The 64184-nt window shown below is 37.1% G+C and overlaps 1 protein-coding gene across 6 annotated transcripts; it reads left to right on the forward strand.

The window, feature by feature from the left end:
- The first annotated feature begins 5236 nt into the window (after positions 1-5236).
- Positions 5237-56292, forward strand: LOC104607247 (putative 3,4-dihydroxy-2-butanone kinase). Of its 6 annotated transcripts, none has more exons than XM_010272827.3 (20): positions 5237-5521; positions 5778-5851; positions 5988-6051; positions 16056-16168; positions 16271-16318; positions 16559-16630; positions 16734-16823; positions 24175-24348; positions 24578-24661; positions 26241-26296; positions 27212-27342; positions 27412-27504; positions 27748-27812; positions 33531-33674; positions 33766-33809; positions 54409-54492; positions 54602-54675; positions 54744-54856; positions 54933-55031; positions 55776-56292. In XM_010272827.3, the coding sequence occupies exons 1-20, from the start codon at positions 5482-5484 to the stop codon at positions 55899-55901; spliced, it is 1788 nt and encodes a 595-aa protein (XP_010271129.1). In that variant the 5' UTR covers positions 5237-5481; the 3' UTR covers positions 55902-56292. The 6 variants fall into 6 exon arrangements, with proteins under 6 accessions (XP_010271129.1, XP_010271130.1, XP_088760572.1 ...); XM_010272828.3 differs by having other exon boundaries at positions 54936-55031; XM_010272829.2 differs by having other exon boundaries at positions 5293-5521; positions 5983-6051.
- Positions 56293-64184: the final 7892 nt, after the last annotated feature.

Consider the following 64184-nt stretch of genomic DNA (forward strand, 5'->3'; position numbering starts at 1 on the left):
ATCTAAGTGCATTGGGATCTGCTGCAAATACATGCATGTGAAATGGAATACTGGTGTGCTTCTTGATTGATTATATTTATAGAAGACAGTGAGTCCCATGTTTATGGAACATTGGCCTGTTCGCTTGTTGATGGTTATGTAGCCATCAGTTGTGATGGATTCCATGTATACGAAATACTGATATATTCATTTATGATTGGTTATATAGCTTGTTCATATATTATGTTTATAATAAATCCAAGTCTTATCTAAGCCTTGTCCTAACTATATGAAATCATTTGCCATGAGCCCTTAAATCACGCTTCAGGAGAAAAGTACTACTACACTACTTAAGCATACATTAAATGGGCCATACATCAAACTTTTGTTGTTTTGTATGTCCATAAATTTACACATGTTGAATGCGTGTGGCATTTTCCTTAATCCTTCAGAACTTGGACAAGGAGTCATCTACTAATAATTCAGGGGTCCCACTAAGATATAATGGAAGCCTATACCTTTAGGCTGTGTTTGGTTTGAAAGAAAAAGTAGGAAAAGGAAGGGAATTCATTTCTTTCAAACCAAACACAGCCTTAAGGTAAAATAAAATTCACTAAACAGGTCGGCTAATTAGCCCTTAAGGCATTATTTGATCAATAAAAAATGGATTCAAAGAAAGTAATGTACAATATTTTGTCCACAAGAAAACTCCGTCAATGTGATTTTATCTTATGCTGTCAGTCCTAAACCTAGACAAGGAGAGAGGGTTGCATCAGGTTGGTAGTTGGCACTACGGTTCAAAATTGTGATACGTATTGGGCTATATCGGTTGATATGCATTGTATTATGGGTTTCTCGATACGTTCCTACAGGGGGTGTTTTAGAGTCTAACCCGGTTCAAGGGGTAGATAGGCCTTAAACCGATTTCTCTGAACCAAGTGGAAAAAAGTTAAAAGAAAAGGGATGTGAGACTCAATATAGTCCAATATGCCCCTACCAGCATATCGGAATGTATCAATATTTTGAACCTTGATCGACAATAAAACATGTACCTAACTGTTGTGGTCTTCGATCCTCATTTGTCTTAAATGATGATTTTATCCACAAGAAAATGGTTAATATTGGGGGATTAAGTCTTTGCATTTAGTTCAAATGAGCTGATTATACAAAACTATTGTTTTTAATTACTTCTTAATTATTTGGCAAATTTAAATTAATAAATAGATTGTAAATTGATTTGATAAAATAGAGTGCAATCCAATCAGACAGCTACATGCTTTTTTTTTTTTAAATATCTCTCTACTTACTAGTTAATTACCACAACCAATAATTATTGGATGTGAAAAGAATAAATTCAGATTTTCTTTTGGGTGGATATAGTAGAATAAATTCAGACAGAATAGATGTGTTAGGATTCAGATTAAAATTAAATAATTCTCGCTTGTTTCTATGAAAGAAAATAATTGAAAACACAGTTAATTAAATTGCTCAAGCAAGTTTTGTGGACCAAGAATACCTTCTCTCTTTCTCTCTCCTTGTTATTTATTAATTTTATTTGTTTTTGTTGCATGAACTTGACATGGCCCATCAAAATCAATCTATGTGGTAAGAATTAACCTACATTGAAATTTTCACATAAGAACTTGACATTGAACATTATTGGGAGAATGACCAATCAGCCCAGATCAGGATTTTATAGCCCCAAAGTACAGGGGGAATGCATCCTGACCGTGAATTGATGTTAAATTCATGGGCAGGATGTGGTTTATAGGGGGAGAGGGCTAGTAGTAGGGGAGGGGCTGGAATTCAGAATTCTGCATCGGGTGTATTTGTACTTCTCCGAACATTATTAAGGTTCGTTTGATTCACAGTTGGAATTGGAACCAAAATGGTCCATTCCCATAGTATGCTTGACTCAGACAAGAATGGAAATGAAAATTGGAATGAGCAGAAATGGGATTTCATTCCCAACCCAAGGGAGGGGCAGGAAATGGCCATTCTCTTAAAATGGGAAATGTCATTCCAGCAAGAATGAGAATGAGATTCTGATTCCACCCAACCAAACAGTTGGAATCGGAATAACCCATTCCGATTCCGATTCTAAACCCCTATTCCCAAAAACCAAATGGCGACCTTATTCTATAAACCAAAAAGGAAAGAAAATGCTTTTTTTTTTCTCACTAGTCACTACTATCGTATACAATAAGAAGTTTTGTAATAAGAATTAATAAAAATAATAAATTCATTAAACCAAGAAGCCCATACACTAAGTTATAAAAATTATAGTAAATAAAAATGATGAAATTCATATAAATGAATATATTCAAATTTGAACAAATTGTTGTATTTTTCTTACACATGTGACATGACAAACTAGTTTGGAGCTCAAGAGTCTTGAGGATCCTCTTCTCATCCTCTATTTAGGAAAAAATTCAATCCAAAACACCATTATGTTCTATTCCACTTTTATTGGCAAGTTTTTACATCTAAAAATTTAAACTTTGAACATGTTATCACACAAAAATCAATAATACAAACGCAAAGTATATGATTGATGTGGACTGATCGAACATGACGTCAATCTAGCTGATCCCTTCGGTGAGGATGATTTATATTAACCAGGAGATCTCTATTAAGTTTAAGTTTGGAAGGAGTATAAATACATAAAAAATAATACAAAATGTAAGATTTTACATTTTGTATTATTTGTATTTGTATTCCATCCAAACTGAGCCTTGGAGTATAAATACAAATATATACAAAATAATATAAAATAAAAGGTTTTATGCTCTACATATTTGTATTTGTACTCCTTCCAAATAGAGAATAAGGTTCAAAGTATCACAAAGTATCAATGCAAATTATACAATATATATCATTTTCAAGGTCATTAATATGTTAAATCATGGTTTTCAAAACTGGACCAGACCAGTTGGTTGGACCGGAAAAACTGGGAATCGATCACATGACTGGTTCCGTTTTTTCCCAAAACCGTTGATTTTAGTCAGCAAACTGCTGAATTGGTCGATTAGCTGTTTGAACGGTTTTGACCATTTTTCAAATTTTTTTTTTATTTTTTTGTCAGAACGGGCTGACCGTTCGGGTCAAACGATCACACCATTCGAACCGGTAACCAGACCCCTGACGGATTCGGTCACCCCGGTCGATTTTAAAAACTATGTGTTAAATACTTTAAGTTGAGCGACTTTAATAAGTTAAAATATTAATAATGATGTATAAGTGAAGATTTGTAAATTGTTAGACAATAAGTTAAAATATTAATAATGTTGTACTGTTTTCATCCTCGAACATATTAAAATATTAATATGATTTATTAGGTAAGCAAATTCTCTACTTGGCCCTACTAGTGAAACTTGTTTCTTCCTTCATATATTATATTTTTGATTTAGTCATGAATGTTCAAAACCCTATTTGGTTGAATTGACTTGTAACCATCTGCCGAAGAAAAAGCAAAGTTGATTCATATCCAAGTCAGATTAATTCTCTAATGAACTTAGCTAGATCAGATTAAGCCAAACCCCAATTTAATATATTATCCACCTCGTCACCTAACCGGTTTCGTCTTTTACAACAATAACCAAGTCAACATGATTGCAACAATCCCACCTGTTGGCTCTTCCTCTGCTTTTTCAAGCTTCATCAGTACATGGTACTACTACTAGTTAGTACACCAAAATGTTATATAGAGGAATAGAAACGAGAACAAGTATTGCTTTGGATGTAGGTGGCCAAACGGTGCCCACATGGGCCTATTAGACACTTTCGTGGAACAAACCGGTGGGGTCGACCTAATCTCCTCCATCCATGACATGCCACGTGATCCCAGAGACTTAAAGTCTTTGGCTTGGAATCTTATAAAAAACAGTTTTATAATTGAGTTAAACATATTGCCAAATCTTGTAATCCATAGTTATGATCTATAATATTGGTTTAGCCAGTCATAGTAATGGTTCAACCCATAAAAATTGTTAGAAAGCTCACTTGGGTCCTTTTTTTTTTTTGAGGTTTTTATGGTTCAGTCCAAACTTAGGTGGAGAAAGGATTTTTTAGGGGTGGACAATCCTGTCAATGAATTGATGCCAAATTCAGGGCAGGATGTGGTTTATAGGGGGGCTATTAGTAGATTAGGAGGGGCTGCAAATCAAAATTCCGAGGTAGAGTGCTGGTTAAAAATCCCTTTTTTTTTTGGGGGGGGGGGGTCCTCCTAAAATGGGCTTTCCAAGAAGCACTTATTAAAAGCTGGTTAGAGAAACGCTTTTTCGGTCATCCATTTTTTTTTTAAAAACCTTTTTTCTCTTTATAAACCCTTTTTTTTGGTATTCTATAAACCCATTTCAGAAACGTAAAAACTATAGTGCCCGTTTGGGAGGGTTTTCACACATCAGCTTATGGCATTGCAAGAAGAGCCCCACATGGAAATTCTAGTAGTTCAAGCAGCTTAATCAAAGTTGATGCCCTTCCAAATGGGCTCATAAGCCTTTTTTTCCGGCTTTTGTGAAATGGGCTTTTACTGCTTTTTCGGATTCAATTAGCTAGCAGGTTCATGGTTTTTCTTACCAAACACACTTTTTTTGGGCTTCTTAAACTATGTTTGGTTTGAAGAAAAATGTAGAGAAAGTAAGGAAAACGTAAGGAAACCTTTACAAACCTTGTATTGGCTTCCTTATCTTTTCCTTCAAACCAAACATAGCCTTAATTTCCTAAACACAATAAGCCATAGAAGCACCTTTTAGAAAACCCCAAAACGCAGCCTAAAATTCGAAAGGGCTTGGGCCTCTGATGAGTCCAAGGGCCCAAACCGGACTTGTATCCCTAACCCAAACCGGTTCGACCGTCTGGTCTGCTCAGTTTTTTCCCGCCCATAATGGGACAACGAAGTCAAGATTGCATTATCAGATAAGAGGGCATTTTTGGACATCAAATAAGAGCGCTTTCAGGTGTCTTGTCTGCCATTAAGTGTTTTCTACCCTCCAACACGCCACTACCGAGAATAAAAGGGCTGGTAGATGAGATTATTCACAACGTGACGTTATAACCATCTACCGATCAAAAAACTCGGTCCTAGGCGTCTAGGTAGCCTCGTTATTTTGGATCACTACAAGGGTAATCCCGTAAAAGGGAATCAAGACTTTGAAGTCAAATTCAACAAAGAGTAAGGGTATTTTCGTGATTTGATCGTTTTTCTTGTTCGGACAAGCAACTATCTTACTCCGTCATAAGCTAAGGGCTAAGGGCTAAGGGCTAAGGCCGCAAGTAAACTTATATAAGGCGAGAAGCGACCACCAAACCTCCGAGCCAACGACCTTCAAAGCCTTTCCCTCTGTCCCTCTCTCTCACTCTGTATCTGGTTTTTCTTGCAAGGTGGAGTTAGGGTTTCTCGTCTTACTGCGTATCGTCTTTTGCTTAGTGTAGGAGCTTGTTCAGTAATGCAGTAGGAGCTTCTTTGAATAACAAAACAGGTCCCTGTGAAGCGAAATTGACATGGCTTTTCAGGCGAAGAAGCTCATTAATGATCCAAATGGTCTGCATTTGATCTTTGATATTTAATTACGTTGTTGGAGTTTCTAGATTTTCTGGTTATTTGATTTGTTTTTGGTGTTCATTTGCGTGTTGGAAACTTGGGAGTGGTTACTGCATTCTACCGACTTTATTTCTTGATGGTGCATGTTGTATCTTCTGGTGTGGTTGTGGGAATTTTTTTCTGTTGTTGAAGAATTTTTGATGCTTTGGCATTGATGGAGTTGGTTTTTTCTCTGTTACTCGTATTCTTGTGGCAGATGTTGTCACTGAGTACATTGAGGGTCTAGTTGAGACTTATCCCGGTTTGCAGTATCTAGATGGTTTCCCAGAGGTGACGAGATTTTACTTTCTATATTTATCTATTCTTAGAACTTAATTATATTCGTAAGGCATTTGATCTCTCTCTCTCTCTCTCAAATTAACTTTTCTGATTTAGTCTTAATCTCTTTCTTGTTGTGGCAGCGCAGATTAAGGTTGTCTTACGTGCTGATGTTTCAAGTTCTACATATGACAAGGTTGCAGTTATTTCAGGTCTGAAAGATTACCAAATTATTTCTGTCCAATTTCTTCCTAAAATTTAGACACAAGAAGATACAAATAGGAAATTATGTATGCTTCTGTAAACTATGTTAATTATTGTTATGATCGCAGTCAAGATAAGCATATTTTCCGGACAAAATTGTCAAACATGCTAGATGACCAGTAAACTAAAGAATGCATGTCATCATCATCTAAGCATTATCCTCACTATATGAGGTCAGCTACATGAATCCTATTTTTCCATTCTGTTCTGGCAGACCAGATGCATGTGATTGACATAAAATAAAAACAGTTAGACTGCCTACTTCTTGACTGTGTTTGGTCAATGTTTTGAAAATCATAACCGTATCGTAAATCATAGAGAAAGTTGAATCAAATCGAATTGTGAATTCTTTCTTAAATTGAAAGATTATTTCTATTTTTTTACAAACTTGTCAAAAAATTAAATATAGATATATTAAAAGGCTAACTATATATATAGGAAAGTGGCTTTACTCTATTTTTCTCATGAACAATGAGTGGGGCTAGTGGCAAGGACCATGTAGGTCGGAAGGGGGAAGCATGGCCCCTCTTGCCCTTGCCATTCTCATGAAGAATGGGTGTGGCGGAAACTTTTATTTGTTAACACACCTTAGAATTCCCTCGTATTTATCTGTTCCCTTATTTGCAAATGTACCTTATGCTTCTCTTTTTTAAACAACCAACAGGAATGCATTCCAACAAGATGGAAATGGTAATAAAGAAAAAAGAAAAAATATCCACTTCAAACGTGCCAAAATCATGAAAAAGCAATCCAAATATGACGGGATTCATTTTTTTTTCTTTTTTTTTTTATGGAGGCTAGAAAGGACCCAGAATACATTTATTTGATATAGGTTTATTAGAAAGAAAACCCTGCTGAATTTTATCCTAAATGCTTAACCATGGAACTGAATAGATGAAATGCACTTGTATCAGTAAACTATTAGTGCCAATGTTTTCTCATGTGGAAACAGATGCTATGCTACATTTTAAGTATAAATTTATTTTTGTGATAGAACAAGAATTAGAAGAAACTGATGTCTTTCTATTGAGAAAGTAGTACATATATATACAACCTTGTAGATACTAAAAAGGAAGAAAATCATACAGCCTTGTAGATACAAAAAAGGAAGAAAATCATACAGCCTTGCGGATACAAAAAAGGAAGAAAATCATACAGCCTTGTAGGTACTAAATAGGAAGAAAATCAAAGAAAGAATAATTCCTATAATCAAGCTATTCCTAATTGGGCTAATACTACATATTTACAACCTATAATTTCGTAAAACTCCCCCTCAAGATGGAGCATAGATGTCAATCATGCCCAGCTTGTTACAAATATAAGAAATCTGAGCTCCATTAAGAGCTTTTGTAAAGATATCTCCTAACTGCTCTCCAGTCTTTACATATGCTGTAGAGATCAAGTTTTGTTGAATTTTCTCACGAACGAAATGACAGTCTATCTTGATATGTTTAGTTCGTTCATGAAAAACTGGATTCGAAGTAATATGAATCGCAGCTTGATTATCGCACCATAGCTTCGCTCGAACTAAGACTTTAAGACCGACCTCAGTTAAGAGTTGAGAAACCCAGATAACCTCACACGAAGCTTGTGCCATTGCTCTATACTCAGATTCTGCACTAGATTGCGACACCACATTTTGCTTCTTACTCTTCCACGAAACCAGATTACCACCAACGAAAACACAATAGCCAGTAGTGGACCTTCGATCAATCTTGGAACTTGCCCAGTCCGCATCAGAAAAACACTCAATGTTACTGTGACCATGATTCCAATACAGTATCCCCCGTCCAGGAGCTCCTTTCAAGTAACACAAGATTTGTTCTAAGGTTATCCAATGATGCACTGTAGGAGAGGACATAAATTGACTTACAATACTAACTGAGTAAGCAATGTCTGGATGAGTCACTATGAGATAGTTCAACTTTCCAACTAATCTTCTATATCGTTCAGGATCATCAAAAGCATCTCCATCCTTTGTGAGTTGCTGGTTAGGAAGCATTGGAGTACTGCATGGTTTGACTCCCAGTTTCCCAGTTTAGGTCCAAAACATACTTCCTCTGAGACAGGAAAATGCCTCTCTTACTCCTTGCCACCTCAATCCCCAAGAAGTATTTTAGGTGCCCCAAATCTTTAGTATTGAACTAGCTCTGCAAGAAGGATTTCAAGGATGAGATTCCCTTCGTGTCACTCCCAGTGATAACAATATCGTCTACATATACAACAAGTAGAATGATGCCAAATGTGGACTGCTTATAGAAAGCAGTATGGTCAGATTTGCACTTCCTCATCCCAAACCTCTCTACTGCCTGACTGAATTTTCCAAACCAAGCTCGAGGACTCTGTTTTAGTCCATAGATCGATTTTTGAAGACGACAAACTTTCCCAGACTCCCCCTGAGTAACAAACCTAGGTGGTTGCTCTATATAAACTTCCTCCTGAAGAACTCCATGCAGGAAAGCATTTTTAATATCAAGTTGGTAAAGTGGCCAATCATATGTAGCTGCCAGAGAAATAAATAATCGAACTGAAGTCAATTTTGCCACAGGGGAGAAAGTATCAGAATAGTCCACTCCATATGTTTGTGCATAGCCTTTGGCCACCAGGCGAGCCTTTAGGCGAGCCACTAATCCATCAAAATTAAATTTGACTGCAAAGACCCACTTGCATCCAACCGCTTTCTTACCAGCAGGTAAATCGACCAGATCCCAAGTACCATTCTCAGTCAAGGCATTCATTTCCTCGAGCATGGCATCACGCCACCCAGGATGGGATAAAGCCTGATGAACAGTTTTGGGAATCCCTACAAAATCAAGAGAGGCAACAAACGAACAAGAAGTAGAGGACAAACGATCATAGGTAACATAAGAGGAAATTGGATAAGTACATTGACGTTTACCTTTCCGAAGAGCAATAGGTAGATCAATATCACTGGGCATTGGATCTGATGACGAAGAAGAGACCGGTGCCGGACTTGTCACAGGAGGATTAGGTCGTCGAGAATAGACTTGAGTAATAGGTAGTTTTGGTTGAGAAGGTGGTGGTGGGGGTATTGGAACAACACTAGCATTTGGACCAGTGACATGATACACTTGTAGATCATCATCCTCTTGTGGACACACAGGTGTAGATGGAGCAGTAAAGAAAGGAAGATGTTCATGGAATGTAACATCAGTTGACACAAGGTACCTGTTCAAGAGCTTAGAAAAACACTTGTACCCTTTTTGGAGACGAGAGTATCCCAGGAAGACACATTTTAATGACTTGGGGTCCAATTTGGAAACCTGCAGACGAACATCACGAACAAAACAAGAACATCCAAAGATACGAGGTTCAACAGGAAACACAGATTTATTAGGAAACAAAATCTTATAAGGGATCTGATCATTTAGAATAGTGGAAGGCATGCGATTAATCAAAAAACACGCTGTAGAAACAGCATTAGCCCAAAACTGTTTAGGAACATGTGTTTGAAATAAAAGAGCCCTGGCAGTTTCAAGAAGATGTCTATTTTTTCTCTCAGCCACTCCATTTTGAGATGGAGTATCAACACAAGATGATTGATGGAGAATTCCATTCTGAGTCATGTAAGTCTGGAAGGAATCAGAGAAATATTCTTTGGCATTATCACTTCGCAATGTTTGTACAAACACATCAAACTGGGTTTTTATTTCAGCACAAAAGGTTTTAAAATGTGAAAGCAACTCAGAACGAGATTTCATTAAATAAAGCCAAGTCATACGAGAAAAATCATCCACAAAGGTAACAAAATATCGAAATCCAATCATAGACATAATAGGACAAGGTCCCCAAACATCTGAATGTACTAACTCAAAAGCATGACTAGCCCTTTTATTAACTCGAGAAACAGACGATAGACGATGATGTTTTGCAAACTAGCAAGACTCACAATCTAAAGAAGATACATCATGAAACTGAGGAGATAACTTCTTTAACAAAGGTAAAGATGGATGCCCCAATCGACAATGAGCTTCAAAAGGAGATAAAGTACTGGAACATGCAATGGTCTGAGGTTCCTGGGTATCCAAAATGTACAAACCTCCTGATTCTCGTCCTTTACCAATAATGCTCTTCGTCATAAGATCCTGAAACAGACAATGATCAGGAAAGAATGAGATACAACAGTTAAGAGTACGAGTGAGTTTGCTAATAGATACCAAATTAAAAGAAAATTTTGGTAAACTCAATACAGATGACAAAGAAAGTGTTGGTGTGGGATTGATAGTGCCAGAACCAAGGACAGAAGAAATAGAACCATTTGCTAAGGTGACTGAAGAAGGAAAAGTGTGCGATTGGAAAGTGGAAAAGAGACTAGGATTACCTGTCATATGATCTGTTGCACCAGAATCAATGACCCACCGAGAGGAAGAAGAAAGAAGACATGTATTGGTTTTACCTGACTCAGCAAGGGCAGTGGTGGACTGAGAGGAGTTCTTTAATGCCTCTTGATACTGGGTAAATTTCGCATACTCATCTGCAGAAATTGTAATGGTCTGATTTGACGATGGATGAGGAGCATCACTCGTAGTTACAACATGAGCTGACTGAGACCCAGAAGACTTCTGGTTTTTCTTTAGCAATTTCTGGCAAGTCCTTTTAGTGTGTCCTGGTTCATGACAATAGTAGCAAACTACTCCCCCTGTGGCCTGAGTTCCAGCATTCCAACCACTATTACTGCCACCTCTGCTACTATTCTGAGAACGAGACCGGCCAGTTGATCCACTATTCTGACTGACAAGTGCACTAGGTTGTTGTACAAGTGAGGTATGGGAACCAGTATCTGTACGAAGGACCCTAGTAAAGACCTCTTTTAAAGAGGTAATCTCAGGATTAGACAAAACCTGTGACTTAGCACCATCAAATTGAGGATTAAGGCCAGCCAGAAAACTCATAATAGCCATCTGTTCACATTGAGTCTGCTGAACTTTGATATCAGTACTGAAGGGTAACAAGGCGTTCAATTCTTCATAAGTGCGCTTGAAATTCATGAAATAGGTTTGAAGAGACTGATCTTGTTGTTCAGCCCGATAAAATGTCTTGCAAACATCAAAAATACGGGAAATATTTTCTTTACCAGAGAACAGAAAAGCCAAATATTCCATTAGTTCTTTTACAAACTCACAGTGAGAGACATGACCGATGTACTCATTCTCAATAGAATTGCGGATTTGCAAAAACAGTTGAGCGTCAATCCTTTGCCATTCAGTGCGGGTCTCATCAGTAGGAGGGTCCTTAGTCAGATGGTTGTCCTTAGAGATACTCCGTAGATACAAACGAACAGTCTTACTCCAGTCTAAATAATTAGTTCCGTTTAGTTTTTGTTCAGTGATCTTAGACAGAATGGGGATAACACTAGGCATAGCCAAGTTCTTTTGTTCAACCGCCATCATAAACACAGGAAAATAAACTTTTAACAACCAGCAAAGCCAATAAAACAGAATCGGCAGCAGATGCAACACCCAAACAGCAAGAAACCACAACTGGCAGCACCGAAATATCAACTGTATAAAAAGAACAGAGAAGAAAGACTTTCCTGATGGGCAAACAAACACCACAGGAGTAACACCGAGGCTGCTGTGCTACTCTCCGACCTGTTGCAGACTTGAAAGCCCTCTCCCGATCGAAGTGAAGAAGAGATGGGTGAAGGTGGGTAGGCCGATCTGGGATTCCGCTTCCACTGGTAGGGGCGGTGAAATGCAAATGCCACTCGGAATGGGTGACCTAGAGATCGCATCTGCTGCTCACTTGGGCAACGTAAAGAATTCAGAGCTGCTCACTTGGGCAGCAGATGGAAGAAAACCAGAAATTAGTTTCAGACTGGAATTGGTGTCTCCAGCTCTGATACCATGTGATAGAACAAGAATTAGAAGAAATTGATGTCTTTCTATTGAGAAAGTAGTACATATATATACAACCTTGTAGATACTAAAAAGGAAGAAAATCATACAGCCTTGCAGATACAAAAAATGAAGAAAATCATACAGCCTTGCAGATACAAAAAAGGAAGAAAATCATACAGCCTTGTAGATACTAAATAGGAAGAAAATCAAAGAAAGAATAATTCCTATAATCAAGTTATTCCTAATTGGGCTAATACTACATATTTACAGCCTATAATTTCGTAACAATTTTATTTATCAAAAAAAAAAAGATGCTATGCTACACATGTTTTCCTGTTGGATAACAAAATTCTTCACTGCTGAATCATGGAAAAGTAATGTATTTACAAATTACAAAACCCTAACATATAGGGCAGGCCTGCTGCCCATCTCAATAGCTTATCAACTTACATACGTGCCCAAAACGTTTCTTCCCTAACTACCCCATGTTTGCCAAAGCATCAGCTATGACATTTTCTGATCTTTGCACTCATTGCTGTCTTAATACATCTTCACATTATTCTTCCTTCCCACCTTGGAAATGGAATGTTGTTGGGGTGAATAGTTTGGCCACGTCTAATGGGATAGTCCACCTATAACCAAATAACAGAAAACCATTCCCAAATACAAGAAACAAATGAATAGGTGATTAGTAAGTGGAAAGTAGATTATCAACTAGCAAAACAAAGAATACAAATATGAGGAGAAAGGCACTGGCTAGGTCTTCTCTTCTGCAATTTGTTACAAGTATTAGTTTTCTCATGATACACCTCCCAATAAAAAGCCTTGATTTTGTGTTGCACAGGCATATTCCAAAACTCCTGAGTTGGAAAAGGGCATGGCAAAGGAAAGGATGAGGACAAAACCTGAAAGAAGGAAGCACAAGAAAAGGAGCAACAAGGGTTAGCAGTTCAAATATGAACATCCAGTGTGGAGAAATCAAGAAAGACACCCTCTAGAAGTTTTAGCAAGTTTGGAACAAAGGGGGCTTTTGAATCCATAATGACCCTTTGAAAACCAAGATCCCATCAGTCCCAAGAGAAGAAGAGGCAAACTTAGACACAAGTTCCTTTTTGTAAACAGAATGGGTATAAAGTGTTGGGGAATATACACTACAGTAGCAGAAATAAGTGTGAAAAGTAATCCCAGGACAGCAAGAAACTTTTCCCTAAGTTTGTGTTAAAATCGGTTTGTCAACAACAATGACAATAGATAAACAATTCAGCCAAGTAACAGAAAATACAAATAGCAGCCAAGTAACAGAAAATACAATTCAGCCAAGTAACAGAAAATACAAATAGCAGCCACCACACAATAGAACACCAGAATTTTTATGTGGAAAACCCCAAAATTGGGGAAAAACCACGGGTCCATAAAAGTCTTCCACTAATTCAGAAATTAATGGGTACAATAGTCATTTCTAGTTGCAACTAGAGGTTTACAAACATCAATGAAATAATCCTTGGCTCACAAGTACAGCATTAACATCACCAAATGTAAGGCGCATTCAACAAAAAACAAAGGTTTGGATCTCACCAAGTTGCTGTAAATATGAAACTGAGAAGAAGAAAGGAAGAGACAACCAATCTGAACTGGAGTGAGATTCTTGACTCTTTGAACAACACTTAATCACATCAAGAACGGGCTTGAAAACACATCCGAACTTGTACTTGAATAGAATAGAAACCAGCTCTTTCTTCTCTTCTTCACAAAACTCAAAACCCAAAAAAAACCCTTGATTCCCTCTGTTTTTCTTCTCTCTTTCTCACTTCAGTGATTACGAAGTGGAAGCACACCAAATCAATAAAGGTGGGTGCCTTTTTGGCTTCCACAATATGGTTCCTTTTTGGGAGCATGAAACAGTGGGGTGGGCCCCTCATATGGGCTGGACCCACACCCAACATAAAGAAAAGGGAATTTGTCTCTCAAGGGGAGGTCTGTCCCTTGACAAAACATTGACAAAACAATTGAATGGTAGATGATGTGATACTTGAGTAATTGATTTGGCACATAGAGTGCATCTTTAAAAATATAGTCCGACTTTGCAGCAAATGTTGGGAAATGATTCTGTTGATAGAAGATAATGTAAAAGTACAAGTAGTTAAAACATTACTTTATATTGTGTAGCAAATATTCTCCTTTAGACTATTTATTAATTTTTTGATCAGCAGAAGAGAATTTAGTTATTTATTAAGCTGAAGAACTCCTTTAGACTATTACATACAAGAAGGGAACAAAATAGAAATATCAAAAGAAATTTTCTATATTTTTGAAATTGGATTTTCCAGGATAAGGTTTGCTCATGCTTGGAAGAGGTACATGTAATCTTTGGTTGTTTGGACCTGATTCATCCACTGCCACCACTGGGGAGGGGGGTGAGAAAGGAATCAAGTAACTTAAGTACATCTTGACCCTAGCAAGTTGGAAATTCCATGTGCAAGGTGCCAACTGGTTGGTTGGTAAGGTCTCCAGCTGGTTGTAGTGGAGACTTGGGGGTTGAATCCCACTTGTACCAGTGTTGGGGGTGTTATGGGTTCGGGGGATGGGCTACCCCTTGGTGTAGCTCCATGAAGCCAAAAAAGTTGGAAATTCCGTGTTACTTTTCAAATATAGGTCAATCCATTTTATATATTCTGCCTTGAACCAATACAGTTGGATAAGTTTCAATTCTTCCATTTTTCTAGGAATTTTCCTTGCTCAGGTTTAGAATCATCCAGATTTTAGTTGCACCTCTTCCCTGAACCAGTGTGGGTTGTGGAAACCATGCCAATTTCCTTTCATGCCAAACTCCTAGGACCAACCCCATCCCCAACAAAAGGCCTCTCTATTAACCACAAACAATGACTTATACCAGGTACTTAAATTGAATTTTTCAACTATGAACCTACCATTTGCCTGGTTGTGTAAGCAAATTGGTACATGCCTAGCATACCGGTATTGTATCTGATAAAGTGTTGGGTATGATACCAGATACTACGTAGATCTATCAAAAAAATACCAGATACTACATAGATACTTCTAGATGTACTCTATATCCATGATACTTTTAAGGCAGCCCAATGCACGAGGCTCCCACGATGCGGGGTCTGGGGAGGGACATATGTTCTTATCCTTACACCTGTAGATATACAAAGGCTGTTTCCAAGATTTGAACCCTGGTCACCTAGGTTGCAATGGAGTGACCCAAACATTGTGCCAAAGTCCACTTTTAAAATATGCAAAGTGGCATGTTTTAACAAATTATACCATAAAAATATCTGCACATGTTAGAAATTTAACTAAGTTTGGCAAGACATAAGTCTTGAGAAATGACATTTAGCTTCAAAAACTAAATATAAATGTGTGATATAATCATATAAACATATTATATAGAATACCATACCCATATCCGTGTCCAGAATTTTAGGAAATGGAGAGTTGTATCCACATTTCCTCCATGTCTGTGTACATATCCATATCTGGGCATCATATATTGAGCCCACATAAGGACCCCTGGCTTAAAAGGAGAAAAAGACAAAATAACTAATGCCCACCAGATTCCAGACACATATAATGGAAAGAGTCTTCCAACTGGGATCCAATCCTCAACTATCTGAATCTAGGGATTTGGCTGAATAAATCTACACGGGACAGAACTCTCTCAGTGGTACTGAGATCTATCTCTTTTGAGATAGATATTCTGGGTATGACATTAAAATGTGACCTTCCTCTCTGATGGTTATATGACTTTGGGACATTTTCTTTCTTCTTTCTTTCTTTTTTTTCTTTTGTTTTTTGAATACATCAAACTTCAGTGCCTGGATTTTTTATTCTTATTGATGTCTCCATTTTGACTATGCCATGTGTTGTTGTGGTATGCACTTTATTAAATTTAGCCAGTTTGTTGTAGTTCACCTCAGGTTCAGTGTAATCTATATGTTTATGGCTATCATCTAATATTAGATTATGAATTTTTTTATGCTCCTGGTATTTCTATAATTGGGGCATTTCCTTTTTCCTTTTCATTGTTTACCTTTCTCAGCTACCCTTGGTTATATTCTCTATTGACTCAGGGGGTGGAAGTGGGCATGAGCCTTATGCTGCTGGATTTGTGGGGGAAGGAATGCTAACTGCAGCTATTTGTGGAGATGTTTTCACCTCTCCTCCTGTTGATTCTATACTAGCTGTATGGTGTCCTGCTTATTGAGTGGAGCGTGCACATTTAGCTTGCTTGTTTTAGATCTTTACATTAGATTAAAAGTCTATAAACTAACAGTGCTCATTGTAGGGTATCCGGGCTGTGACTGGTCCTATGGGATGTCTTCTGATTGTCATGGTATTGTAATCATTAAATCAATTATATTAATTAGTGGTTCATTAGTTGAATAAGAATTCTAACCCATTAGGATTTTCTCAAATGTTTGTATTCTCTGTTTCAATTACTTGACCCTGCATGAAAAAAAAAATTGTTCTTTGTGCATTTATATTTTAAAAATAGGGGATATATATATGGGATTATGTTCACCTATTCAGCTGGGATTTCCTGGTTCATTATTTTGTATTTTGGGGTTGACAGAACTATACTGGCGACCGGTTTAATTTTGGCTTGGCTGCTGAACAAGCGAAATCTGAAGGTTATAAAATAGAGGTACACTTTATGTAAATTTTATTTATGAACCATCTGTTGAATCTTGTTTTTATATGAAGTAAAACAAAATTCAAAACAGATAAAAAGGACTTGCACCTTGCAGATGGTTATTGTTGGAGATGATTGTGCTCTCCCACCACGTAGAGGCATAGTTGGGCGGAGAGGTTTGGCTGGGACTATTCTTGTCCATAAGGTGCTCCTCTCTCTCTCTCTCTCTCTCTCTCTCTCTCTTTATCTCCCCTCTTTATCTGTCTGCATGTGTGTTAGAATGTAGGTCTATGATACCCAGATACCTGTACAAGGGTGCTGTATTGTGTCAGAGACTTCAATTTTTAGTGTTAATTATGTATTCAATACCATGTCCAACTTTGTGCTTTCCAATGTTAGGGTAACATAGTTGTGATTTTGAGTCTGGTGGCAACTAAAAAAGTTAGGTCCATATCCTGATAGAATTGTTACACTAAAAGGGACAGGGTCAGAAACTAAGTCACATGAAGGAACCTAGGATTTGCTTCAATAGGTAATAAAATGATAAAGTAGATTGAGTTGGTTTGATCATCTGCATAGAAGATCATCTACAACACCTATTAGAAGAAGTTATTGTTATAAGTTGAAAGGGCTAGAAAGCTACGGGCAGACTGATTCTGAAAAGGATTAAAGGACTAGGGTGGAATTAGTAAGAAATGATTTAAGTGCCCATAATTTAATGATGGATATGGCACTGAAGATGTGTGAGCACCAGCTTATCTCGGCTAACTCTCCACCCTTTGATTAATTGCAATCTATCAACTCTTGAAATCAGTCTACCAAGTGCATACACCACAAGAGTGATGGAAGGGTGATAAAGGTTCACCTTGCTTGTGTCTCCTATTAGCTGAAAAGAAATCCCTAACCACTCGATTCACTAAAGTTAAGTAATTGACAAGTCTGTAAGCACACTGAGATCCATTTGCACCATCTTTCTCTAAACCACATTTTTTTTATAACCTCCACTAGGAAAGACCAGTCCACAATGTTGTATTCTTTTTCTAGATCCAGCCTACTATAGAGAAAATGATTAACCAGCTTGTGGTTCCACTTGTTCATATGTTTCCTCTGATTATAGTGCTGTTAGAATGTTTCTTTCAGTTGTTTCTTGTGACAGGGGTATTCCTGTCATTGTACCACTTATTATTATAAGCCTAATATAAATAGCACTTGGGGCGGTTGACTAAGGCAGACCGAACCCCTTTTCTCTTCTATTCTTTCTTTCTCCTCTCTTCCTCCTTTCTCTTCTCTTCTCTTCTCTTCATCTCTGTTTTCTTCTTCTTTTCTGATTACTAAACAGGTCTGAACCTCCTTGGTTTCAGACAACTTGGTATCAGAGTAGGCCTAAGATTGGTTAGGTCTCTCATGGAGGTGTAGTCCATCCGACTACATGAGAGCATTTCTAGGGCTGGAAGTTTCAGCTTGATGCGCCTGGTTCTTGGAGGTCATTGGAGATTGAAGAAGGTGCCCAAGGTTCAGAAAACTTGGAGAACTGTTCGGTGACCAAGAAGAATCAGAGAAAGCAGGTTGATTTCTGATTTAGGGCTTAAATCAAAGATTGAGAGTGGCACCCAGTATTTTCTGGGTTGTTTTTCATTAGCTTTTGGATTGTCTGACGTGTGAAATATTTTTGGAATCCTCTGGGAGGCTTGGCTGTTCTCTTGGACTGTTTTAGGGTTTCTTTGTGGATTGTACTTCTGGTCTGTATTGTTTGACAGTATTGGTCACTTCTGCCGCCCACCTTGTGTTCGTAAAAAGGCCTCTGATTTTTTTTTTTTTATTATTTTGGGTGCTGCTGTTGGATAGTACTTGGAATATTTTTGTTTGGAAAAGGAGTCGGACAGTGTTGTACTCTCCATTTGGTGAATATCTATTGTTCATTACAGCATGGAAATGGCTGGAAATGAGAACAAACCATATGGAGGACTTGTAGGAGCTGGAAATTCTATTGACAGCAGTTCATTTCAGATTACTACAATCAAGTTTGATGGAACAAACTATTTGGAATGGGCCTAGTCAGCCGTGATGGCCATTGGAGGGAGGGGAAAACTGGGGTATGTGATGGGAGACACAAAGAAACCAGAATAGGAGGACCCTTCCCTTGCTAAATGGGTCCAAGAAAATTATTTGGTTACTTGGTTATGCAATTCCATGCAGCCTCATATTAGTAGAAACTATCTTTGGGCAAAGACAACTAAGGAGATTTGGGACAATACGAAAGAAACCTATTCTTAGCCCCTTAATAGAGCCTATGAACTGAAAATTGAGGTCAATAATCTTAAACAAGGGGAGAAACCTGTGTCAGTCTATTTCTCCACCTTGAAATCATTGTGGCATGAGATTGATCATCTTGAGACTATTGAGTGGGAGAGCCAGAAAGGTGCTACCACATATAGGAAATTAGTTGAGAAAAATAGTGTTTGAATTCTTGGCTGGACTAAACTTTGATTATGACATTGTAAGACAACAGCTTCTCACTAGAGATAGTGTCTCTTTATCTCAAGCCTACTCTCTTAATACATAGTGAAGAAAGTAAAAGAAAAGTTATGTTACAAATTCCATCTATGGAATCAGCTTTGGCAGCCATAAAACCGAAGATTGGAGGTGATAAGGAGAGGGAAGTAAAGAAGGATGGAAAGATGGATGTGTTTTGTGACTACTGTAAGAAAAGCCAAAACATACTAAGGACACTTGTTGAAAGCTTCATCCTCAGCTAATTCCAGAAAGATTTAGGAACAAGAAAGGAAATGCAAATGTAGCTATAACCATTGGAACTTCATCCACACCCAATACTAGATCCAGTTCTCTTGATGCGTTGGCTGCTATTAGGGCTGCTTTATCTCAGCTAGAGAGTGAAGTTGGCATCTCTGGACAGTCTCATTCAACTCCTCCCATTTCTGCCTTTACTCAATCAGGTACAAGGCCACTGCCTATCATGCCTCTACCACAGGTAACACTAGCCTTGTAGATTCAAGAACATCTAATCATATGACTAGTTTGTCTTCCTTATTTCACACTTATTGCTTGTCCTTTGGTAGAGACAGTGTCTATTGCTGATGGCTCTCTTGTCCCTATTTCAGGCAAGGGAGACATCAATGTCTTTGATGCTATTTCTTTATCCTCGGTTCTGCATGTTCCTAAACTAAGTACTAATCTACTTTCAATCAGTAGTATCACTAAACACCAGAACTGTTCAGTGACCTTTTTCCCTAATCATTGTGTTTTCTAGGATTTTGCAATGAGGAAGGTGATTGGGACTGGCCATGAGATGAATGGGATCTACTTGCTTGAACATCTACTTGGGAAGAGTAAAGAAGCTGGGAAGTCTTTTGTGTCACAATCTATGAGTTAGATTATGCTTTGGCATAACCGATTGGGTCATTTATCTTTTGGGTCTTTAAGGAGTCTTTTTCCTAATTTGTTCGAGTCAATCCAAGTGTTCATTTTGAAGCGTGAGAGTTGTGAGTTGGCAAAGCATTGTAGATCAACTTATTCACAAAGTAATAAAAGTTATTTTCCTTTTGAAATTGTGCATACCGTTGTTTGGGGGCGTTATCATATTCCTGCTATGGGTGGGTACAAATACTTTCTATTGTTTGTTGATGACTACTCTTGGTTTTTATGGGTTTACCTCATGCGTTCTCGGGATGAGGTTCCCACTTTGACCTATGTTTTTCATCAAATGATCCTGACTCATTTTGGGGTTAAAATAAAAAATCTCAGATTTGATAATGCCAAAGAATATTTTGCAAAACCCTTATCTTTTTATCTCGAAAATGGAGTGATTCATCAAAGCACTTGTCCTCATACTCTTCAGCAGAATGGGGTAGCTAAGAGGAAAAATAGGCACATCCTTGAAGTTGCAAGAAGCATCATGCTAAATTCTAATGTTCCTATACGTTTATGGGGGGGATGCCATTCTTACTGTTGTTTATCTCATTAATAGGATTCTTTCATGAGTCTTGGACATGAAAACTCCTTTTAACTTGTATCCTGATAAGGAGCAGTTTTCTATTCTTCCCAAAACTTTTGGTTGCACTTGTTTTGTCCAAATCCTTGGGCCTACCCATTCAAAATTTGACTCTAAGGCTGCCAAATGTATCTTCCTGGGGCATGCACAAAATCAAGAGGGGTATTGCTGTTATGACCTTGTTTCGAAACCATATTTGTATCTATGGATGTCACTTTCTTTGAAGATGTCCCCTATTACCTTAGAGTTCCACCTCAGGGGGAGAGTGGTGAGCAGGGTATTTTTGCTCAAGATGTTTCTTTGCCTATTCCTGCAAATGGAGGGGAGTGTAATGAGGGGAGTTGTCAAAAGTGTAAAGAATTAAGGGTCTTTCACAAAAGATGGTGGCGGCAAGTTGGTTCTAGTAATGATCAGTCCAGGCCAATTCTTGTCTCTTCTATGGCACCCATAGTTGTCAAGGCGACGCCTAGGCGACAAGGCACCCTTTGAGGCTTGCCTCACCTATTTTTTTTTTGATAAATGGCTCGCCTTGCCTAATCGCCAAGCAGTTTTGTACTATGTATTATAAAATACTTTTTTATTCTTTATTTTTTGACATTATAATTATAAAATAAGCACTATTAAACTAAAATATTCATTTTGTGTGTTTATATACTAATTTCTTTTTATTATTTTTCTTATTTGTTAGGGTTTAATCAATATAACATTGCTAAATGCTGTATTGAACCCCCAAAGACTTTAACAAAAATAAGGGTTCAACCCCTATATTTTTTGAATTTTCTTTTCCCTCTTTTTCTTCTCATGAATATGTTGATTTTCTATACTTTAACATGAACTCTATACTTTTCTTATGAAAATTATGAATAATTATTAAGGAAATATGGTTATGGTACCTAGGGAACTACCCTAGGATTTATGTTTTCTATAGAAAAAAAATCCATCGCCTAAGCACCCGCCTAGGCGACAAGGCGCCCCCCTGTCACCTAGCCTTGCCTTGATGCCTTGAAAACTATGGCGGCACTAGGTTCAGGTATTGTCTCCTCCTTACCCACTCCTACTACTGATGACATACCCACTTTCACTACTGAGCCTTAGCCATCCTTAGATGACCTTGACCTCCCAAGTGTAGTACGCAAGGGGAAGCGTTGGTGTACCTCAACTACTGCCCATTATATCTTCCATTTCCTTTCTTATGACCACCTTTCATCATCATATAAATTTTTTTTGCCTCCATTGCTGCTATTTCTATTCCTAGAAGAAACTTGTTGGGTGTAGGTGGATATTCACAGTGAGGTATAATGCCAATGGTACAGTTGAAAAGATATAAAGCTAGATTGGTTGCTAAGGAATACACTTAAACTTGTGGTATTGATTACTTGGAAACCTTTGCACCAATTGCAAAAATGAACACCATCAGGGTTTTGTTGTCTTTTGTTGCTAATTTCTCATGACCATTGTTTCAGATGGATGTTAAGAATGCATTTCTAAATGGTGACTTGCAGGAGGAGATGCATATGAAGTTACCTCTTGGTTTTTATGATGCAGAGATTGGTAAGAAAGTTTGTAAGTTGAAGAAAGCTTTGTATGGTCTAAAACAATCTTCGAGGGCATGGTTTGATAGATTCGGACTTGCTTTGGAAAGATTTGGCTATGTTCAAGCCAAATTTGACCACACTATTTTCATTAAGAAGAAAGGATTTGCTTTAACTCTCCTAGTTGTGTATGTTGTGACAGGAAGTGATGTTGATGAGATTAATTCTCTTAAGCAATTGCTTAATCAAGAATTTGAAGTAAAGGATCTGGGTGAGTTGAGGTATTTCCTTGGGATTGAAGTGGCAAGGTCCAAGCATGGCATTTTTGTTTCCTAGAGGAAGTATGTTCTTGATCTCTTGGAAGAAACAAGAAAATTAGGAGCTAAGCCTATAGATACATCCATTGAGCAAAATCATAAAATAAATGCAAATGATAGTGAGCCTCTTGAAGATAAAGGTATGTATCAACAACTTGTAGGAAGACTTCTCTACCTATGTCTGACTTGCCCCGACATTTCTTATGCTGTCAGTGTTGTTAGTCAGTACATGCACTCTCCCAAGACCTCACACCTCCTTGCTGTTGAGAGGATTTTAGCCTACTTGAAAAGGTGTCCAGGCCGAGGTATGCTTTTTAAAAATAATGGCCATATGAATATTGAAGTATACACTGATGTAGATTGGGCAGGTTGTATTGATAATAGGAGATCTACTTCAGGGTATTGTGCTTTTGTTGGAGGAAATCTAGTTTCTTGGAGGAGCAAGAAACAAAATGTTGTTGCTCGCTCCATTGCTGAAGCTGAATACAGGTCTATGGCTAATGGTGTTGCTGAAATATTATGGCTGAAATCTCTCCTTACAGAATTGGGAATTGAGTTTGAAAGACCCTTGATGTTGTATTGTGATAACCAGGTGTCCATTAACATTGCTCACAACCCAATACAACATGATTGAACCAAACACATTGAAGTTAACAGACATTTCATCTGAGAGAAAGTTGCCTCTCAAGAAGTATGCCTTATGTTGCCACTAATATGCAGCTTGCCGATGTCTTCACCAAGGCAGTCAACAGAATCAAGCTTGAGATAGATTTAAGCAAGTTGGGAATGATCAATATATTTTCCCAACTTGAGGGGGAATGTAGAGAAAATGATTGACCAGCTTGTGGTCCCACTTGTTCATATGTTTCCTCTGATTATAGTGCTATTAGAATGTTTCTTTCAGTTGTTTCTTGTGATAGGGGTATTCCTGTCATTGCACCACTTATTATTATAAGCCTAATATAAATAGCACTTGGAGCGGCTGACTAAGGCAGACCAAACCCCTTTTCTCTTCTATTATTTCTTTCCCCTCTCTTCTTCCTTTCTCTTCTCTTCTCTTCTCTTCCACTCTGTTTTCTTCTTTTCTGATTACTAAACAGGTCTGAACCTCCTTGGTTTCAGACAACTCCTACATGCCAAACCCTTTCCTCCAGATTTTTTTCAATTATCCACATATTCATTGGCAATGATATTAGAATAAAAATTGTCTAACTACATTCTTTTTTTGAGAAGAGATAAGGTATCATTTCATTAGAACAAAAGAACCAAGTACAACCAGTGGCCGTAGAAAGGGAAGTATAAAACAAATTAGACCACTCTTCCATTTGGGGATACAAAAAGATTTTCAATAAAAATGGTCTGACTACATTTCCTCTAATACATAATTTGGTTTTCATGAAAAGAATCTCATATACTCGTATCATATCTCAATATAATTGCTAATCTAAAGAAAAGAAAAAAATTGTCACCAAGGCATTATCATCTTTGTGACTGCTCAAACTTCCTAAGTTTTTCTCTGACGTGTACTCCAATTTGAGTCCTTTCTTGTGTTGTTTCTCTCATACCTCTACTTTGGATCTTCTACCTACTGCTTCCTTTTTTAATAATTATGTTTCTTTTTTTTTTGACCCAAATGTATAGGAGAAAAATGAAGTGATTTTAGATTTCATAGTTATATTTTTAATTTGCAAATGACAGGTTGCAGGGGCTGCTGCTGCTGGTGGTCTTTCTCTTGCTGATGTTGCAGCTGAAGCAAAACGAGCATCCGAGATGGTTGGAACAATGGGCGTTGCATTGTCTGTTTGCACACTTCCTGGACAGGTTACTTCAGATCGTTTGGGTCCAGGAAAGATAGAGCTTGGTCTTGGAATTGTAAGTAAATCACATAACCAACTTGTCTTTAGATTGCATCTTATATCCATTCTGGATTTCTTAGTCAATAGATTCTGTTTGGCATGGTAGCTGGCCATGCATTTGTTTGACATCATCTTTAGATGAAGTGGTGCTTATTTTTGCTGATCTAATGTATTTGTTTCCTGTCTGCTTTTTTTTTTTTTTTTTTTTCTTTTTGTAATTTGGTTGGTTCAAATTCATGTTTCAGCATGGAGAGCCTGGTGCTGCAGTGGCTGATCTTCAACCTGTTGATGTGGTGGTTACTCATGTTCTCAACCAAATTTTGTCCTCGGTGTGTATATTTTTTTTTGATCAATAAAGATAAATTTTATTAAGCATAAAAAATAAGGAATTACAACAAGGTAGTTCTCCACCAGAAGAAACTAGATTTTTTCCCAAAAAAATTGTTGTCTTGTAGTCCCTTGTTTAGCCAATGTGTCTGCCATCCCATTTCCTGTTCTTCTTACCCATCTAAAGGTGACATTCATCCCTCTTGCTTAGGATTCTACTTCATGGACTGTATGGCTGTGAACCCGTGGGATTTGGGTACTATTCCTTGTCCATGAGATAGCCACTTGAGAATCCCCTTCCACTTCCAAGTTAAGAAACCCAAACTGCTTAGCAAATTTTAGACCCTGAAGAAGACTATACGATTCTTCTGTCACTGCATCACCATTGGTAACAGGTCCTGAATAAAGGAAGCACCTTCCCTTCTGAGTCTCAAAAGATCCTTCCCATCCCAGCTATAGCCTGATTGCCTATGTATCTACCATCAAAGTTGAGTTTTATGCAGTTGGCTGCTGGTTGTCTTCATTCCATCATTGTTCTTTCCTTGTTTTGAGCTGACAGTCACTTCCTTCCACTTTCTCAGGATGTCATTTAGAGAGAGATTTAAAGTCCTCCATTCACTTTACCTAGTGAGCAGCCTTTTTGTCCTTGGTGTGTATTGCTAAATAACTGATTCTTATGCTCCTGCATTTCCTGCTGCAATTTGACTGTTATTGTTTAAAGAAAACCTCTGCGAGAAAATTTTAACGTCCTGTTTTTTTCCTCTTTTGACAAATGATGGCTAGCTTGTATATTTTTCTTATGCCCACTTTGGTTTTGTCATGGAGAGTGTTCATGGAAGTGTAGCACCTAGGGATCTTTGATTTCTGTAGGGGATGAAGCATGTCAATAGAGTTTCATGCTCTTTGGCATCACTATCTAGATGATATAGTCCCATTACCTCTGATTAACCCTGACTTTTGGCTTGACAACTTCATCAAGTCCATAGAGTTGCATGGTTTCATTTACTCCTATGCAAACTTTTGATGTTATCACTTCCTAAATCATGTGTCTTTTTTTGGTAGATAAATCATGAGTTTGAGTGGAGAGCTAATTGGTTTTAGTTCTGCATTCCATACCGCTGAGACAGGTTACAGTTTTTTTCTTTATTATTACTAGTGTAAGGGCACATGCATGGTACTATGCACATGCACAAGCACAAGTAAAGGGCAAAGATATAGGTTAACATTATATAATCAAATTTTACTTTTTATGACCTACACCAAAACCAACACCTCTTACTTTTTTGTGTCTCTCAAATGTTCTCTGTTTCTTCTCTGTTCTCCTCCGCTTTCTCTTCTTTACTTCTTTATTTTAATTCTCTAAATATCTAGTTTGATTCTGATTACAAGCAACTCATATAATGAGCAAAGTTAGGATCGTAGGAGTAATTACTTCTCTTGTGGGGTGGGTGGGTTATGGTGGTATAAATAAGTCTAATGAAATAATTTATCTACCATTTTGATATTTATTCTGTTTTACCTTCACTTAGTTTGACATTATGTCATTATTGTATTCCTTTTCCAATCTTCCACTCATTGCAGGAAACTCAGTATGTTCCCATCACACGGGGGTGTAGAGTCGTGCTCATGATTAATGGGTGAGTTCTATGTTTCTTTCACATGGGATAAAAAAACATTCTGATGACTGAGATTCTAAACTGGGTAAATTAAATTTTCTAGCATTTCAGCTGACAAGGTCAGAAAATTGTGATGAGCAATTAAAAGATAAAGAATAGTGTAAGACCAAGAGGAAGTAGAAAACAATATATTGGTGTTATTTCCCTCTCCTGTGGATATTTAGCATTTCCTGATACAAATTATTTTGGATGTATTGCTGACTAAGTTTGGCATAATTAACTCAGGTTGTTTTGCCCTCTTATCTTGTTTTTTATTCTCTGTCCTATAACAAGATGATGATGCATGTAATGGCTTTTTGTCGTACACTTAACTGTAATCCCACTATACAGCTCCTTGGTATACATGGGCATTGTTGTATGTGTGTTCAGATCTTTTAAACATGATAATACCATCACCTTACAATGTAATAGTATTGATGTATTATGGTAAAGTGTGCCAAATTCTTGTGTATTAGTTTGTCCCTTTCCAAAGACCATGGAAAGGTGGGATTTCATTTTCTGATTTCACAATAAAACCCTTGATTTCTGTTGCTAAAAGCATACCATCACCATACATTTTTGAGGAAAAGAAAACACTGTGTTTCATCTTGGATCGTAGTTCACAATGTTGGTAATTGGTGTGAAGAGCCAATCCATTCCTTACAAAAAACTAGTTGGTATTTGAAGTGATCCAAGGAATTATTGTTTAAGCTCATGTGGTTAATTTAAATTATGATTACCACAATGCAGCACTGTTTTGACTTAGTCTCCTGTAGTATTCTGAGAATTGTCCTCATCAAATGCCACCTTTCCAAACCAGCCTCTCTGAGTCTATCTTTAGTTTTAGCATTTCCAAAATCTTTGAAGAGACTGTCATTTAGCCTTTTTCGGGTGAAGGTTGGGTGGCACCCCTATAATGGAGCTGATGATTGCTTCAGGAAAGGCAGTTCCTAAATTGCAGCTGGAACATGGGCTGGCTGTTGACAGAGTGTATACAGGGTCATTCATGACTTCTTTGGATATGGCAGGTTAGTTAATAGCAGTAACCATTTTCACTTTTTAACAGGTTAGATCCTCACAGATGTCTTTCTATGTAGGATTTTCAATGTCTATCATGAAGGCGGATAAAAAAATTTTGCAGCATTTGGATGCCCCAACGAAGGCTCCATATTGGCCTGTTGGTGTTGATGGTAGGAATTCACTAATGGGAAACTCCACCTGGGTTTCCTTATTGCCTATAATTTTCTCCTAGGCAAGATTGTATCAACTAAAGTTCCTGCATATCTATAACATCACAATCATTTCAATTGGGAGACCTTTTCTCAACTGATATTAATAGAATAGAGTAATCAGAGCATTGACTGTAGTTTATTATTGCTGTTGCATTTGTTCCTGTCATCATTGAGTTTATAAGAAGTTGCGCTTATCTGCAGGAGATCGTCCACCTGCTAAAATTCCTGTTCCAATTCCACCTTCTCGTTTAACAAAAAGCGATGAGGTAAATCTAGAAGGAAGATTCATTTTTGAGGGAATAAATACAATTTCTTGTTCTTGAGCAAACTCATTTTTGCTTACGTTCTGTTGCACATCATGGAATATTTTGATGCTCTTGAGAGGTGCTCTTAAAACAAAAATGCAACTTCACCCTAAATATATATTGGGCAAATTTCTTAAAGTACCCCTATGGTTTAGAAATTGAGTTAAAGTACCCCTAAGTTTTACAATTGACTACTCCTTTCTGTTAGCGTCTGTTAATGGAAAGATGGAAAAGACTATTTTACCCATCATTCTTTAAAATTTCAAAATGAAACATTTGAATAAACTTGCCATTAACAGAAATGCAAGCACCAAGCTTACTGCCCCACACCCTTGGTGGTCATTTCTTCAGTTTCTTTTCAGTTTTATGGTGAAAATTAGTGGCCCATGTCTTCGTTTCAAGTGAAAAATTAGTGGTTGATCTCCCACCATTATAGATAGCTACTGAAAACAACCAAATCAGTATAGCCTCTACCCATATATCTACTTGAGAATGAAGGATCAAACCATGGCAGGATTTCTGAAGGGACGCCCTCAACTTCAGTGGGGATCTCAAAGCTGTAAACTTCAGTTTTGGTGTAATTAGCTTTCAGGAGAGTACCAGAGTGGATAGCATCAATGATCTTCCTTGCATATGCCAACTTGATGTGGTTACCCAATCCATAGCTGCAAGGGGTAAAATGGTGAATCAAATCCGAATCCATTCCAATTTCCAAGGGATAATAGGGATAATTGATGGTAATATGACTGAGACTGACTGGCATAGCTTCCACCTAACCAGCCAGTGTTAACTAGCCATCCAGTGGCCCCATGTTTGCTCATCTTAGCCAGCATAGCCACATACTTGGTGGGATGCAACATGATAAATGCTGCTCCAAAGCAGGCTGAGAATGTTGCCTGTGGCTCCTTTATACCATCCTCTGTTCTGGCCACCTGTTTTTAATTTCAAGAAATGGTCATATGATGGATAATTGCAGAAATTTCTGAAAACCTACAACAATTTCATTTGAAGGAAAATAGCTAGAGTGATGTGATGTGATGTATACCAGAGCCATGTAGCCGCTGATAAAATGGTACATGGTCTGGGCCAGGCTCTGATAAGTTACAAGAAAACCTTGGTTTAGATGGATTATGTTGAGGAGAGAAATGGAGATGGCTGATTTCTTCATTTTCTGCATAATTTCTGAGTCCAGAGTTCAAAGATAGAGTTCTATTCAGGATCAGGAGGTGATTATCAATGGAACAAACAAGAAAGTTTGGGGAACCAAGCGTTGTTCCTGGGAAGAAATACCTCCAAATCTCTGTCAGCAATTGAGTTCTTGGGATTGAAAGAGAATTGCATTTACTTCACTCATAACATGAAATCATTTGAGTTCCATCACTTGGGCATCTATCACGTTGAGATTGGGATGGTGGAGAGTTGCTTTCCCTTTGATCCTGACACAGATACGGGTCCACCAATTTGGATTACACCTTCAATCTGAACTGAAGTGATGGATTTTTCTGTTCCGGTTCCTTTCTAATTTTATTATTCACTTAAACAATAAAAGATAAGAAGCTGTTTTTGTCTCATTCTGAGCTGTATTAGAACTTGCTTTCTTTTTTCAGCATTCTCATTAATACATATTGAAAATGGGTAATGGTGATTGTTTGAAAATGTAGAGCATTCATGAAACATGCCAAATTAGACATTGTGGATCGTGGACTGTGGGTGGGTAATATTGGGTTTTAAAAATATATTTTGAAAATTTAATGAATAATGGAGGACAAAATCAACTACAAAAGGGTAATACCGGGTTTTAAAAAAATTCTATGCTTCACGTGGTGTCACATGTGAACAGATTGTGATGAAACATTAATGGACACTAAAAAGCAAAGAAGGATTTGGTCAATTGTCAGAAAACATAGGGGGTACTTTAAGACAATATGTAAACAGTAGGGGTAGAGTTGGTCAATTTCCTAAAACTTAGGGGTACTTTAAGAAATTTGCCCATATATATTATCCTCATCAATTGAGAAATATAGAATGGTTGGTGTGGTGTTAGAGGATTAATGGAAAAGGAAAAAAGCAATGATAGAGTTATCTCCCAGAATTGATGAGTAGTTGGAAGCACTACCTAGAAGAATGGCTTCCATAATTGAGGCTTTCTCAAAATCCTAGTTTTTTGGAAAGAGGAATTTTAGAAGGATGTACTGATCTCATTCACGTATATGTTGTATGGACTTATTTGAGCCCAAAAGGTCAAACCTTGTTGGGTTTACAGGTGTAAATTTTAAATCTTTTATTAGCCCAAGAATGGAGAATTTGAAATTCTCATGGAGAAACAATTTTCTCGTAGGATCAATCTAGGCTTAGATGACCAAATTTGATGTCCAGATTGAATTGGGATCTTACCTAATATGGATACCACAAATTGCAACTCCCAAAGTGGTGGTTCATGCCCAAAACTCAGGTCCGAATCAAGCCTAGGAACTGAAGATGGTGCAGCTCAAAACCAAGAACTTGATCTAGTAACTTGATGTGAATTGATGTACACTCCAATGACCTTTGTGTGTAGTTGTTAATGACTTGAATATATTGTGTTTTTGCTAGAAAAAGTCAGAGAGGAGAGAAAACTCTCCCCTTTCAGCCTTGGTCAAACTAGGGTTTGGAGGTAGTGGAATATGTGATAATCTCTAGCAAGACTCTCTCCTATACTTTATCTTATATGGAGTTGTAAAGTTATAATCTTACTAGGAGTTTCGAAATCTGATTTCTAACCAAGGTTCAAAGTTTCGATACATATCGGGCTGTATTGGCCAATACATATCGTATCAGGGTCTTTCCGATACATCCCTATTGGGGGTGTTTTGGGGTTTAACCCGGTTTAGGGGGTAGACAGGCCATAGTTTTCAAGGTGTCTAGGTGATTACGGGCGACACTAGGGCGCCTAGTTGCCTAGGCGATAAAAATTTTATAATATAAAAAACTGACTTTTGGCTAGTTTCCTAGTTTTATATACCATTCGGCATGTATGTTAATTGAAAAAATAGCAATTTTCTTTATTAAGAACATTAAATTTCCTCTAAAAATGTGGCAAATCATCACATCTAAAAGGTAAAAATCTTTTACATATATTAATTTCATTATTTTCAAAAATAATACTACTATAATAAAACAAGGATAGAGTTTCTGTTTTATTTAATTAGAGAGAGAGAATAGAAAACAAGAACTTTATTATTCTATTCTTTCTTTCCTCTTTTTTTTCTTTTCTTTCTTTCTTTCTTTCTTTCCTTCTTTCTTTTTCTCCTCTCAAAACCCTTTGATCTTTTAAATTCCAATAGCAAAACATTAAAACAGAGAATAATTGATATATATATATATATATATAGCATATAATAAAATGTATTAACACATACATTAATAAGATACAACAATATAAATGATATTATAAAAGGCGCCTGCCTTGTCATTTTTGTCGCCTAGGCAGGCGCCTAGTTGCTAAAAGTCAAGGCGTTTGGGCGAGGTGCCCAGCCAAGGGCACCTAGTCGCCTAGGCAACTATGAGACAAGCCTTAAACCAACCCCTCTAAACCAGGTTTAAAAAAAAAAAACTAAAAAAAGGGGGGAGTAAGCCCCGATGTAGTCTGGTACGCCCCTACCAGCGTATCGGGTTGTATCAATATTTTGAACCTTGTTTCTAACTTGATTATAAGTTCTTTAATTTGGAAATCCTTCTAATCATATTAGAAATAAGAAAGATCCAAGCCCATACTCAATTCGACCCATATAGTTCAATTATCCTATTGTCTAGTCAAAATAGTCATGTGACTAATCACACTAGTCTTTAATGTGAATTGGACCATTTACTCAAGTTATTTAAATCACATGTTTAGCTAGCCCATCAGACCTAAATATTTGTATGGCATGGGACCCACTAAGTTCTCACACTAATGTGTATGCATTTGGTTCATGTAGAGAACCACATGGGCCGAATTAACTAAATACACCTAATGAACCTCTTACCTAATCTAATTGTGCTTAGAATAGGCCCAATACTTCAATACAAGTGGACTTTGGTTTCAGCCACCCAATGAAGCCCAAGGCCAATGAATTAGTATGAGAAATAAGCCCATCAAGTTTCATCCCATAGACTTTTGTTCCTAACCTCTCAGCCCATAATATCTATACACTACTCACAGGGAATGACCTCTTCCTTGATTGTGAAGTGCAGTGTTACATTCTCTACTCAGATGGATCCTGGGATTAAAACCTTTTGCAAACCCTTTTCATAAAATAAACTATTTATAAATATAAATACATTTTGGAAATTGATATAAAACACTTAAATCCACTACCAAAAGTTTTAGGTTTCTACTTTCTATGAGAGAGTGTAAACTAGGGTGTTCTTTTTGTTTGACAAAGTGGCTGATTCTATCACAATGATCACCCACTCAAGTGATATTCCAAACTGCTTCAACATATCCAGGGATTTAACCCTTAGAGGATCTCGCTGGTTGGTATATCAAAAACAACCCAATCCAACACTTAGTGTAGTACCATTATAAGTTTGGGTTAAATGCAACTTTCTAATTTTGCCCATTTGTCTCCAAGGTCTAGGGTATAACTAGAATATGGTCCTTGTTCAATGTTTCAACAAACACCCACTAATTGTACCTCAGGTCTAACCCTAACAGTTGAGACAGGTTGCTCCACCAATTTGGTAGTACAACAGTGTTAGCCTTGGCAGGATAAAGTCCCCAAGCCTATCCAATGGCTGAGAACATTATAAACTAACATAAGTCTCATAAATGTCCAATTTAAGGGGTAATACACAGAAACATACTGAAACACATGCAAATAATAACGATCTGATTTTATTCACTAATAAAAGTCAGAATATATTTGTCTAATTAGAGCTGGGGCATACGTTGTCTAATAGTATATACAAATTAAAGCCTCAGTCTTGTGCCTGATAGGAGGAACAAATTATGGGAAGGATTTTTGCCTAAGGGGGAGTGTCTGGCAACAAATTTCCTATACTTAACAACATTTCCTGCCTAAGGAAGCCTCCTCTTTGGCTTGTTGTGTCTTGTTCAGATTTGGAAGTATTTATCTTGTGGATCAATAGGCATTGCTAACTCAGTTAAGACTGAAATATTGGCCCTTTTACAAATTTACAAGGCTTGAGACTAGTGGAACCAGCTAGGTGTTAGGGATTTGGAGATTGTGGGTGACTCACAAGTCAGAACTCGTGATATCCTGTTTCAAGCAGGGCACATTGGCACTTTGGATCTATAGACATGCTTTCAGGGAAATTGACATTCTATCAAAGAGATTTAATGCTTTGCTCAGTTGGGTGAGAAGAACTGTGAACGGGTTGATAGATGTATTAGCTAAACAGGGTGTCGACAGATATATTTTATTCTAGGCAACAGTGTATTCTGTTGTATCAAAGTTGCTCCAGCAGCTGCACTTGTCTTTTAATTATTTAACAAATTCTGATAAAAAAAAGTATTTATCTTGTGATGAACGTTATTGTGTAGAATCTATGATAACTCGAGTACCAGTTTTGGAGATGTGAATGCTTACTATTTGTTTTGTGTTGTTATTGCCACTTTCCTTTTTCTTCCCATCTTTATCCATTTCTAGTTTTGCTGATATCTCATTGAATGTGACCGTCGTACTTGCTGTTGAATAGGTGTTAAGTCGACCACAAGAGCTGAATCGGCAAGGCTTTATTCTTGAAGCTGCTATTGAAGCAGCTGCAAATGCGGTTATCAGTCTTAGGGATAATTTGAATGGATGGGATAGCAAAGTAGGTGATGGTGATTGTGGTTCAACTGTGAGTTCTCTTCACAAGGCATAAGGTTATGGTTCATGTTACCTTGTTATAATTATGTGACACATGGTATCTGAATGTACATATTTTACAGATGTTTAGAGGTGCAACAGCCATCCTTGAGGACATGAAGAAGTAGTAAGTTTCATTTTCATATTTTTTGATCAGTATAAGTTCCATTTTCATATTATTCACATTGTTTAGACCTATTAAGGTAGTTAACAGAGATTGCACCACTATGGCAATAGGCCCTACTATTTCATAAAAGAATTTTACGAAAACAAGAAAACCATATAGAGATAATGCTAAAAGACTTGATATTACAAAATGTTCTGTTAGTTCAGTTGGTTACAGTGTCATATTTTAAAATGAACTTGTGGGTTCAAGTCCTGCTTAGGCTGCTGCCACATATGGTAACATTTTCAAGAGATTAAATTAAAAGGTAAGAACCCACATAAAAATTGAACCCATAAATCCCAAATTATATGCATAAATTCAAATTTACAGGCATCATTGACTCACAAGTTAATGAAATATAAATGGTTCTTTATTCAAATATATTTTTTGATCGGATGATATTCAAGTTTATTCAAAGTACCAAAAAGATGAATTGACAATATAAATGCATTGTAGATGAAAATATTAGATTTATACCCATAAGTTTGGTGAACAGCTTCTATAAAATAATAGCCAAGGTTTTGTTTGTAAGAATTAGGAAAGTCCTCCCAATCAAGGGGCTTTTGTGCAAAATAGACAAATTATTGATCAAATTCTGATTGTAGATGAATGTGTTGAAGAAATGAAAAGGTCAGGAAAAAAAGGTGTACTATGCAAATTAAACCTTTTTTTGTGAGTAGCAAATTCCCATTTCAACAGGAGGGGGAGAGAGAGAGAGAGAGACCGCAATTGCAGACTCACTGCCCACACACATGTTCCTGATTGTGTCTTCAAATTCTATCTCTCACTGAGAAACCAATAAATCATAAGATGTTGATAGGGTAGAGGAAGATAGGGGGCGGAGGTGGGTTTCTAGAAGAGGAGGAAAGGGGGAGAAGAATATGGGAATTGATTGAAAGTTTACTTGAGGACCTTAAGAGAAATGAATTAGAGAAGGAAGGCCGAAGGCTATTATGAGGAGAGGTTGATTGGGACCAATCCTGATATGCCTATAACAAACATCGGGAAAGGCCCCAATGATTTAGATGTGAATGATTTGTTGGTAGAGTTTGTGGAAAAGCTTGGCTGCAAATTGCAAAATTCAAATGATTTGAAAGTTTTCTTGAGAAAAAAATGAGGAAGGCAAGGTCAAGAAAAGGAAGTTAAGTGAAGTGGGAAGGTTGAAAAAGGATATGGATGGGGATAAGGAATTTAGTGGGATAAAGGGGTGAGTTAGAGGAAACAATCAAGAAGAGTAGAAAGGAAGGGTCAAGAAAGAATAAGAAGACATGAAGATTGTGAGTTGGAATGTTAAAGGATTAGGGAGGGCAAGAAAGAGATCCATTATCAAAGAGGTGTTTAGGAAAGAGAAGCCAAATATAGCCTTAATTCAAGAATCCAAGTTAGCCGAATTTGATAGGCGGTGGGCTAGGAGCGTCTAGAATGCTAGGGGTCTCAATTGGGAAATTGTTCCATCTCAGGGTGCTTTAGGCTGTTTGGTAACAATTTAGAATATTAAGCCTTTAATTGGTCTTGAAGAACTTGTGGGCAAATAAACAATTTCAATTAAATTTAAACAAGTATTAGATGGATTTGAGTGGGTAATGACTAATGTCTATGGTCCCAATGGATATAGGGAATGGAATGGATTTTGGGAAGAGTTGGAAGATATCAGAGGCCTCTAGGACAAGCCTTGGTGCTTGAGGGGTGATTTCAATGCCATAAGATTTATAGATGAAACCAACAACCCTATGCAAAGAATCAATTCGATTATGTGGAGATTTAATCAATTCATTGATGTTTTCGAGCTCAAGGAATTGCCTCTCTCTTACAACAACTTGGTCTAATATGCAAGCTAATCCAATTTGTTCCAAATTAGACAATTTCTTATTCACAGTGGATTGGGAGGAACATTGGGGAAGAATCTAGAGCCCTTCCAAGTGTTACTTTAGATCATTGGCCAATTTCTATATCTAAGAGTAGTCTGGGTGGTAGAGGTCCAACTCTCTTTAGATTTGAGAATATGTGGATATTTTCTTATGGTTTTATTGAAAAGGTCAAGGATTGGTTGCAAGATATAATCAATAAATTGAGGATTTGGATTTAAAAGAGGGCTCAGGTTCTCTTGAGGAAAGGGATAAAGAAGAGAGATGGGCTATGAGAAAACAGTTGGAGGATCTATTGCTTAAAGAGGAGATAAGTTGGAGATAGAAATCAAGGAATAATTAGATTAATGAGGGTGATAAAAACACTAAAATTTTTCATGCTATGGCAAATGGGAGGAGAAGGAAAAAATTTGTTTCAAAAATAGTGGTGGATGGTGTTACTCTCTCCCAACAAAATGTGATTGGTCTTCTATTGATGGGTTAGAATGGTCTAGTTTTAGGAAGCCTTTGGGTAATAGAATTTGAATTGATGGGTTAGAATGGCCTAGTTTGTCTAAAGAGGCTAAGTCTTGGTTAGAAAGAAGTTTTGACTTTTGATCTAAAAGAGATCAAGGAAGTAGTTTTCTCCACGGATAGATCCAAAGCTCCCTATTCAGATGGTTTTACTATGGCCTTTTACTAAGATTGTTGGGAGATATTGAACGATGATATTCAGAAGGCTTTCACTGAATTTTTTGAGAGGGGAGTGATTAAGCTAGGGCTCAACTCAACTTTATTGCTTTAATTCCAAAAAAAGTTGATGCCTTACACCCAAAAGAGTTTAGACTGATTTTTTTGATTAACAACCTTTAAGTCATTGCTAAGGTGCTCTCTTAGAGAATTAGGACTGTCCTTTCCATAATTTCACGTTCTCAAGGGGAATTTGATTATGATAGGCAAATCATTGATCATATATTAATTGTAAATGAAAGTGTCGAGGAGTTGAAAAGGACAAGAAGAAAAGGCTTTATTTGTAAGATGGATTTGGAAAAGGCCTATGATCTGGTTGATTGGTGTTTTTTGATGGAGGTGTAGAAAAGATTTTGGTTTGGAAAAAGATGGTGTAAATGGATTATGGGATGTGTCAGGACTTGTCACTACTCAATCTTTGTGAATGGAGCTATGGTGAATCATTTCCTAGCTCTTAGAGGCCTAATACAAGAGGACCCCCTCTCCCCTTTCTATTCACTCTAATTGCATATGTTGTCAGAAGATTAATCTCTAGGGCTGATTGTAGAAATTTGATAAGAAGATCAGGTGCCAATCACTCACCTACTATTTGCTGATGATTCAATTTTATTCCATGGAGGTAATCTAAGGTGGGTGAGAAATCTTAAGTTGATTATTCAAACTTTTGAGCAAACATCCAACTTGAAAATCAAACTGGATAAAATTTGCTTTGTGGGGTTGAATATGGAAGAGAGGGAGATCTTTGAGAGTGTATAGATTTTGGGTTGTGTGGTCTCCCAATAACCTATGTCTTACTTAGGGCTTACTTTGGGGGATAATTTGAGAGGTGATTTTTGGAACCCTTTGATTGAAAGATTCATAAAAAGATTGACCTCTTGGAAGAGCAATTACTTGTCTTTGGGGGGGGGGGGGCGGGGAGGATCACCTTGATTAGGTCGGCATTAGCTAATTTTCCTATTTATTTTTTGTTAGTATTTAGGATTTCAGAAGGGGTTAGTAGAAGGATAGAAAAGATGATAAGAGACTTTCTTTGGGAGCCAGGGGAGAAGAAGGACCATAGAGTCGGTTGGGAAGTGGTTTGTAGAAGTAAGAAGTTTGGTGGTTTAGGTCTTGGAGTATTTAGGAAAGGAACGCTGCCTCGTTGGAGAAATGGTTGTGGAGGTTTCCAATTGACAAAGATAAATTGTAGGCTAGGGTGATTATTAGCATTCATGGGTTTGTGGTTGATGGCTAGGATTTTGATCTTTTGACTAGGGCTACAAGAGCTTCTCTTTGGAAATCCATTCATGCCATCCTCCCCTTGTTCCTGCCATTAATCAAGTATAATCCTTCCTCTGCAAATCTTGTCAAGTTTTGGGAGCATGTCTAGTTGGGCAATTCTCCCCTTAAGGCTCAATTCCCCTCTTTATGCTATTCTAACCATAAGGATGAGCCTATTTCATTGTTCTTGGTTCCCTCCAATTCAAGGGTTGGTTTTCATTGGGACTTGGGCTTTAGAAGAGGCCTTCATGAGTCTAAAATAAGTAGTGTGTCGATTTAGCTCTAAATTCTTGAAGGGGTATTCTTGGATCCTTAAAAAAGGGATAGTCAGATTTGGACCTTATCTACCTTTTGTTCCTGTACTTGTGCTTCTTTCTTTTCATTTTTAATACAATCGAATGATATCCTTGGAGTGTCTTTCCCTATTAAGGAGATGTGGAATAATCCTATACCGCCTAGAGTGGGAGCGTTTTACTGGGAAGTGCTTCTGGAAAGAATTAATACTTGTCACTTATCCTTGGTGCTTTCTCTATAAGGCCAATGGTGAGACTTGCTATCACTTTTTAATCTCATGCCCCTTTGCTTCGGCAATTTGGGAATGGTTTTTTTCTTTATTTAGGTGTAGGTGGAACCCTCTGCCAAATGTTCAAAGCTTGTTCGCTTCTGCTTTTGTTAGCTGGCCAAAGAAGAGGGGTCTTGGAGGTGTACCCTTATGGCTATTTGTTGGACTATATTTCAAAAGAAAGGAATCAAAGAGCCTAGAGTGGGAGCGTTTTACTGGGAAGTGCTTCTGGAAAGAATTAATACTTGTCACTTATCCTTGGTGCTTTCTCTATAAGGCCAATGGTGAGACTTGCTATCACTTATTAATCTCATGCCCCTTTGCTTCGGCAATTTGGGAATGGTTTTTCTCTTTATTTAGGTGTAGGTGGAACCCTCTGCCAAATGTTCAAAGCTTGTTTGCTTCTGCTTTTGTTAGCTGGCCAAAGAAGAGGGGTCTTGGAGGTGTACTCTTATGGCTATTTGTTGGACTATTTCAGAAGAAAGGAATCAAGAACCTTTTTTTAGATAGATAGTAGGAATGCTTAATTGAAGTCATTGCTATTTGAGTGATCCATTGGGTGAGTAGTGAGATCCCTAAAGCTTTTTGAGAACACTCTTGCAGGTGACTTTTTTAGAAATTGGAAGGATATAGCTAATTCTGCTCCATTCAAGGATCTTGGTCCCCTCCTTCTAGAGGTTTTATCAAGTTGGATTTTGACGGCAATAGTGAAGGAAATCTGGGTCCTTCAGGCATTTGCAATGTTTTCAGGAATGATGAAGGGAAAGTTATTGCTCTCTACTCAGGTTCAATTAGGGTGGGTGACTTGTTAGGGGCTGAAATATTGGCTGTCTTGGAGGGAATCCAAAAAACTAAGAAGCTGAATATCATTAAGCTGTCAATTGAAGGGGATCCAAAACTAGTTATAAGGCTTCAAAAGGAAGAGGAGATTGGATGCTGGAACTATTTTTATGAGAAAAGAAGAATTTGTGGCTTTTACAAGGAATGGAAGTGAGTTTTCAATGGGTGAAAAGAGTTGCTAACTCTTTTGCTGATACTTTGGCTAAACAAGGGGTGGGAAGAAATTGGCTGCTTTGGGCTTTGTTGTAATCCGTATCCAGTTTGGGAGAGCTAAGAGAGTTTAGCTTTCCCCTTCTTCATCTATGTACCTCTTTTTGTTTTATTGATCTTAATGATCTGATTTTGTTATTTATTAAAAAAGGCCTATGATTTGGTGGACTGGACTTTATGGTATAAATGGATTTGGGATTGTTTCAATACTTGTGGTACTTGGTGTTAGTGAATGGCACAGTGGTGGACTTTTTTCCTGCTAGGCATGGGATTAGTCTGGTGGACCCTCTCTCACCCTTTTTGCTTACACTTGGATGCTCTTAGTAGACTTAGCTTAAGGATTGACTTAAGACAATTGGTTAAAGGCTAGAGAATAGGGGAAAACAAGGTGCCACTCACTCATTTACAGTTTGCATATTACACATTTTTTTTTGTAAAGGAGATGATTTGGATTTTGGAATGGGTAGAAATTTGAAGTTAACGGTGCAACTCATGAGAGAATGTCAAACTTGAAGATTAATTTTGATAAGAGTTGTGTGGTAGCGATAATTTGGATGATAGGGAACTTGAGGCTTGTGGAAATATACTAGGCTATGACATTTCATCTTGGCCCCTGACATACTTAGGCCTACTCCCATGAGCCAACCCAAAAGAAGCTAGTTTTTGGAGTTTGGTAATAGAAAGAATTTCGAAGAGAGGTATGTTCTACTCCTATGAGGTAGAATCACTCTAATTTGGTCGACCTTAGCTAATCTGCTAGTGTATTACTTTTTACTTTTTTAGTTTTTAAGGTCCCGGTGAGTGTGTGCAAAAATATTGAATAGTTGATGAGTGACTTTTTGTGGGAGCTGGGGTAAGAGAAAAGGGATCATAGAGTTAGTTGGGAAGTGGTCAAAGCAGCAAGGATGTTGGTGGTTTAGGTTTAGGTGATTTACAAAGAAGAAACCTAGGTTTGTTAGGGAAGCGGCTTTGGAGATTGCCTTAAGAAAGAGGTAAGTTATGGACATGGGTGGTTTTGAGTATACATGAGCTCTCAGCCAATGGCTGGGACGTTGGAGCACTGAATTGGGCAACTTAGCTTCGCCTTGGAAGGCCACCAGTGGTATATTACCTTTTTTCCTTCCTTTGGTATAGTATGATCTTTGTAGTGGAGACCATATTAAATTTTGAAACATGCATGGCTGGGCCCTTCCCCGTTAAAGATGGGCTTGCCTGTTGGAAGAGTTTGTGTCTAGTGAGGCTTCCCTAGAATGCAAGGTGGTCTTGCCTATGGCTGAAGGAGAAAATTTGAGCAACCTTGCTTCGAGACAAAGGGTGGATCGTAACTCTAAGGGTCCCAGGTGCAACATGCAGTAGAGCAAAGAAGCACAGGACCTTGGTCCATGAGGTGTCCAATTCTCGCTCTTGTAGGATTCTGACCAGCTTGAGCTTGTTAAGGGTGGGGCTTGTGAAAGTTTTGAATAGGGAATTTTCTTTCCTTTTGTGATTCCTTTCTCTGTTAATGGATTTCTTGATCCTTTATAAGTTAATGCTAGTATTGATGTCAGTGTGTCCTCCTCTATGCTTGTAGAACCAGCCTCATTTCAAAAGCCTGCAGTTGCTGAAATTTCTTGTGCCACAAAGCTTGAAGGTGTTCTGTTATTAAGGAGAGGGGAAGATAGGGGAGGAAGAGAGGATCCTAGTACTAGGAACAAAGAGCCTAATATTTTCGGAGTGACAAGGAAAAGAGAGGGAGATGGTTGAGACAGGAAGCCAAGCAAGAGTTTTCTTACTCTAGAAGTGAGGAGGGTGAATTAGAAGTCAAAGAAAGCCTAGGGGGACTTAAGGACTTACCTAAAAAGCCACTCTTGAGAAACCTTTAGGAGTAAAGGTGTACCAAAGAAAGGAAAAAGGCAAGGATAAAGGCGGGAAAAGGAATAAAAGTGAAGTGGAAAAGTTAATGAGATAGGCTATGATGGGGAAGAGATCAAGGGGAGGGGTGAAGATTAGTGCTAGTGTGAAGATTTTAAGTTGGAATGTGAGAGGTTTAGGGAGTGTGAAGAAGTGAAGACTGATAAGAGAAACCCTTAGAAAGGAGAAGTCAGATGTGGTGCTACTACAAGAAACAAAACTCCAAGAGATTGATAGGAGATGGATTAGGAGCATTTGAGGTGTAAGCGGTTTAAGTTGGATCTTTGCTCCATCTTGGGGAGCCTTTGGAGGTGTTCTCACTATTTGGAAGAATGAGGATTTGGAGGGTCTAGAGGAGTTAATAGAGAAATTTTCAGTCCCAACTAAATTTATAAATTTAACCAATTGTGAAGAATGGGCATTGAAAAATGTTTATGGTCCAAATTCTTATAGATATAGGGTTTAATTCTGGGAAGAGTTGAGTGCAATTAGGGGCTTGTGGGAGGGACCCTAGTGTTTGGGTGGTGATCTCAATGTAATACAATTTATGACAGAGACAAACAAACAAGCCAAAGAATCACTAGAAGCATAAGTTTAATGAGTTTGTGGATTCTTTTGAACTAAAGGAGCTCCCACAGTTACATGCTAACTTTACTTGGTCGATTTTCAAGATTCCTTGATTTGCTCTAAATTGGGCAGGTTTCTCTTTTCAGTGGATTGGGAAGTTATGTGAGAGGATTTAACATCTCGAGCTTTGACTAGAGTTACCCCAGATCACTACCCTATTTGCCCAACATAAGGAACTTTGATTGGTGGTCCATCTTTATTTAGGTTTGAAAACATGTGGTTGGAAAATCCCACCTTTGTGAAAAAGGTCAAAGATTGGTGGTGAAAATTAGGTGGGCGAGACTTAAAGAAAGGGGTTACTTGCCTGAGGAGACTAAAGGAGAAAATGAGAGCTTGGAATAAGGATCTCTTTGGTAAAGTGGAGGAGCTTAAAGAAAGAATCATTTCAAGTATTATGGAGTTGGACAAGAAATAAGCTCTTAGAAACATTAGTAGAGAGGATAAAAAGGAAAGGTGGAGGCTAAAGTGTGGGTTGGAAGAATTACTTCATGGAGACAAAAATCTAGATGTAAATGGCTCTTGGAAGGGGATGGCAATACAAAATTCTACCATTCTTTAACCAATAGTAGAATGATGAAGAACCTAATTGCTAGGCTAGGAGTGGAAGGCCATAAGGTAACTAGGGAAGAGGAAATAGTAAGATTTTTGTAGATCACTTCAAGGGCGTCTTCTTGAGCCTAGGCGAGAGAAGCCCTATCTTCCTAGACTTTTAGTGGGATAGACTGCCTGAAGCCTTGGCAACAACTTTGGAGAGTCTCTTTACCCTTAAAAAAGTTAGAGAGGTTGTCTTCTCGATGGAAAGTTGTAAAGCCCCAGGGTCGGATGGATTTTCCTTGGCCTTCTATCAACAGTATTCAGATTTTATCGAAGGAGATTTGCTAGAAGTCTTTAATGAATTCTATTTCGAAGGGTAATATCTCAAGGAATAAACTCAACCATCGTTTCCCTAATCCCCAAGGAGGCAAAAGTACCCAAGGATTTTAGAGCAATAAGCCTAGTGGGAAGCCTCTATAAAATCATAGCTTAAGTTTTGGTTGGGAGGTTAAAGAAGATTTTACCACTGGTAATCTCACAACATCAATGTGCCTTTGTGGAAGGGAGATAAATTATTGATCAAATTTTGGTGGCAAATGAATGTGTAGCAGAGAAGAGAAGTGCAAATTGGATTTAGAAAAGGCATATGACTTTGTGGATTGGTCTTTTCTTCTATAAATAATAGAGAAAATTGGCTGAGGGGTAGGTCGAGGATGTGAATTAAGGGTTGTTTAAGCTCAAGGCATTATTCTATATTGGTTAATGGTGTAGCTAGAGATTTCTTTCCAGCAAGAAGAGGTTGGAGATAAGGGAATCCTCTATCTCCCTTCCTTTTCACATAATTGTTGATGTTCTAAGTAGGTTGGTCTTGAAGGTTGACTAGAGTAATCTGCTTAAGAGGATGAAGGAGAGTAAGAATTGAGTTGGCAGTCGCACATTTGCAGTTTGCAAATGACATCATTTTATTCTGTGAGTGAGGGCAATCAAGAAAATATAAGAAATCTAAGAGCATATCAGTTCCTTTGAATTTTCCTCTAACTTGAAGATAAATTGGGGAAAGAGTTGTATAGCTGGGATCAATCTGGAAGAAGAAAACATGAGAGTGCTAGCTGAGATTCTAGCTTTCTAGGATGTGAGGTTAAACACTGTCCATTAGAGTACTTAGGTCTACCATTGGGAGGGAACCCAAGATTGGAGATTTTTTCGAAACCAGTGGTGAAGAGGTTCACAAAGAAGTTGGCCTTGTGGAAGAGGAACTACTTGTCCCTAATGGGAGAATAATCCTGATTAGAGCTACTTTAGCCAACCTACCAATCTATTTCCTTTACACCTTCAGAATTCCAACTAAGATAGTAGGCCAGCTAGAGAAATTTATAAGGGATTTCCTTTGGGAGCCTAGGCATGTAAAAAGGAACCACCTACTAAAATGGGAACAAGTTAGCAAAACAAAGGAGAAGGGAGGTCTAGGAATAGGGAACCTGATCCATAGGAACAAGTTAGGAAAGTGGCTGATGTGGGCGCCGGCAGCAGCAGCAGTAATTTAGTGTTCTCAGCAGCAGCAATTTAGTGTTCTCCTCCTATCTTATCTATTCAGTATTCTTACCTTATCTGCTTTCAGTAGCAGGGATTAGTAGGAGTCTTATCTATTCAGTGTTCTTATCTTATCAGTTCAGTAGTATGGATTAGTAGGGAGTCTTATCTTATCTTATCAGTTCAGTAGGATAGATTAAGGGAGTCTTATCTTGTCTTATCTTATCAGTTCAGTAGGATAGATTAAGGAAGTCTTATCTTATCTTATCTTATCAGTTCAGTAGGATAGATTAAGGAAGCCTTATCTTATCTTATCAGTTCAGTCTTATCTTATCAGTTTAATATGATAGAGTAGTAGATTAGCAAGGAGTCATCCTAAAAGTAGGATTCTACCTCTTGTAATCTCCTATTTAAGGAGCTGATATTATTCAATAAAGGTATCGAAAATTTCAGTCAAGAAAGAGAACAAAGGAGAGTTGGTGATCTCTTGAACAAATCACCTTTAGGGCAGCAAGATAGGTTCTTCAAGAAAAGGGAGGAACAAGGGAAAACAGGAGGTTTTCCCCGTGGACCGACCCGTGACGAGATCCTATTCACGGGTCGGTCCACGGGGAATGGTATAAGGTCATAGAAAGCATTCATGGGCAGATGAATAATGGCTAGTATGCAAAGGTAGCTTCTTTTTCAACCTTGAGTCCTTGAAAAGCAATACAAGAGGTATATCCAACCTTTATTAATCTCATCAGATTTGATGTGGGATGTGGGTCTAGGGTTCTCTTTTGGGAAGATCTTTGGTTGGGTGAAACTCTTTTCTATTCCCTATTCCTTAAACTTAATTCAGTGTCTGACTATAAGTCTCAACCTACCTCAAACTTTGTTACCTTCTCTCAATCAAGCTTGTATTGAGGCCACTCCCCTCATGTATTGATCTATTGCTCTTTTGTGCTCTATGTTGGGAATCTTTTTGTTCTATCTTTGGTTGCAGGTGGACCTCTCCTCAGTATTAGTGAGTCTCTTCATCCTAAATTTCTTAAGGCAGCCAATGAAAAGAAGACAGACTATGTGGAAATCAGTTAGGGTGGTGGTGGCGTAGACCGTTTGGGAGGAAAGGAATGCAAGGATCTTTAATGAGAGTATAGATCAAAGGAAGAAATTGTGGAAATTATAAAAATAAGAGTAGAAAACTGGGTAAAAGCACTTGAGCTCTTCCAAAATTTCTCAATGACTAATATAGCAAGGGCATGGAATGAAGTGGCACACCACCAATGCTTGCCAAACCCAGGTTACCTATAGAGCTTCCATCAAAATTCAGCTTGATTTTGTTTTTACCTAGGGGCTTCCATTCCATCACCTTTTCTTTTGGGGCAGGTGACTCTCAGAAGGCTGAGCTGTTAGCACTGCTACAAGGTCTAAAACTTGCTAAGCAAGCAGATTGAAAAAACCTGGAAGTTGAAGGGGACTCACAACTGGTGATCTCTTGGATTACCAACAGGGGTCTTTTGTAGACACTCTCCAAGGGTGATTGAAAGCTTGGCAAAGGAGGTCAATGCCTCTTTTACATGGATTAGGACTGCCAATGGGATGGCCGACTCATTAGCTAAACAGGGTTTCTACAGGCAACAACTTTCTTGGGTTGTATTGTAATATTTTGTTGGGCAAAGGTTGTCTACCTGTGCTTTTCTGTAATTTTGTAACCTGTTTCCTCATTTGTTAATAAAATTCTTCTTCTTGCTGATAAAAAAAGGCCGACCTTTGATGGTAGTAGTATGTGTAACTTGGGTCCCTCAGGTATTGGAGGGGTTATTAGGGACGAGGGAGGCACTATTTTTGCTTTATTTTCAGGCCCAATTGAACAAGGTGATTCGGTGAAAGCAGAATTTTTCGAAGAGGTTTACGGGGTAGAGAAGTTTGCAGTCGTATGAGACTACTAACAGCCCAAGTTGTGGTGTATAATCAATAGGAAATTAAGAGGATGAGAGGAGAGAATGAGAGGAGAAAGAGAAAAGAAGAGAAGAAGATTTTGAAGGAAGGATTTCAGAAAAGAAGAGGATGCTTAATCTGTCGCCCCCCTCTTTCTATTTATATGAATTTTGAAGTAAGGATAAGATTGCTTACATGGCAAAATTAAAATCCTAATAAAAGACAACAATTAAAGTCCTAATAAAAGACTAACAACTAATTGTGGGCTGACACTTAAATAACTAGTAGTTGTATACGAGTACAATAGAAAGAGGTGGGGACCACATGTATACGAGTACAACAGAAAGAGGTGGGGACCACATCAGTGGTTTCTACACTCCCCCTCAAGTTGGGAATAGATGTTTGTCATTCCCAACTTTTATAGATCTGCTTCTAACTTCTTCTTTGAAACTGCCTTGGTGAGAAGATCAACAAGCTGCATGTTGGAGCTGATATATGGAAGACAGACTTCTTGAGATGCAACCCTTTCCCTAATAAAATGTCGATCGACTTCAATGTGCTTGATTCTGTCATGTTGTACCGGGTCATGAGCTATATTAATAGCAGCCTGATTATCACAGTACAACATTAGAGGTTTCTCATAGGTAATACCCAATTCATCAAACAGTGATTTCAACCATAGTATTTCAACCACACCATTTGCCATGGACCGATATTCAGCTTCAGCACTGGAACGAGAAACAACATTTTGTTTCTTACTCCAAGAAACAAGGTTACCTCCTACAAAAGCACAATATCTAGAGGTAGACCTTCTATCATCAACACAACCGGCCCAATCTACATTTGTGTAAACTTCTATCTTCATGTGATTATTATCCTTAAATAGTACACCTCTGCCTGGACACCTCTTTAAATATGCCAATATCCTCTCAACAACAAGTAGGTGGGTAGTTCTGGGAGAGTGCATATATTGATTAACAACATTGACTGCATAGCTGATGTCTGGTCGTGTAAAACAAAGATATAGTAGTTTACCAACTAATCTTTGGAACATAGCTTTATCTTCAAGAGGCTCTCCACCTTCTGCACTAATCTTGTGATTCTATTCAATAGGTGTATCAGTTGGCTTAACACCCAACTTTCTTGTTTCTTCTAACAAATCAAGGACATACTTCCTTTGAGAAACAAAGATTCCATGCTTGGACCGAGCTACCTCAATACGCAAGAAATATCATAGCTCTCCCAGGTCCTTACTCAAATTCTTGATGGAGAAGTTTCTTAAGAGACTCAATTTCGTTGTTATCACTCCCTGTTACTACAATGTCATCCACATATACAGCAAGTAGAGTCAAGGAAGTATCCACTTTCTTAATAAACAAAGTGTGATCTGATTGAGCCTGCACATAGCCAAACTTTTCAAGGGCTTGTCAAACCAAGCTCTAGGGGACTGTTTTAGTCTATACAAAGCTTTATTCAACCGACAAACCTTCTTACCTGTCTCTGTACTATAAAAACAGGAGGTAACTGCATGTACACTTCTTCTTGCAAGTTTCCATTGAGGAAGGCATTTTTAACATTCATTTGGAACAAGGGCCAAGAGTAACTGGTTGCAAGAGATAATAACACTCTGATAGTAGTCATTTTTGCTACTGGGCAAAAGTCTCCAAGTAATCTATACCATAAGTCTGAGTAAATCCCTTTGCAACTAACTGGGCCTTATACCTTTCAATGGAACCATCAACATTATATTTCACAGTAAACACCCATCTACATCCAACTGGTTTCTTCCCTTTGGGTTGATCAACTATCTCCTAGGTATTGTTTCTCAGAAGGGCATCCATTTCTACCTTCATTGCATCTTTCCACTCAGGAATGGTTAGGGCTTCCTGTACTGTTCTGGGAATGGGAATATCAGCAATGGATGTAAGAAAGGACTTGTAAGAGGGAGACAGGTGATCATAGGACAAGAATTGTGAGATACAGTGGGCTATGGATGAGGTACAATGGCGTTTGCCTTTACGGACTGCAATGGGAAGGTCAAGGTCATTCAATGGAAGTAAGGGCTCAGAAGATGGAGAAGGCTCAACAGCAGAAGGCTCATCTATAATGGGAGTTGGAAGAGATGTAGTACCTAGATCTGGATCTTCAGAAGGAATTGGGGTTGGCCTGTACTGCTGATGACCGAAATCAATCTGCCTCCATCGTCTATGATAAACTCTCAAATCCTGACATTTTTGACAACCCTCCCCATTACACCCCTCTTCACTCAATGGAACATGTAAAGGGACTTCTGATGTGTTAACCCCAACCGTATTACTCTCCTCCTGAGAAGAAACCCTAGAGTAATAAGGTACATCCTCATAGAAAGTAACATCCATGGATACAAATCTCTTTCCTGAAGCAGGTTTGTAGCAGTAGTATCCCTTTTGTGTTTGTGCATAACCAAGGAAAATTAATTTTGAGGCTTTAGGGTCAAATTTGGACTAGTGAGGGCCAAGAGCTTGCACGAAGCAGGTACAACCAAAGGTTTTAAGAGGGATAGAAAACAACTCTTTATCAGGATATAAAAGAGTGAATGGGGGTTTCATGTCAAGAACCCGTGAAGGAATTCGGTCGATGAGATACACAACTGTGAGAATGGAATCTCCCCAGAAATGTATAGGCACATTGGAGTTGAATATGATACTTCTAGCTACTTCCACTATGTGCCTATTCTTTCTCTCAGCCACCCCATTCTGCTGAGGGGTATGAGGGCAAGTACTCTGATGGATAATCCCATGGTCAAGAAAATAAGAGGCTAGTGATGTTTTAAAGTATTCTCTCGCATTATTGGATCTGAAAATTTTGATTTTTACCCCAAACTGGGTTAAAATCATCTGATGAAAGGTTTGGGTTAGGGTAGGGACCTCATCTTGAGAACGCATCAAGTAGACCCAAGAAAATAGGGTGTAGTCATCAACAAATAGCAAGAAGTATCCGTACCCCCCCCATAGCAGTGATGTGATATGGTCCCCAAACATCGGTATGCACAATGTCAAAAAGAACACTACTTCTCTTATTACTTAATGAATAGGTTGTTCTACAATGCTTTGCAAGCTCACAACTTTCACACTTTAAAACGGACATCTGGATAGATTCAAATAAACTAGGAAACAAGCTTTTCAAAGACCTAAAGGATAAATGACCCAATCTGTTATGCCAAAGCATGACTTGACCAATAGACTGAGAAACAAAAGACCCTCTAGCTTCACTACCGTCCCACTATGAACTTCCTCCAAGCAGATAGATTCCATTTGTCTCACGGCCAGTCCCAATCACCTTCCTTGTCTCCAAGTCCTAAAAAACACATTGATCAGGAAAAAAGGTTACTGGGCAATTCTGGTTTTTAGTAATGCTGCTAACTGAAAGTAGATTGGTGCTAAGTTTAGGAACAGGCAGAACAGATGACAGGGAAATGGCACTAGACAACTTGATGTCTCCCTTGCCAGAAATGGGAACAAGTGATCCATCAACAATAGACACCTTGTTTTTACCAGAAGATAAGTGATAGGTAGTAAATAGTGAAGGCAAACCAGTCATATGATCAGATGCACCTAAGTCTATTAGCCAACAATGTTCAGTGTTACCTGGAGCTGAAGCATGATAAGCTAAGGCCCATGTACCTGAATGAGCAAATGCTGAGGTGGGAGGAGCTGATGTTGTGACTGGCTGAGATGATGATGCTGAATTACCAACCTCCTTTTCCAACTGAGTCAAGGCAGCTCGGACAACAGCTAGAGTGTCTAGTGGTGCTACTCTTGTGCCTGATGAGGTTGCACAATCAGTAGTAACAACTGTATTAGCATTCACCTTTTTGTTCTTGAGTTTTGCAGGAACTAGATGAGGATGTAGCTTCCAACAGGTTTCTTTGGTATGCTTAGGTTTCTTGCAATGTTCACATATTAGGTCCTTCTTATCTTTCTTCTTCATATCTCTCTCCTTGTCCCCCCCCAAACTTGGGTTTAGTTGCTGCCAAGGCTGATTCAAGTGGCAAATGCTGTAATATAACTTTCCTTCTACTTTCTTCACTGTGCACTAGAGAGTAAGCTTGTGACAGAGTCACACTATCTCTTGTTAGAAGCTGTTGTCTCAGAATGTCATACTCAGAATTCAGACCAGCTAGAAACTCAAATACCCTATTGGTTTCAACCTGCTTTTTGTAGGTTTGTGCATCCTTTTGGCTTTCCCACTCAATTGTTTCTAAGTGATCAATCTCATGCCACAAGGATTTCAAGGTGGAAAAATAAACCAAGACTGGCTTCTCTCCTTGCTTAAGGTTATTCACCTTATATTTTAGCTCATAGGCCCTAGCAACATTGAGGGGTTCATGATATCCCAAATTTCTTTAGCTGTTTTTGCCCATAAATAATTTCGGCTGATATGTGGTTTACACAACCATGTCATAACCAAATAGTTCTCTTGAACCCATTTGGTATATATTTGGTCCTCCTTGGCTGGTTCATTGAGATCTCCCAGTAAATAACTTAGCTTTCCTCTACCCCCAATAGTCATCATGGCTGATTGGGCCCACTCTAGGTAGTTTGACCCATTAAATTTTACAGTGGTAATCTGAAAACTGTTCTCAGGTATGCTACCAGCGCCACCAGCCCCCTAAATAGTTTTCCCCTTGGCTCTTAAACTCCATTCTTTGTCAAGAAAAGATTAACAAATGCCTTTTGTATCACTGAGACTGGGTAATTACACCCAGAATTTGCTATCAGCCGAACCTACTTTATCCTTCTAGGTCGGTAATCTACCCAAAAAAGATAACCTTCCAAGTACAACTAGAGTGCAGGGCTGAGAGTGCAAGGCTGAAACTAACTGCAGCCCTAGAATTGGCGACAGTCAAGAAACTAGAATCTTGAACCTAGAACCAGTCAAAGGTCAAGAAACAAGCCAAGAACATAACCAGTTCAGCCGCACCTCTTAAAGTAACCAAAAAACTATTCTTTTAATGTATCAAGAACAGTTCAAGAGGAAAAAAACTTTCAGTCGAACCTTTGAAATAACCAGACAAGGTAATCCTTTTAATAGAAAGATTGACTTACTTCAGCAAAACTCTGGCCGCAACCTTCAAAGACAAGTCTGAACCCTAATCTTGAGGGTTCTTCCTTCTGACTCTTCCTGATTGCTGGTCATCCTCTGATGCTTCACCAACAATCTCCAAGACTCAGCCAATGATCCTTTTTGCTGGAAATTTTCCAACCCTAGGAAATTCTTTTGCAGCTGGCCATGTCAGACTATCATAAGATTTCCTAGGTTGGTTCTGATACCATGTAGCCGTATGAGACTACAAACAGCCCAAGCTGTGGTGTATAATCAACAGGAAATTAAGAGGATGAGAGGAGAGAATGAGAGGAGAAAGAGAAAAGAAGAGAAGAAGATTTCGAAGGAAGGATTTCAGAAAAGAAGAGGATGCTTAATCTGCCACCCCCCTCTTTCTATTTATATTAATTCTAAAGGATAAGACTGCTTACCCAACAATTGAAGTCCTAATAAAAGACTAAAGTCCTAATAAAAGAGTAACAACTAATTGTGGACTGACACTTAAATAACTAGTAGTTGTATATGAGTACAATAGAAAGAGGTGGGGACCACATAGTAGTTGTATACGAGTACAATAGAAAGAGGTGGGGACCACATCAGTGGTTTCTACAAAGTCCAATGAATTGGGAATTGATAGATTGATTATTGAAGGGGATTCTATTCATCAAAAAAAAAAATTATTGAAGGGGGTAGTTGTGGGATGGTTGGAAAAAGGAGAAAGGGTGATTTGGCAGCTAATGAATGATTTCAGAAGATTTCTGTGGCTGTCAAAAGACATGAACCTTCAAGTGTGTTGGGTTAGAAAATTTGCAAATAGTTTGGCAGATAATTTAGCTAAGTGAGGGGTTTAAAGTCAGTTTATGTATTTGGGAACAACTGTAATATGGGTTGGGTGACTTGCCCTATATTGGGCATGCTTCTTGTTCACAACTCCTTGTTGTATACAAGGCAAAATGGTTGGGCTTACTAGTTATATGATTTGAGGCCCCCGAGCTAATAATCTGTGGAGTCTTAGCGAGAAGAGATGACACATGGAAAGCAACTTGGCTACCTGATGTATACACAAATGAAGTGGATGGAGTGATGATAGACTCCTCTAACCGGCAAAACACCCTATGATATTTTGCTCAATTTGATCTTTGACAACAGAGAAATCCCTCATGGCATAAAGAAGCTCTTCCTGGGATACATAACCAACTGGGTGCTCATGAACGCTAACTGGAATAGTAGAACTAGATTCAGACTCTTGAGAAACAACATTGACATTGTTTCTGGCTTCTTCTGGAACTGGAACTTCTTCAGGTTTCCCAATCAAATCCCAACATGTCTCCTTAGTATGTTGAGGTCGATGGCAATGTTACACCATAACTTATCTTTATTTAGCACATCAGTCCTCTTGGCACCATCGACCTTTCTACCTTCACTTCCATTCCTCTTGACTACTAGGACAATCTTCTCCCCCTGCACAGGATTCATGGTTGACTTCCTAGTTTCCTCTGATTGGATAAGAGAATATATACTTCATGTATGCTGGGCAGATCCTTGCACCCCGGAATCTGCACACGAATAGGTTCATATGATGGATGGAGGCCATGAAGGAAAGCAAGCACCCTCTGCATATTAACAAGAGCCTTATAAGCTTTAGCAAATCACTCTTCCAATCAATCTGCTGATAATGATCTAATTCCTTCCACACAAGTCAAATCAGAGTAAATTGAGTAATAAGTAGGTAAACTCCCATCACCTTGTTTACACGATGGATTCAGCCAACTGAGGTCAATCTTAAGCTGTCCAAAGATGATGGCGAACTTCTAGATGCTACTTTATATCAACAACTTGTGGGCAGCCTTATTTATCTTACCATGATGCATCCTGATATCCCCTATGCTATTCAAGTGGTTAGCCAGTTTGTCTCTTCTCCCTGTCAACCACACATGTCAATTGTTCTTCGCATTATCAGATACCTTTGAGGTACTCTTATCTCATGGATTATTTTTCTTATCATCATCATCAATAGACTTAACTGCCTATTATTGATGCTGATTGGGTGGGATGCCCAGACACAAGAAGGTTCACAACTGGGTGGTGTGTTTTCTTGGGGGATTCTCTTGTTTCCTGGATGTGTAAGAAGCAACAAATAGTATCCAAATATTCTACTAAAGCAAAATATCGTGCTATGTCATCTGCGTCCAGTGAGATTATATGGTTGAAGGTTTTTTTTTTTTTTTTTTTTGATGAGTAATAGTAAAATTTTATTAATTCAGAACCTGATTTAGAATTGTAATTTTGTACAACATCCCCTAAACAAGGGGCAGAAAGGGATTCACTGTTTTGGGCTAAGCTGTAACTTTAGTGTTTTTTTCATTTTTTTCCTTTTCTTGAGGTTCTTTGTTGCTCTTGGAAGATAAGTGTGTTTGTCTTCCTCTTGTAAATCTTCTATTGATGATTTAATGAAAGTGTTATTGATAAAAAAAATATATATATATTTGTACAACATTCCATGGAGAGGCGCGAGCTGCAGCCCCTCCTAGAAGCTTACAAGTACAGTAAAATAAATTACAGAAATCACAGTTGAGCCCAAAACAATTCTTCCCTATTTACCCCTTACTTGGCTAACATATCAGCCATAGCAATTGCTAATCTCCCCAACCACTACATAGGTTCTTCTTCATGATTTACATATTCCAACATCTAATCGTGTTCCCATCTATGCTGATAATGCAAGTGCAATCAAGATAACCTCAACTAATATGTTTCATGAACATACAAAGCATATTGAGGTTGATTGCCACTTCACTCAAGATCAGTTCCTAGCAGGCCATATCTCTCTTCCTCACATCTCCTCTGGTCTTTACAAAGGCTATAATTCATCCTTTCCACAACTTTTTAACTGACAAACAGATGCTTCTTCCTCGGCATCAGTGTGAGGGGGGATGCAGAGATTATAAGGGCTGATCTCTTGTTTGGAAGTATCTTTTTATCATGTATCCTATGTATTGTATCATTGTACATTGTTCTATTTGTTCTTTTAATCTTTCTTGTACTTGAGAAGGGTATAATATCCCTTTCTCATCTTTTGTATCTCATTAGTATATAATACAACTTGCTTGGGCGTGTAAGACATTAGACACACCCTTTCAAATTGTTTCTCTCCAGAACTTGTCTCTGATATGAGGAAGTGAAATATATCTAAACTTTTACCTCCAAAGGAGTAAATGAAGAGGAATATCATATGAATATTGCCTTGGTTAGGAGACAATATTTGATGTTACAGGGTGTTATGGATTTGCTTTCTTGGCCCAAAGGGAAATTGAGGTTCATAAATATCTTGGTCTTGTTTTACCCCTCAATCAAACCTGTTTGGTTTTGCATGCAGTTGCAACTAACGGATCTTTCTATTTTAGATATGTAATATGAAAGCAGTGTTCATTAGTCTAGGATGTCTGTGTTCCTAGTATAGACATTGCCATCTAATGATTAATTTCAATCATGTTTTTCTACTTTACAGTTATCCTTTGAACGATGCTGCAGAAACAGTCAATGAAATTGGATCTTCTATGAGAAAAGTAATGGGAGGGACAAGTGGGATCATGTACTCGATTTGCCTTAACCCATAATTTAGCTTCAATATCTATTTGCTAGATGTTAGGTTCTTCAATTTTAGTTGGTTTTAATTTCTCCATCATTTGCTCTATGTACAGATATGATATATTCTGTAAAGCAGCATATACGAAGTTGAAAGAAAGCAGTTCATCATTGATGACAGCCAAACAATGTGAGAAGATGCTTTTGATGTAGTTACTGTCACTGATTATGAAATACTTAACATCTCTCCTTCTCCAGGGGCTGATGCACTGGAAGCATCCATTGCTGCTGTCAGTAAATATGGAGGAGCTAGTGCAGGTTATCGAACATTGTTGGATGCCCTTATTCCAGCATCAAAAGTTCTGCAAGAGGTAAGTTCTTGCCTTTGCTTGTCTGTCTGATCCATTATTGAGTTTATAGTTTATACCAATAATCTTTCTTCGCCAGCAGAGATTAAATGCTGGAGATGATTCTATCACTGCTTTTGTTCTCTCATCGGAAGCAGCACAAAATGGTGCAGAGTCTACCATTCACATGCAGGCACAGGTCAGTCTCCACTGAGAACCTTTTCTTTCTTTGGTTGTCTTATATATAGAAGGATGCTAATTGTACTCAAAGGTTCAAAATATCGATACGCCCGTGTATTGGCAGGGGCATATCAGTACTTAAAATAACATGCTTTTATATATATATTTTTTTTAGTTTTTTTATTCAAAATTTGGTTTTTAGGCATATTTTTAACCATATTTTTTATTAAAAAAAAAGAGTGGTTGTCAAAACCCGTTTAAATAGGCACATTGTGAAATTTTGAACCTTGATTGTACTCTTACAAGTTGCTTTTCATGTATCCATCACAAGAGTGTTGCCTTTATATATCAACGTGGTTTGGTAATATTAACAAAAGGTTGTGGTGAGACCACATCTTTGGTTCTACTTGGGGTGGTAGGACTAACATTCCTTGTTATCTATCACCGTGTTACAAGGTTCTTCTTAGGCTTGTACCACATGTTCTGTTGTCTCTCGACCTTTGTTATTTGTATATGATGATCATCATCATTATCCAAGCCTTATCCAACTAGATGAAATCCTGTTTCACCATTCCACTCTGTTTAATGCCATATCCATTGTTAAATTATTGACACTTAAAATGATTTTGGTTCTTCCCTAGCCGTTTTAGCCCCCTCCATTCTTTGAGTAAATTGTTTCAAAAACAATATATGTGCATTTCTTTTATGTCTCTGTATAGATCAATTGTATATGATCGGAAATCTGAATGCTGCATTTCTGTAGGCTGGTCGTTCCTCCTATGTCCCTGTAGAGATTCTTGCATCAGTTCCAGACCCAGGAGCCATGGCTGCCGCGGCCTGGTATAGAGCAGCAGCCTTAGCCGTCAAGCAGAAGTTACAAGCTTCATGAGCAGTGTAGCTGCTGTATATCTTCCTGCCATATACTACCTACCCTGCTGCTGCCACCAAGTAAACCAAAGAAATTTTGCACAAATTTTTACGTGACCGTCTATTACTCATAGGCTTTCCGCATATGCAGTTCTGCATAAAGCTGAGAGAGCGAGTTTCTTCTTTTCTACATTACGTTACCATGAAATGCCTAGAAAGAATTTATTAGGTTGGTTATTAAAAAGAAAAAAAGAAAAAACCGATCACATCAACCCATCCTCGTGATTTGGGCCGTTGTTTAGTAGCTTCCATTTGTTATAGGCCAAATCTTGAAGCTGGGGACAATTGACTCTTACAAGGTTACGGGAGTGTTTTATCTATTGCCATAAAATTGAATAATGCTGGTTTTCCAATCATGATTTGAATAATGCTGGTACAAACGCGTTTTGCTGTCAGTGGGTCTGATATGTGAACTAGTCCCGAGCCCATGGCTCGGTTCTGTTACCCACTACTTGTTCCCACAGGACATAACAGTTGTGCATTGGGAATATCTCCCTTTTCATCATTCAGGGAGTGACGTATTGTCTCGTATCAGCTGATACGTATAGTTTTGGGACCCTTTCGATGCGCTCTGGGTGTATCAGGGGTTTGACCGGTTCAAGGGGTAGAGGAGATTTAAACCGGCCCCCCTGAACCAGTTTCAGAAAAAAATAAATAAAAACTGAAAAAAAAAACTATCGATTCGCCCGATACACCCATATCGATATTTTGAACCTTGCTGGGTGCTGAGCTATATCCTAAAGTCTAAAGATTGTGATGATCTAGAGTAAACCCAATTATTAATTAATCTAGTGAGAACAAGGCGTGCAGACCTTTCCTCTTTGCTGATTACCAAGTGTTGTAAACCCACTGCAGTGGGTTCTTTCGTTGCCAAGAAAACAAAAAACCTCCTACCATATATATATATATCGGCAGCAATCAGGTCGGCTTCAATTTGGATTGTATTTAGGGATGCAATGGAATCGAGTTCTAATTGAATAGTTCCGGATCGAGTTTGATTAGGCTTGGTTCAATTTGATTCTAATTGAATTCAAATCAAGCTTGAATGTCAAGGTAAGCTCGATTAGTTATTCAAATTTGAGTTTGACTAATAAAAAGTTTGGGTCAAAAAAAAAAATATATATATATATATATATATATATATATATATATATATGTTATAAAAATGCATTCATTTTTGAACTTTCAAGCTAAACTCAAGTTCATTGAATACTCCATCAAATTGAGCTTGAATCGAAAAAATAAAGTTTAAAACGAACTTGAACTCAAGTTTGAACTTAGTGGTATTTTAGTCAAATCAAGCCAAAGACATGGAAAAGTTTGGCTTGACTTGGTTCAATTTCACCCTTAATTGTAATTAGTAGGGCCAAGGTTCAAAATATCGTTACGTATCGGCCCATGTCGGTCAATATGTATCATATCGGGACCTTCCTGATAATGCCCCTATAGGGGTGTATTGGGTCAGACCATGGTTCAGAGGGTAGTCGGGACTTCAACCGACCCCTCTGAACCGGTTTTGAAAAAATTAAATAAAACATAATAAAGCACTGATACAAGCCGATACGCTGGTATCAATATTTAAAACCTTGATTAGGGCCATTTAGTAAGACACCCCATACCATATTAACAAAAACACCCCTGTTGTTTGCCTATTCGTATTATTAAGAATCCCCTTGGTTTGCATTTGGTTTTCTATCAAGAACCATTTCTTTGTTCATTTGAAAAAGGTCACTTGACTATTAAAATATTGAAAGGGAAAGGGCCCATAGATTTTCAATCCAAAAATTCCCCAAGTCTACCCATCTCTCTCTCCCCCATCCTTGGACAAGAAACAAACTAGTTAGTCGCCCTCCTCCCTAGTATTTCTCTCTTTTCTCTCTACCTTTGTTTTCTTATACCTTTTTGTTCTCTGCTTTCTCTTTCTTGCAGCCAAAACAAGGGTGAACCAACTCATCATTGGTCATCTCCTTCTTCGACACTTCCTTTTTTTTCTCCTCTTAGGTTTCTTTATAGATTCCATTATAGATGTTGTTTAGGAGGTTAGTTCACTCACCATTAACCCAGAACTTTCATTCCACAATCATCAATCACCCAAATGTAGGGGGCTTAGTTGGGCGTCATTCGCAGTTCCAAACTTCACTATATTTGCTCACTCACATATCCAAACAAATTGTACTCCAAGTATGCTCACTTCTTCCCATAATTCTTCGCTTGTTCACTTCATTGTTTCTCAATGCTCAACATTTTTGCCCCTTTCTCCAAGATTGAAACCAAGTCAAACCTGACTTGTTCTGGTTTTATTTGTCTCACAACAAACTCTTGATGATGGCTGATGGCAACATCAGGGGTGCATCTACCACCCCATCCCAATCTTTGTTATGATGTTGCATCGACAATAGAGGATAACATCTTAACTGTGAGGCACACCAACCATTTGTTCTTCTTTGATTTATGTATTCATAATTTCATATACTCCCAGTGACATGCAATGCACGGGTTACTTTTTAAAAATGTATTTTTAAGAGGAAAAAATGAAGTGGTAGTGATTCACCAAAGTTTTTATGTGTTTCTAGTTCTTTACATAATAAATAGTAGAAAAAAAATAATTTATCTTTTCCTTTTTAGTTATTGAGCTTCAAACTAACTGATGGTGGCTTTAGTTGATAGATTCTTTGGCTAGTTGTCAATTATCATAGACTCATAGTAAAGACCTGAATCAAATCCTACTGCCACCAACGTTGGGGGTTAAGAAAATTGGTTCACCCCATGTATTGGTGGGCAAATTTGGGTTTTGACATTAGTTTGGGTTAAAGCTAGGGTTCATATTTATGTTGGCCCTTAACCTAACCCAATCCATCTAATTAGCACCTTTATTTTATTAGGTAGAGCCAAAAGAGATTTAAGAGGAAAGAGGGATTTAATGGAGAGGCAAGATGTTACAAACATTGACTATTAAGGGGTGTGTGTGTGTGTGTGTGTGTGTGAGAGAGAGAGAGAGAGAGAGAAGAAATGTTCAAAGTATCGGAAACGCAAGGGGTATCGGAAACGCAATTTTAAGAAACGTATCGGGATACGTTTTAGATACGCATAGATACGAACGAAAAATCAAGATACACATAAATATGATAGAAAATTCAAATAAATTGTAAAAAATATATTAGTAATAATATTTACAAGTTTTATATGATTGTAAATAAGTCATTTAAATGTAAAAAACATATTTTAATGTTTATATAAAATGTGACATATCAAGATATAATTAGTAACCGTTGAAAAATAATGGAATAACTAAAATGTGAATATATATACATCAATTTTCAAATAACCAATATAACTTATCTTAATATCTATTAGTATATAGATTTTAATAATTAATTTCAGCATTTATTAATAATCACTACTAAGAAAAGATAAAATTTATTTAAAACTAAAAATGTATATAATTATAACAAGCAAATTGGAGTGGCATAGTGGTGAAGTTATGGGTGTTAAAATTTAGTGACTAAGGTTCTTCAAGTCTTGCTAATGTTAACATTTGTAGTTTTTATACTAACGAAGCCAAATTAATGAGAGAGAGGGTCATTAATTAATTGAATTAATGAAAGAATTGGAATTAGGCGCTAAAATTCAAATTTGTCTTAAACATAGGACTAATTAACTAATTAATGAAGGAGAAGTTAGACATAAATATAGGAGTAACAAATGACATTAATGAGAGAGATTTGGTATTAAATATAAATTAACCAAATTAATGGAAGAAGGGGAATCGAAAGGATTCGGTTCCCCTTCTTCCACTTATTATTTGTTACACTTATTATTGTTCATTAATATAGAGATATGTCCAGATGTTTTCTACATAATTTATATATTTTTTGTATATTTTTGTGATTTTATCTTTTTAAAATTTTATTGTTTAATTATAACTTCACAAGTTTACACATTTGACTTGAAAATGTTGAACTGATCTACCATCAAACAAGAAAGCAATTTCACTTTTGGTTAGTTTTAAATTTTGTATTTTATTTATATCATGTCTAATTTTTAATATGGTTAGTATAAAATATTAGAGATGTGTCAAAATCTATCTTTTTCATATTTTTTGTATTTTTATCTTCTTAATTCTTATTATTTGATTATGAAATCAATGGTTGATTAATTGTGACCCAAAAAGTTGAACTGTTGACCCGCCACTATGAAAACAATTTCATTAGGTTGGTTTTAAATTTTATTTTTATTTCCAACATCAATAAAACAACTATTATTTATCACATTTATTTTTATTTAATATGATTAATGTAAAAATATTAGATAGGTGCCTAAGAGTTATTCACAATTTTTTTTATTATTACATAATGTTTTTGTATGTCTTTATATTTTTCAATTTTTATTTAATTGTGATATCAAGGGTTGACAGATTTGACTCAAAAAGTTTAAATGTTGACCCACCACCACAAAAATAATTTTTTTTGGATTGGTTTTAAATTTATATTTCATTCCAACATCAATAAGAATAATTATTATTTATCACACTTATTTTTCTTTAATATTAATATATATATATATATATATAACATTAGAGATGTGCCCAAATTTCCTATATATGTTATATATTTATATTTTAAATGTTTTTATTTAATTATGACATCATGGATCAATCCACTTGACCTTGATGGTTGAATTGCTTACCACCATGATGGAAAAACGATTCCATTTTTTAGTAAACTTAAAAAACATGTATTTTATATCATTAAAAGTATTGGATGTAGATTTAATTGATAGAATTTAATGGTTTTTATTTTGTGAAAATAATAAGTTAAATATAGGATTCAATAAAATAATGGGAGTTAATACCCAAAGATAAGACTTAATGAGAGGGAATTGAATGAGGAGCAATGTAATAGTTCAAATTATATTTTGTACCTTCACAATTAGAGAGGGACCAATTTCAAGAATCGGGGTAATTTAATCAAACAAAAGTTCCACACCACTATTCACACTTTAAAAAATAGTTTAAATAAGTAATTTATGTCTTTTTATCAAATAAGCACTAAATGAAGATGTAAAATAACAATTTTTCCTTTATTTGTTTTTCGATTCAAACTTTACTGAGGGGGCATTTGTTGTCCAATGAAAATTTCAGAAGCCAATGACACCTATTCACACTTTTATAGACAGTATAGATATAGATATATTAGATGCTATCATCTTCTTTATGTTCAATCAAGGGTTTCAAGTATCAGCCATCTTCCTCTTCAATCAAGAGTTTTGAGGGACTGCCACCTAGACCCTATTCACGGGTCAGGCTTTGGGTTAGGACCATTAGAATTTGGGCAAAAGCCAAGCCTGAGCCTGGCCCATGAATAGGTTTACCGCCACCTAACCTGATGGTCATGCTTTGTACAAGAGAATGGGTTGGTCTTTGCTTGAACTCTCCTTCATTCAAAAAGGGGGCAAAAAAGACATTTTAGGTTTTCATTTTCTTTTGGTGAAACAGAGGTCAAGGTTAAAAGTTGTCAAAGTGCACTTCCCTTAAAAGTGAAGAGCAATAAGTAAATCGGGTGCAAGCTATAAGGGGTGTCCTAGTAATATGCAAACTACAAGGGGTATTTTAGTTAATATAGTGAAGCACAAGGGATGATACCGAGAAATCCATGATAATATGCTGCTGGAAAGACATGATACTATAATGAACCAATCAAAAAATCCCTTGTGAATTTTGACAAATTTCACCTGATTAGTTACTACTTTTATGATATCGATTGATTGGATACAAGTTGTTCTGATAACATACTCCAACCCATTTTATATAATTACATAATATAAAATTTAATCAGTTTGGATGGAAGTCTGAATTCAACTCTGATGGGCATTAATTAAACTATAGTGTTATACTGGACTTTGGACTTTTTGGAAATATCCCTTGCTTAGGACCTACCTCTTTTGATTACTAGCAAATGTGCAAATGCTTTAAATAAAAATTTATTGTTTATCATACTTATATGTATTAATATGATTAATGTAAAATATTAGAGATGTTGCTACATATTTTTTATATATTTTTGTTTTTTATCTTTTCTATTTTTATTTAATTATGGCATCAATTTTTAACACATTTTACTTGAAAGGCCCAACTGTTGACACATCATCTAATAGGAATATAATTCCATTTTTGGGTCAATTTTAAATTTTGCATTTTATTCCCATCACCAACAAAACAATTTTTATTTATCATTCTTATTTTTCTTTAATTGGTTAATAGAAAATACTAGAGATGCATCTGATATTTTAATTTTTGTATCTACTTTTATTTATTTATTTATTTATTGTTATTTAACTATAACATCATGGGTTGACTCATTTTACTTGAAGGATTGAATTTTTTACCTACCACTTGGATGGAAGAATAATTTTGCTCCTAGGTTGGTTTTAAAAAACATGAATTTATATCATTAGAAGTATTGAATTTAGATCTAATTAGCAGAATGTATTGGTGAAAAAAAATAGTAAAATACCTTAATAAAAACAATTTATATATTAAGAAAGAATTTACAATGTAATAAAATAATGTATAAATTAGCTATAAAAGAAAAACTATAATATTTCTGATACTTACTTTGCTTCACCTCTAATACATAAAAGTAAAATTATAATATTTTTGGTTAAAAGACTTAAACATATACTCAATTTTTATAAATTGATTTAAGCGTCTTGAGTTTTCCAAATAGACTTAAATATACCTTGTGAGTTGATTCCATTGGACTTAAACATATCCTCCACCAATGAAACACCTCATTTAAAGTTTTTAAAGTCCTAGTGTTTACATTGTAGGCAGGAAAGAGAAGAAAGAGAAGTGAGGTGCAAGGTTCAAAATATCGTTACGTATTGGTCTGTATTGGCCGATATGTATGGTTTCAAGGCTTTTTCGATACGCCCCTATAAGGTGTGTTAGATTTGTTTCAGTGTTGATGCGGAATCAAATCCGCAACCAGCACTGTGGGGAAAAGGGATCAGGGAGACGTTATTAATGGTACATGGCACCGAATACCAAAAATAAAGTATTTTTTCTTTTTTAACTTAGGGTATGTTTAAGTCAATTTAGGAAAACTTAGATTATGTTTAAGTCTTTTACCCTAATATTTGTATAGCTTCATACAATGTCAATACTTGCAAACACTAAATATTATGTTGTCCCCAACCTTTCTCAAGTGTCATTTTTCAGCAATAACTATTCTCCGTGACCAAAGAAGAGTAGAGAAGCAAAACCAAGGAAGGAATCGTTGCAATCTTTTGGATTCAGTGTTGACGAAACACAAGAGACATTTTTCTGAGAATCATTCTTACCAGAAAAACTTCAATCATGAGCATACACCATTAACAAATGATTTGTAGGAATAGACTATATTCTTCAGCCAAGGGGTAGAATTCAATTAAATTTTTGTTCATGAAATGTCTTGGCATTCAAAATTTCAAATACATTTACAATATAGAACCCAAGAAACATTTATCTCAAAATCATTATTACTAAGAAAAAGGCACCTGAAATTTTATAAATCTAACTCTTTTAAGGAATCATTATCGAATCTAATTCACATAAGCACATGGGTGGTTTAGATGTGGTTTCCATCTACCTATTCTAGTCCGTTGCTTAACTCTCTACAAAATGCATCTTGATGTTGTAGAATACTCTTGTTGTAGCTTCACTTATAAAAAATCAGGATCCTCAGGTGAGAAGAAGAAGAAGAAGAACCCTGATGAAATCAAACCATTTATTAAAAATGGCTTTCACCCTTGATTGAAATTTGAAAAAGAAAAAGAACACATGCTGATGAAATGAAACAATTTTATTGAAAATGACTTCCACCCTTGATTGAAATTTGAAGAAAAAGAAGTCTAGAAATCTTTAATTAACAGTGCCGAAAGAAGAAGAATATCAATTAGTAAAGAAAACAATATAAATTTTAATTTTATGCATTATCCAATTTAATAACTAAATAATATTTTAAAAACATAAATAAGAAATTATTTAAATAACAAAATATTAAAAATAGCTAAATAATTATGTAACAATATATTTAAAATTACATAATAGCTTTAAGGAAGAATTAAATAAAATAAGATTAAACATTTTAATATTATTTAAATATTTAAATATTTAAATAATGAAACATTTAACATAACTAAATTTTAAATAGTTAAAATAACAAAATTATGTAATAAATTTTCAAAAAATTTATTAAGAGTAGTA

Source organism: Nelumbo nucifera, chromosome 4 (genome assembly GCF_055504915.1).
Source record: "Nelumbo nucifera cultivar China Antique chromosome 4, China Antique-T2T, whole genome shotgun sequence".
In the NCBI taxonomy this organism is placed as follows: Eukaryota; Viridiplantae; Streptophyta; class Magnoliopsida; order Proteales; family Nelumbonaceae; genus Nelumbo; species Nelumbo nucifera.

Coding starts and splice junctions, on each gene's coding strand:
- LOC104607247 (XM_010272827.3), top strand. CDS start 5,482: ATGGCTTTTCAGGCGAAGAAGCTCATTAATGATCCAAATG. Junction 5,522..5,777: donor GCTCATTAATGATCCAAATG/GTCTGCATTTGA, acceptor TTCTTGTGGCAG/ATGTTGTCACTGAGTACATT. Junction 27,505..27,747: donor TTGGCCTGTTGGTGTTGATG/GTAGGAATTCAC, acceptor GCTTATCTGCAG/GAGATCGTCCACCTGCTAAA.